Below are 69829 nucleotides of genomic sequence, written 5' to 3'. Positions count from 1 at the left end.
CTTGGTGACGGAGAGGCTTGAAGTGGTGAGGATATCGCGCTGAAAAATGGGAAATGAGCTGGAGGGACGCGAAGAAAGCGTTGGTGTTGCTGCTGTCCAGTAGCTTTGGAGCGAGTTCTTGCCGCTAAGAAAAACCTTACTAAATTATACCCCTTCATAATTGATCACACAATATTATCCGTTTTATCTGTGTGTGTCGTTTTGAACTTACATTTTGACGTATTGAACTTTTAATTGCCACTTTGAAGTTGAAAAGGTGTAGTTTCCTCTACGCCTATCTTTGAGAGAGAGGATAGTAGTGCTCCTCGTCAGACATATTTTGCGGACTTCGCTGACAACAACCAAAACACGGATGCAGCGCAATCTTCGTGCAGTGGTGGAGACAATCCACTGGTACAGGCATTGCCACTGAGCAAGTACTGCACTGCTTCATCAGTGTCGTCACTGTCCTCGCCGCCGCTAGATGATGCGTAGCCTCGAGACAGAAACCTATGCAGAACAACTAGCGTTCCGCTAGCCAGCTCTTCCATCGTCAAGCAGCTCTTTGGAATGGACGAAAGGCCGCGCCTTCTCAAAATATGCCGGTGGAAACACAACTCATGATTTCGCTGGATTTTTTGAGTCGCCAATCTTGAGTAGCCTACTAAAAATTTGCTGGTGGGACCCCCCCCCAATTGTTCAACAGGAATGTGGCTGGTTGATAGTTCATTTTTATATTAAATACGTCGATTATGTATGTGACAAGTAGGCACTACGACGACAATTCACGCCTGGAGGGTTTTAAGTTTGGAGCAACTATCTTTGGCGTCTCGAGTAGCTAACTACAGCAGGTGGGCAAAATCAGCACCCCCTATGTAAATGATCAGTTTTTTTACTGCATCAAGTAGAAGTAGCTTAGTACTTTGTGTGACCACCTTTGTTGGCAAGCACCGCTTTCAACCTCTTTGGCATCAAAAGAACACACTTCCTAACTACTTCATCATCTATGCTAGTCCAAATATCTATCAGTTTAGTCTTGAGATCGTGACACAGCGTTCATCAAACGCTTCGTGAGGCCTCCTTCAAACCTATACACGGCCAGACGTACTGTGAAGCTCGACGGACGCCTCGTCGCTAAACAATACTTGACTCCACTTCCACTTGTTGACCACACGATCTCGGAGGTCTTGTGGGAACTAACGTCTTGCTGTGCGTGCCATGCAGGGTCTACTCGGGCGAAAATGAAGTGACACTGGAAAGCGAGGTCGAGCTCAAGCTCGGCATGAGCTCATCGAATGGTTCTCAGGAAAAGGTATAATTAGACTAGTATAAAGAAATCGGGTTCGTTGATTGGCAGATTTCACGAAATAACATACCAAGCGAATAAAAGCAAGCGATCCACAAGGAGTAAGCTCCTTGACGGCGATGATCAAAAGCGAACTTCCACTTGCACCCAAGTCTGGCAAGGTGTTGAAATTTTCGCGTGCAGAGATGGGGGGTGCTGACTTTTCCCACCCGCTGTACAAAGTGGTGTCGTTCAAAATCGACAGCTCGCATTCTAATGTGGAGAAGCGAATTCTGGGAAAGGGGTGATTGGGAGCGATCGGCAAGAGATGGATTCCGACAGAGTCACAATATCGCGGAAGTGACACCGGAGAAGCCAGATCGAGTGGATCTGGCCGATGCGGGTGGACCCAGGCTATCAGATGTGTATGGTGTCAAAGGGAGACTACTCGAAATACTACAAGATGACACAGAAGACGTCTACATACGGCAGAATGCCAGAGCAGCACTATCCGTGGTGGTTGGATCCAGATCACATGTACCCATGTGGATTCAGACCCGGCCCATCTGTACCCAGGCGGATCTGGGCTCCTGAGAGGTTGCAAGGGCAAGTGGAGTGGAGAAAGGATTTTGCGACGACCGAAGGGACTCATGATCAGCGAGGAGCAAGCAGATCCGGGGCAGGTGGATCCAGATCACATGTACCCATGTGGATCTGGATCCGGATCCCGTACACCGGGGCGGATCCAAGCCTCTGGTAGACGGCTAGGATGCGTGAAGTCAGGAAAGGAGGTCACAACAGCCCAGGGACCCCAGATCAACGCAGACCGATCCAGATCAAGGCACTTCGGAGATCGGATCTGGGAATCAGGCCGATCCGGATCTGGCGGATCTGGGACTCAGCGGGTGATCTGTCGAGTACAGCTCAACGGAGGGAACAAGTGACGATGCGATGAAGGTAGAGGTGGTCCGTAGAACCGGCAGGTACAGATGGGAAGATAGTTCGGATTGGGTGATAGAATTTTAGGATAGACTTGGACGTAACCATAATTCAGACTCAAATTTGCCTTGGACAACGCACGTGCCCTCGCCTTCGCCTGGAATCGGGATCGAGATTGGCCCACCAAGAAGCACCAAGGTACTGGGTAGCAGATCTAGTGTCGGTTGATTAATCTGGATAATATATTGGCCAGATCGACCTTCCTAGTAAACTCCCTACAAGTGCAGATCCCAGATTTCCTGGAGTTAACTACTTGGCCGGGTGATACTTGACTCTCAACTACCCTGATCCCGCTATAGGAAGCGGCAAGTACGACAAAGGACGACCTACCAAGTCGCAACAAAGGACGACCTACCAAGTCGCAACAAAGGCCAGCAACACACCACAAGGAAATCACTAGGCCGGATCCAGATCCAGACCGGCAGATTCAAGTCGGGAATCACTTGATCTGGACTAAGAACCGCGAGCAGAGTGAAGATTTCCGCGCTGCGCCACCGGATCCCTGCGTCTCGCCAAGACGTTCCTATTTCAACACTTGGACTCTTCAGAAGTTACCAGAGGAGCAAGATCCAGCCCTACCGATGGGTACACAAGGTGAGGAGTTCGGCACTGATCACGGATCGTCGGAGTACTCCGGTGTCCGGGCGCTGTTGGGAAGTTGGATCTAGCAAACTCGCAGATTTTGCTGATCCCGCTACACCACACTAAAATGCACCGAAAAGTACGAGTATATTACGGGTCGGTTTACCGACTTCCTTTGTTTGTTACTGACGTCTGCTTATGACTGACAAATCATCTGATCCAATCAAATCACAGCATCCTATTCCTCTATTTATCACTGACACTATCACCGCATTGCATACTGGCCATTAGAATCAAATTGGCGCCATGCCGCGCAGGTGCACAACAATCCCGGCTGGCGAGAAGCTGAGAGTGCTATCGGCCTGGGTGGAATGCGGCGATATCAGTGCTGTTATGACCACGTTTTACCCAGGGTTTGATTCGTCTGCGCACGAGCAGCGGCGCAAACTCATATATCAGTGGCAGAAGCGCCATGGCCATATCGAGGCTGCATGCAAAACTGTAACGGGGTTACACGCACTGTAGTGGGTCTAACTTGACTCACTACTTTAGCTTACACGTTGCGCAACGTGTATGAGGAAGCGTAAGTACTTAGTAATTACTTAGGTTAATTATATTTGAATACACAAATATAAGTTAAGTAAGAAAGGATTCCAAGTGACTTAGATTAGGTAAAATGAGAACTGTATTGCTTGTAAATTGATCTTCCTCTAAAGTCTGCTAAAAAACTGTTTATCATCTATGAAAGGGTTGACAGCGGCTGGCTGTCAGAGCCCCGCTAATATGCATGTCTCTGATTGGTAGAAAGATGCTGCTTTCTTTCTACCAATAGGATCTTTTGGGTATGTGTGGACCACTCACTGTGGTGGTCCACTTCAATGTATCCATCGGTGTGTCTTACACCAATGTGAGGAAGTATCCAAAACGTTTAACAGATAACCTATCTGTTAAATTCACAAGTGGCTTGCAGCCACTTGTACGTGTAACCCCGTTACACCATCCCCCCCTTAAGGTTAGACGCGCGGAGTCTCCGCACGTCAATCTTTGGAATTGACCATTCGTCAATTCTCCGCGTTTGGAGAAGAAATCCGCGCTCATTCAACGATGAGCGCGCCTCAGAAGAAGTCCGCAAAGTCGATGGGGAGTCATCTCTCCATCGACGACTACTCGAACGCCAGAAGGCGAAGTACGGTGACGTCGTCGACTTCGACGACGACGATGAAGACATGGAGGGCGAGGAGGACTCGCCCTCAAAGCGTAAAGACTCAGTGTCGAGCGAATCGCTCGACCCTCACGCCAAGAACGTTCGCCCGCGTGAAGGGGGACGAATCGGACGCTTCGAGTTCGAAGCGTTCGCGTACTGAGAGTGATATACCCACTCGCTTCAGCTGGGGCTCTCAGTACTCCGCGCGCTGCTGCTGCAGCGCGTGATGTTAAAGCTCACGCGCGCGAGCCTGCAGCGCGCGATCATGATGCCGTCCGCGTCCGAGATCGCGGACCGGTTTGGGAACTCGGTACCTCCGAATGAGGTGCCGCTGTACGTATGCAGCGCCATCAAAGATGACGCTGTGGCTGCCGAGCTGCACTTTGATGCGGAAACGCATCAAAGGCGCGATACTACATCGGACTCTTTCATGAGCTCCGATGGTTTCAAAGCAAGAAGACCTCTTCTCGCAGCAAAGTGCCCGAATGGCAGGCACTTTGTCAAGCTGGAACGCCTTTGTTGAGAACTTCAACAAGAGGCCGAGTGCTTACCGTGATCGGATTAAGCAGCGCTTGATCGCTTCGAGACGTACTCGAAGCGTGGAAAGCTGGAGCAACTTCATGTTGCTGCTGAGGAGGCTAATGTGCCGTGCGCTGTGCCCGAGGGCTTTCAGTGCACGAAGTGCTTTCAGGCGCGGTCCGCTTGAGCGACCGCGACCTGAACGGGTACACGTCGTTCCGTGTGCCCGAGAGTCTCAAGAGCTCCGTGCTAAGTTCTTAGCACGTGAGGGTTCGGGCGCTAGCGATGATCGCAGCGCTCGTGTTACTTCCGCTGCGCCAGCGCGTACTGCTCTTCGTACGCCCTCACCATTTCCGGAACGTCCTCCAGCAAGACGTTCCGCGGCTCCCATGTATCTCGATGGGGAGGAAATCCTCTCCAACGAATACGAAAACGAGCCCCTTGAGGGTTCGTTTTCGGGATACTATGGTCAACAATCCGCTCAACAATCCAGCGGGTTGAGCCGCGGGCGTCACGGATCGGCGGTGGCGGGGGTGGGAACACGCCGGGCATGATCAGCCCCGGGCTGATCAGTATGCGCCTCTCCACGACCGGGTGGCCGTCGTGGAGCGTCTGCAGGGCGCTGAGTTCGCCGCCCTGAAGCAGGAGCTGGCGAACCAGAAGGCCCAAGTCGCGGCGGTCTCGCAGACCGCCTCGAATATCCAGGTCGAGTTGGGGACCCAGATGAAGGGGTTACTCCAGCGCGTCCGCGCGCTGGAGGAGAGGTTGCTCGTCGCCGAGGCCAAGTCCTCCGCTTCTGCCTCGGCTCCTGCCGAGGCTTCGGGTCAGCCGAGCTAGATGGCTCGTGCTGCCGGTATGGCTTCAGCCGTCCGACGTAAAAGGTCGGATGGAGGCGCATGCTAGACGGTATGTCTAGCGTGTATGCGTTGCCGTGCCGTGCCAACACCGTGAACGGCCCGATGAAGCGCGGAGCAAGCTTGCTTGCTCCGAAATCCGAAACTGCATGTCTAGGCAGGTTTTGAATAGCTAACAAAACTAATGAACCAACTTTGAATTCATTTGTGTTGCCTCTGCCCGCATTGTCTGCGTTCAGCTTCTGTTGATCAACAGAAGCTGCTATATGTCTTGGACAAACCGAATCACGGCTTGTCTTTTGGTGATGAAACTGATTGCATCCGAACTGAAGTCATTCAGCTCGCTCTCCGCTAGAGGCCCGGCCTCTGCGTGGTTCTTGCGGTGTCTGCGCCCTGCGCGAACCGTAGTCGTTAACCTTGTTGTTGGGGAGTCTGCGCCCTGCGCAACTCATGTGGTTTGTCCATTGTTGCAGCTGACACTGTGCAAGTGTCAGCGGTTTTCTGCGGCTGCTGTATTGCAGTCGTAGATCCTCCCCCACTTAAAGTGGGAGCCATCACTCCGAGTAAACTCGGTAGGCGTGGATGCCGCATGGCATTCACGTAGAACGGTGTATGCCCGGTCGAGGCATGCACTGAGTTGTTGATGGCAAACTCTGCCATCGATAAGCACTCGCTCCAGTATTGGAACGAGTGAGCGTAGCTCTTCAACATATCGACGAGCACGCGATTCACGCGCTCGGTTTGACCGTCCGTCTGCGGATGATCCGCAGTCGACATGGAAAGCTGGCTCCCAAGAAGTGTAAACACGTCTTGCCACAGATGCGCTGTGAAGCGCGGGTCTCTGTCCGACACAATGTCGGTCGGCATGCCATGGTGTTTGAACACCATGTCGACGAGCAGACGGGCTGTCTGCTTCGCGGTCACCTCTGCTGGCACCGCAGCAAGATGTACCATCTTGCTGAAACGGTCTACAAAGACCACAACACCGGTGTTCCCTCCGCTATCCGGGGGAAGACCAAAGATGAAGTCCAAAGACATGGACTTCCAACACTCCGACGGAGTCGGTAGTGATTGCAATGGAGCCTGCGCGAATGGCGCAGGCTTTACGCGTTGGCATACCTCGCAAGCACGGATGTACTTGCGCACCCACTTATACTAGTCGTGCCAGTAGAAGTCGCGCGTGAGAAGGACGTATGTCTTCTCACGTCCGAGATGTCCCGCGGTCGGGGCATCATGATACTCGTACATGATTCTGAGTCGCAGGTCATGGTCATTCGGCACGACAACGCGATCCGCGTTGTCTTCGACTGCATTATAAAGCAGTATTCCGTCGTGCACACGAAAGCGGCGTGCACGCGCTCGAAGGTGCTTGGGCAGCTTCTGACGGGTCTTGTCAGAAGGCGCTGTGTTTTCGTGTCCGCGTCGTGCGCGTACGCGGCCTTCACATCGTTCAACAGAGACGATGTGGGTGTGTGCTCGTTCGCATGGCGTCAATGGCATTGATGTCAGCAGCTTCTGCATAGTCCGGCCGACGTGATAACGCGTCGGCCACCACGTTCAATCTTCCGGGTTTGTATTCGACCCGGAAGTTATACTCCGCAAAGAATGAGAGCCATCTCGCCATTCTTTGTGAATGTGGCGACTTCACTGCGGTACGCAGTGAAGCATGGTCGGTGTAGACCACGAATGGTCTACTCCCAAGCAAATACACTCGGAACTTTGCGAGTGCATACTTCATGGCAAGGAGTTCCTTGTCATGCACCGGATAGTTGCGCTCAGCTGGCTTCAGCTGACGCGATTGGTAGTAGACGACACGATCACGGCCCTCGTGATCGTGCTGCATCAACGCGCATCCGATCGCGAAGTCGGATGCGTCACATACGACGGAATGGACGATCTTGGTCAGCCACTGCCAAGATCGGTGCCTCAGTCAAGCCCCGCTTGACTGCATCGAATGCCTTTTGGCAATCGGGTGTCAATTCCACAGCTTCTTTCTTAAGAAGCTGTGACAGCGGGCGGATCTTGCCCGCATAATCCTCCACGTACTTGCACAAGTGTGGTTGCCAAGGAACTGCCTCAGTTCCTTGACACTTGAAGGCGTTGGCCATTCGTTAATCACTCTGACCTTTTCTGGGTCAGGACGAACACCATTCTTTCCTACGAGACACCCGAGGACGGGTATCTCGCTCGCCCCGAAGATACACTTCTTCAGGTTCGCGTAGAGCTTATGCTTTCGCATAAGCTCAAGTAGCTGCCGGAGATGCACCCTGTGCATCTCTACGTCGGTCTTCCCGTCCACAGCCCGGCTGTGGATGAATACATCGAAGTAGCTCGGTGCGAAGTCGCGCACCGAGCGCAACAAGTGCGTCACGCACCTGTTGAAGGTCGCAGGGGCATTCTTAAGCCCCTGTGGCATTACTAGCCATTCCCAGAGCATGCCGCTTTGCGTGCTCACTGCCGTGAGAGGGGTGCCGCTCTCACGCATTAGGATTTGATAGAATCTATCTCGTAAGTCGAGAGCACTGTAAACGATGCTCCCGGCCATCGAATCGATGATGACATCTTTTCGTGGTAGCGGCGTCTGCGCCGGTACCGTCGCATCGTTCAGCTTGTTGTAGGCATGAACGATGCGCCATCCGCCCTGTGGCTTCTTGACACAGAACGTCGGAGCACTGTGCGGGGACTTTGATTCCCGCACTTGTCTCTTTACGACGACTTTCAAAGAAGTCGTCGATCGCTTTCACTTGCTCGCGGCGGTGGCCACTGCCGCGTGACACAGTACTTTCGTGCCCGGCACGAGATCAATCTCGTGCTGAATGCCCTTATCCTGCGGAAGCTCCGCAGGAATCTCTTCCGGGAGTACGTCTTTGTACTCCCTCAACAATTTGTAATAGGGACTCGACTTCAGCGAGTCCCAACCTTGTTCCTCGAAGCGCTCTCGCTTCGTCTTCGCACTGAGAGTGTCTTCACTCTCAGTGGTACTTCATGAAGAGCTGCCTTCGCTCTCGCTTGTTTCGCCGTTTCACGTTCGCTGTCCGAAAGAACGCAGACTTGTTCGATGCGTCCATCGTGCAAGTCGCGCGTGAAGCGCTTCCAACTCATGGCTGGAAGCGAAGTCAACTCCGACGCCGTCGTCGGAGGATTAGCGAGTTCCATGTCACGATACTGGAATCCAGTATCGGTGCGCGTCAAGACGCTTAGCGTCTTGACGTCGGCGTCACCGCCACAGTCTGCTGAGCAGACTGCCTCTTGACCTGGTCCCGGACCGAGACTTGCGCAACGTTCCCGCTTGCGCCGTCTTCTTGTTGTGCGGAGCCCGGCTCCGCACAGGTCTTGTCCAGGCCCGGCCGTGGACAGTCGTTCGCCGGCCGGACCCTGTCCGCGGGCGCGATATCAAGCCCAGTGCTTCGACCGCATTTTCCTTCGGCCCGTGCTTAATGTTCCCTTCGCGGCAGACCCTGTCTGCGGGGGCGCGATATCAAGCCGGGCTTGATCGCATGGCGCTTCGTCGTGCAGCCCGGCTGCACGACAGCATGCAAATTGCGTTAGTGCGGTACGTTTGCAACCGTCCGCACTGTTTGCAGCGTCAACTCCCGGAGTTGACACGCCTTCATCACCTCGACGCCATTCATTGGCGGAGCCCCTCATGACTGAGGGTGCGTCGGCTCCCGGAGCCGACGCGTCGTTGTCGACCTGACCGCTTCGGGTCAGGGACTGTCCCTTACACGCTTGAACGTGGGTGTTGGTTCCCGGAACCAACATATCTTTTTTTCTGACGTCGGCAGCATTGCCGACGTGGGTCTCACTGTGCGCGCCCTCGCGCACTTCTTGGCACTCCGGGACAGCAGCATAAAGCGCTGTCTCGACTGGTGAGCCGCGCTCACTGTGGGTGCGCTGCGGTAACAGGGCCATCGCTCTCTGTTCCGCTACGAAGCGCACGAGCGTGCGCTTCTTCCAGTCTATCACCGGATCATGCCGTGCAAGCCACGGCATGCCCATTACCACGTCGAACTTATCGTCCAGGTCCAGGACGATAAAGTGTTCGACAAACACTCGTTGTTTGTACGAAGCGACACGTTCACCACGCGCGCTTCGGTCCGGTTCTATTGTTGCCAGTCGTACCTCCAGAAGACTTCGAGGTGTATCTACCTCTCGAAGTCAAGTCTCGACAGGCTTCGTAGTCGAACAAAGTTTTGGACGCGCCTGAATCTACCAAAGCGCGAAAGAGAGTCGCTCGCTTCTCTTCGAGTAAACCACAGGTTCGGCCTGTCATTTGTTTCTTACAGTGAGCTAAGCCTCACTGGGGCTGCAGTCCTCAGTGTCGCCCGATGTCGGCACGCACGACTGCATTACCAGTAGGGCGCCCCGCGCCTGGATGTTCGCGTTTTGTTGGTCCGCGGCGATGCCTAGCATCGCCACGACGGCTACCTCCAGGGGCATGGGGCTGTACACTCCCGTGCAAAGTGACCGATCCTTCCGCAGCGGAAGCATCGCACGTTACCTCCCTGCTGCTGAACCAGCAGCAGTTGCGTCGAGGTCCATTGGTCCGGACCTCCGTGCTCGCTACCGGGCGTTGTTCGGTAGTCACATGCAGTTTAGCAAACTCTTCTTTCATGCAGGGTGATTGTAGGGTGGTAGGGGTTACTGGCGCTTCCGGAGATCGTCACAGTTCTTTTCATGAACGTGACGACCTTGGTCGCCTCGTCAATCAGGTTAGTCGATATTTGATACCAAATATCGTGCGCTGCGCGTAAGCATGGACGTCATGTTACTTGCTGAGGTCGAGGAACTCGCCCTCGACCGGAACTTTGGGGGCTCAAACGCTTGTTTGAGCTCCTCTTTGGCTGCCAATGCGCAAAAGCGTAGGATCGAAGATACGCCCACTAGGCGTCGCCATACGCTCCTTGCGCGTCCGCCAGACATGGCGAACGCGACCTTCGACAGCGGGTCGACAATGATGCGTCGAGCCGCTATGGAAGCTGTAATCGACAAACCATCGGGAGGAAGGCTCGCCCTCTCTTCCCACGTATTCTTACGCTCAACTTTAATGGTTGAGCGCGGTGTCTCTGACGACGCCGTCACTGAAGCAGCGTCACTGCTCCTTCATGATGAATCGAGCAACACCATGTTGCTCCGTCGGCGATAGCGTACGCAGCATTGTAGCTGTCGCCGCTATAATGACTCGACAGTCGTGCAACATGCGTTGCAGGCGTGTTAGGGCACTCCATGGGCAGTCGCTGGCTCGGCTCCGCGTTCCGCACCGCGTACGAACGTCAAGCAATCGGTCGTTGGGACGACCAACAAAGCCCAGGTGTAAGGGGTTAACTTGACTCACTACTTTAACATTGCGCAACGTATGAGGAAAGCAGTAGTACTTAGTAATTAGTACTTTAGGTTAATTATATTTGAATACACAAATATAAGTTAGTAGAAAGAATTCCAAGTGACTTAGATTGGGTAAATGAGAACTGTATTCGTAAATTGATCTTCGTCAGGTGCTAAAACTGTTTATCATCTATGAAAGGTTGATTGGCTTGCGTCAGAGTCCCTGCCATAATATGCGCATGTCTGATTGGTAGAAAGATGCTGCTCTTTCTACCAATAGGATCTTTGGTAGGTGTGGACCACTCATTGTGGTGGCCACACTTCATCATCGTATCCATCGGTGTGTTTACACCAATGTGCGGAAAATATCCAAAACGTTTAACAGATAACCTATCTGTTAAACGTTTTGGATACTTCCTCACATTGGTGTAAGACACCGATCGATAATCGACCGTAGAAAAGATGCTGCTTTCTACCAATTAGAGACGTGCATATTGGCGGCTCTGACTAGCCTGCCAACCCTTTATAGAATGATAAACAGTTTTAGCACCTTTTAGAGGAAGACCAATTTACAGACAATACAGTTCTCATTTTACCTAATCTAAGTCACTTGGAATTCTTTCTTACTTAACTTATATTTGTGTATTCAAATATAATTAACCTAAGTAATTACTGAGTACTTACATTTTCATACATACGTTTTGCGCAACGTGTGCTAAGCTAAAGTTAGTGGTCAAATTATTACCACTACTAAAAACTCCTACGCTTCCTCATACGCGTGGCGCACGTGTAAGCAGAAGTGGTGAGCCAAGTTAGACCCACTACACCTGGTAGCACTTTGTAGTCCGTCCAACGACCGACTGCTTGACGTTTGTACGAGGTGTACGAACGCGGAGCCGAGAACCACATGAGCACGGAGGTGCCCATGGAGAGCTCCAACACGCCTGCAACGCATGTTGCACGCGCTGACTGCCCCCACCTGTCTGACCCAGAGTGGGAGGCCCTCCAACGACTGTCAACAGTCATTGGAGAAGCGGCGATAGCTACAATGCCGCGTACGCTATCGCCGACGGAGCAACATGGTGTTGCTCTGGGATTCATCATGAAGGAGCAGCGTGACGCTGCTTCCTCAGTGACGGCGTCGTCAGGGACGACACCGCGTGCTCAACCATTAAAGTTGAGCGTAAGCAATTACGTGGGAAGAGAGGGCGAGCCTCTCCTCCGATGGCTTGTCGAACTCGACACAGCCATAGCGGCTTGACGCATCGTCGACCCGTTGTCGAAGGTCGCGTTCGCCATGTCCTGCCTTGGCGGACGCGCAAGGAGTTGGGCGTATGGACGCCGACTCTCCGATCCTACGTGCTTCAGCACGTACGAAGTGTTCAAAGAGGAGCTCAAACAAGCGTTTGAGCCCCCGCAAAACGAGTTCCGGTCGAGGGCGGAGTTCCTCGACCTTCAGCAGGGTAAGCATGACGTCCATGCTTACGCGCAGCGCGCACGATATTTGGTATCAAATATCGTGACTAACCCGATTGACGAGGCGACCCAGGTCGTCACGTTCATGAAAGGGCTTAGAGATGGGCCTGTGAAGACCTATCTCTTCCGAGAGTACCCGAGTACTCTCGAAGCTGCAATCACCCTTGCCATGAAAGAAGAGTTCGGTCTGCGGCAAGCTAAACTGCATGCGAACGTGCCGAGGTTGCAACCGCGCCCGGTAGTGAGCACGGGAGGTCCGGAACCAATGGACCTCTCGAATGCAACGGCTGCTGGCTATCAGCAGCAAGGGCGCAATGTGCGATGCTTCCGTTACGGAAAGATCGGTCACTTCGCACGGGAGTGCACAGCTCCCATGCCCCCTGGAAGTGGCCGTCGTGGCGATGCTAGGCATCGCCGCGGACCACAAAACACGCGAACACCCAGTAGGCGCGGGGCGCCCTACTGGTAATGTAGTCACGCGTGCCGACATCGGGCACGCGACACTGAGGACTGCAGCCCCCAGTGAGGCTAGCTCTCGCTGCAAGAAACAAGACGACAGGCCGAACCTGGTCATCTTGAAGGTTTACTCGAAGAGAGCGAGCGACTCTCTTCGCGCTTTGGTAGATTCAGGCGCGTCCAAAAACTTTGTTCGACTACGAAGCCTGTCGAGACTTGACTTCGAGGAGGTAAATGTACCTCGAAGTCTTCTGGAGGTACGACTGGCAACAGGTGCCATCGTGAAGACCGAGACGCGTGTCGTGAACGTGCGCTTCTCGTACAAACAACGAGTGTTTGTCGAACGCTTTATCGTCCTGGACCTGGACGATAAAGCGTTCGACGTGGTAATGGGCATGCCGGGCAAGCCACGGCATGATCCGGTGATAGACTGGAAGAAGCGCACGCTCGTGCGCTTCGGACACGACAGCGGAACAGAGAGCGATGGCCCTGTTACCGCAGCGCACGCACCAGCAGGTGTGCGCGGCTCCCCAGTAGAGACAGCGCTTAATGCTGCTGACCCGGAGTGCCCAAGAAGTGCGCGAGGGCGTGCACAAGTGAAACCAACGTCGGCGGTGCTGCCGACGTCAGAAGATGAGGATGTGTCGGTTCCGGGAAACAACACTCGCGTACAAGTACGCATGGGACAGACCTTGACCCGAAGAGGTCAGATCGACGCATCCTCGGTCATGAGGGGTTCCGCCAATGAATGGCGTCGAGGTGACGAAGGCGTGTCAACTCCGGGAGATGACGCTGCAAACAGTGCGGACGGTTGCAAACGTACCGCACTAACGCAATTTGCATGCTGTCGTGCAGCCGGGCTGCACGACGAAGCGCCATGCGATCAAGCCGGGCTTGATATCGCGCCCCCACAGACAGGGTCTGCCGGCGAAGGGACACATTACCGTGCAGCCGGGCTGCACGAAGGAAAATGCGGTCAAGCCGGGCTTGATACAGCGCGCCCGCGGACAGGGTCCGCCGGCGAACAACTGTCCACGGCCGGGCCTGGACCAGACGAACAACTGTGCGGAGCCGGGCTCCGCACAACAAGAAGACGGCGCAAGCGGAAAACGCTGCGCAAGTCTCGGTCCGGGACCGAGACGCAACAAGAGCAGTCTGCTGGGCAGACTGCGGCGGTGACGCCGGACGTCGAGACGCTAAGCGTCTTGACGCGCACCGATACTGGATTCCAGTATCGTGACATGGAACTCGCTAATCCTCCGACGACGGCGTCGGAGTTGACTTCGCTTCCAGCCATGAGCTGGAAGCGCTTCACGCGCGACTTGCACGATGGACGCATCGAGCAAGTCTGCGTTCTTTCGGACAGCGAAAGAACGAAGAGCGAGAACGAAGCGCTAAGGCAGCTCTTCATGAGAAGTACCACTGAGAGAACAAGTAAAAGCAATCGACGACTTCTTTGAAAGTCGTCGCAAAGCAGGACAAGTGCGGGAATCGAAGTCCCCGCACAGTGCTCCGACGTTCTGTGTCAAGAAGCCACAGGGCGGATGGCGCATCGTTCATGCCTACAACAAGTTGAACGATGCGACGGTACCAGCACAGACGCCGCTACCACGAAAAGATGTCATCATCGATTCGATGGCCGGGAGCATCGTTTACAGTGCTCTCGACTTACGAGATGGATTCTATCAAATCCTAATGCGTGAGAGCGGCACCCCTCTCACGGCAGTGAGCACGCCAAGTGGCATGCTCTGGGAATGGCTAGTAATGCCACAGGGGTTTAAGAACGCCCCTGCGACCTTCAACAGGTGCGTGACGCACTTGTTGCGCTCGGTGCGCGATTTCGCACCGAGCTACTTCGGTGATGTGTTCATCCACAGCCGAGCTGTGGACGGGAAGACCGACGTAGAGATGCACAGGGTGCATCTCCGGCAGCTACTTGAGCTTATGCGAAAGCATAAGCTCTATGCGAACCTGAAGAAGTGTATCTTCGGGGCGAGCGAGATACCCGTCCTCGGGTGTCTCGTAGGAAAGAATGGTGTTCGTCCTGACCCAGAAAAGGTCAGAGTGATTAAAGAATGGCCAACGCCTTCAAATGTCAAGGAACTGAGGCAGTTCCTTGGCTTGGTCACGTACTTGGGCAAGTACGTGGAGGATTATGCGGGCAAGATCCGCCCGCTGTCACAGCTTCTTAAGAAAGAAGCTGTGTGGAATTGGACACCCGATTGCCAAAAGGCATTCGATGCAGTCAAGCGGGGCTTGACTGAGGCACCGATCTTGGCAGTGGCTGACCAAGATCGTCCATTCCACGTCGTATGTGACGCATCCGACTTCGCGATCGGATGCGCGTTGATGCAGCACGATCACGAGGGCCGTGATCGTGTCGTCTACTACCAATCGCGTCAGCTGAAGCCAGCTGAGCGCAACTATCGGGTACATGACAAGGAACTCCTTGCCATGAAATATGCACTCGCGAAGTTCCGAGTGTATTTGCTTGGAAGTAGACCATTCGTGGTCTACACCGACGATGCATCACTGCGCACCGCAGTGAAGTCGCCACACATATCACAAAGAATGGCGAGATGGCTCTCATTCTGTGCGGGGTATAACTTCCGGGTCGAATACAAACCCGGAAGATTGAATGTGGTGGCCGTCGCGTTATCACGTCGGCCGTACTACGCAGAAGCTGCTGACATCAATGCCATTGACGCCATGCGAACGAGCACATCCACTTGGTCTCTGTTGAACGAAGTGAAGGCCGCGTACGCGCACGACGCGGACACGAAACTCTTGCTGGCCTATGGCACAGCGCCTTCTGACAAGACCCGTCAGAAGCTGCCCAAGCACCTTCGAGCGCGTGCACGCCGCTTTCGTGTGCACGACGGAATACTGCTTTATAATGCAGTCGAAGACAACGCGGATCGCGTTGTCGTGCCGAATGACCATGACCTGCGACTCAGAATCATGTACGAGTATCATGATGCCCCGACCGCGGGACATCTCGGACGTGAGAAGACATACGTCCTTCTCACGCGCGACTTCTACTGGCACGACTAGTATAAGTGGGTGCGCAAGTACATCCGTGCTTGCGAGGTATGCCAACGCGTAAAGCCTGCGCCATTCGCGCAGGCTCCATTGCAATCACTACCGACTCCGTCGGAGTGTTGGAAGTCCATGTCTTTGGACTTCATCTTTGGTCTTCCCCCGGATAGCGGAGGGAACACCGGTGTTGTGGTCTTTGTAGACCGTTTCAGCAAGATGGTACATCTTGCTGCGGTGCCAGCAGAGGTGACCGCGAAGCAGACAGCCCGTCTGCTCGTCGACATGGTGTTCAAACACCATGGCATGCCGACCGACATTGTGTCGGACAGAGACCCGCACTTCACAGCGCATCTGTGGCAAGACGTGTTTACACTTCTTGGGAGCCAGCTTTCCATGTCGACTGCGGATCATCCGCAGACGGACGGTCAAACCGAGCGCGTGAATCGCGTGCTCGTCGATATGTTGAAGAGCTACGCTCACTCGTTCCAATACTGGAGCGAGTGCTTATCGATGGCAGAGTTTGCCATCAACAACTCAGTGCATGCCTCGACCGGGCATACACCGTTCTACGTGAATGCCATGCGGCATCCACGCCTACCGAGTTTACTCGGAGTGATGGCTCCCACTTTAAGTGGGGGAGGATCTACGACTGCAATACAGCAGCCGCAGAAAACCGCTGACACTTGCACAGTGTCAGCCGCGACAAGAAGGAACAAGACAACCAGGTCGGCGCAGGGGGCCTACACCCAGAACAAGGAGAACGAGTCTGCGCAGGGTACAGACTCCCCGAGGAACAAGGACCACGGGTCTGCGCAGGGCGCAGACACCACCGGAGAACAACGCAGAGGCCGGCCCTCTTGCGGAAAGCGAACTGAACTCGTTCAGCCCGGATGCGATAGACTTCATCCATCGCTGACAAGCCGTAATTCGGTTTGTCCAGGACGCGATTGCAACTTCTGTGGATAGACAGAAGCTGAATGCCGATAATGTTGGCAGGAGCAACACAAATGAATTCAAAGTGAGTTCATTGGTTTTGTTAGCTACTCAAAACCTGCCCAAACATGCAGTTTCGGATTTCGGAGCAAGCTTGCTTGCTCCGCGCTTCATCGGGCCATTCACGGTGATGGCACGCCACGGTAACGCATACACGCTAGACATACCGTCTAGCATGCGGCTCCACCCGACATTTTATGTCGGGCGGTTAAAGCCATACCTCCAGCACGAGCCAAGTGGCTCGTCTGACCCGAAGAGACAGACTCGGCAGGGGAAACCCTCCTCTCCAGCGCGTAGTCGCGCTGGAGCAGTTAATACAGTCGGGCCTACAGCCCGACCGGCACGTTCAAGGCGGTCTGGGAGACCGCCAGAGCCGGGACACGAAGGAACAGAGCGGCAACCTTCGCGCTCTGAAGGTACTCCACGACCGTCACCCTGTCGTGGAGTAACACGAGATGAAGGTCAACACGGCGTTGACCATCGGGGCGTGTTTCCACCACCTTCGCCACCGCTGCGAGACGCACGCGGAGAAATTCGCTGGATCGTCCAACGAATTGTTGATCATAAGAAAACAATCCGAGGTCCGGGTTGTTTTCACATTCGCTGGAGAGGTCTCCCTCCCCAACACGACACATGGGAACCACGGAACGTTCTGATGGAAGACGTTCCGGACATGGTGAAGGAATACGAAGCCCAACACGCACTACTAGCAAGAAGGTAGTGCTAGCGCTGTAGTTATCTACAACGCCCGACGGCTCGCGTGCTAGATAATTAGCACGGGGATCACTGAAGCTTTCAGGAATACATATAGTATACCTGTTGAGGTCGCAGTTGCTTACACCCACCGCCACCTGGACGAGCAGTGCGCACAGCGCACGGACATCAGCCTCCACCGCAACAGCGTGGAGTTTCTAATACTTGATTCGCTTCGAGAAGGACTCGAAGTGCTTTGGCGCTTGCTTAACTGGATCACGGTAAGCAACATGAATTCGTATAGAGATGTCGACGCACAGACGCAGTCGACATCAAAGAATCGTACACAGACAGTGCGTTGTCTGTCCCCGTGGTTGCGGCGCACCTCGCGCTACCGCACATGGTACTCAGCAACGGAGAGTTTACATTCTACTGCAATGGTGATCATCAGCTTGGTCGTGCTCATTGCGGATGAGCAAGGATATCCCCAACATACACAATTGACAAGCAGTCAATATTAATTGACGTGTCGAGACCGACACGTCTAAGCTTAACGGGGGGATGGTGTAACGGGGTTACACGCACAAGTGGCTACAAGCCACTTGTGATTTTAACAGATAAAATATCTGTTAAAAGTTTTAGATACTTCCTCACCTTGGTGTAAGTCACACCAATGGATACATTGAAGTGGGCCACCACAATGAGCGGTCCACACCTACCCAAAGATCCTATTGGTAGAAAGATGCTCCTTTCTACCAATTAGAGACGTGCATATTGGCGGGGCTCTGACAGCCAGCCGCTGTCAACCCCTTTCATAGATGATAAACAGTTTTAGCAGATTTAGGAGGAAGATCAATTCACAAACAATACAGTTCTCATTTTACCTTAAACTAGCTACTTGGAGTCTTTATTTGATTTATATTATACTTGTGGACTCAAGTATAATTAATTCAAATTATTAATAAACTCCTATGCTTCCTCATACACGTGGCGCGACGTGTAAGCTAAAGTAGTGGGCCAAAGTAGGACCACTACAAAAACAGTCAAGGGCTGACGCCAGAAGAAGGTCCGACACTGCGAATGCGGTATGGGCGATGGTAAGGTGTTAGTGGTTTGGATCAATGACTTAAGAGCGGAGGGTGTTCCTATTTCGACTGTGATGCTTCATTTGCAGGCATTAGATGTTGCTGCTGCCTACGGTATGACTAATTTCCGCGCATCATGGTCCTGGGTGAAGGCGTTCAAAGCGCGTCACAAATCGTCTATGCGTGGTAGAACACGTCAAGGGCGGCAGTCACCAGAGAATCTCGCCAGCACGCCGAGCTGAACGCACACACGATTACCTAAGCTTGATTGACCGCAGTGTCGGGCAAGTAGACGACGATCGAGATTTACTTGTTGTGAGAACTGCAATAACATTGTCAACGAGTCGTAGGCGAACCTGCATTTTTGTTGTTTTTTTCTATGCACGCCGATATCAACAACATTGCTGTCAGTAACAAACTGTAGTGGCGGGCTATAGGACCAAGCCTTGTCCGCGAGCAGCGGCACAGAACGTGAGGCCAAGCTGGTATAGGTGTTTAGAGGACGAGGAACCTTCTAATGTTGTAGGAGATACATTGTAGCAAGATCTGTTAGTTTACATTCTACTTCGTAGGAGAGACGCAATAGAGGGAGGTTTACCTGGAAGCGCCAGCTTCTCTTACGTGTGTTCAATACCGGAACCCACTACAAAGATATCTTTAGTTGCAAAGGTTGCGACTGAACACGAAACCAGGAACAATGGCTTCGACCCAAGCGAATGAAGCGCAGAACGCTCGTCATGCTGACGAGCAAACCGGAAACGGGAGTACGGTGGCTTCGGCCAGGATGACGACCGTGCCTCGCGTGCCCCAGCCCATCTTTGCCATCGTGAATCCGCCACTGATCACCAACGTGTCGCGGGAGGCGCTGTTGGAGTGGGTGAAATTGCGAAAGGAGTACGTGGCTGTCATAGAGGCAAGGTGCAAGGCTGCCAATGAAGAAGTGAAGGCTGTCTTGCGTTCGGTGCGTGATCCTTCTACACGAACCTGCTTGAGACGATGTGTGAGACGCGTTGGAATGTGGACCTGGGGCATGTGAACGATGAGTTTCTCATGGCGAAGACCACGGAGATCACGGCCAGCTTCAAAATCAGGGAACTACCAGGCATGGACGACCTGTTTAGTGATGAATTGAAGCTCGACCTAACCATCTCTGATGTGGAAGCTCGGGTTACGGCCTATTTTCACATCGCTAACGAGATCATTAAGCGCAATGGTGTGAGTGACCTTTTCCTTGGTGAAGATAGGATAATAAGGGGTTGGTCGAGTTCCTGCCAGGACCACTAAAGAAGAAGGTGAAGAATGAACTAGAGTACCGCAACGGCGAAGCAAAGCTTGCTGCGCGCAATTTGTACTCAGTTGTAAGCAACTTAGCGTTGGAACTGGAAAAGGAGACCCGAGCCGTGAAGAAAGTGAAGGCCAAGGAAGCCAAGCTCGGCAAAGCCTTCGCGAAAGGTGGATCGTTAAAATGTTTTGGCAAAATGCCTGTGGTGGCGGTTGGTGTTGCCACTGGGGTCAAGATAAGTGCTGGAGCTACACCGAAGAACGGGGACCAGAGTAAATTCGCCCGTCCGCCCCATCCTAGGAAGTGCTTTCATTGTGAAGGAGAACATGAGTACATCAACTGTCCGCCAGCGACCGAAGCTGATAAAGCGGTGATCAGAGACACACGCCGTGCCGAATACAAAGCTCGGCTGCAATTCGGATACCAACAACGGAAACAGAGCTAGACGTTGCAGGATTCGCGAGTGCTTTCCGCCTGATGGGGGTACAGTATTACTGGAAGAAGTTTTGGCTGTCTCGCTTTGTGCAGATAGTGGAGTGACGCAGACTAGCATGAGTGAGCGTGTGTTTCGACAGTTGAAAGATGTGTGTCCGGATATTGAGTGTGTGGAATTGGAGTAGCCTCTCGCGTGCATTACGGTGGGTGGAGAGATGGAAGTGAGGCGAGCAGTGAATGTAGACGTCACGCTGAGGACGGCTGCAGTTCCTGTCTCTATTAGTTCGCCGGTGCAATGCTTGATAGTGCCGGGTGACCGAGAGGAGTTCTTCCTGAGAAAGGAGATGCTGGCTGATTTAGGCATCGACGTGGTCAGAGAGCTCGAGATGCTGGCTCCACTGAGTCATGAAGGGGACAGTGATGAATTTGATGAACCGGACGTGAGTCCAAGGGCAGAACTAAGTGATGAACTGTTGGAGTTGGTAAATGCACTGGTGAAAAAAGCAAGGGTTCGAGGTTTTGCTGCCGACTACCTGGAGGAACTGCGTAGAATCTCCACGCGCTTTGACCTGTTCAGATCGAAGCTGGGTAGGGACCCTCCAGCACGGGTTCCACCGATGCGAATCCGACTGACGCCAGGAGCGAAGCCCTACAAGTGCAAGGCAAGGAAGTATCCTCCCGAGGTCAGACGCTTCATGGAGGAGTTCAACCAACAACTTGAAGAGCTTGGGTGGATCTACGAAAATCCTAGCAGTAGGTGGGCTTGCCCAGTCTTACCTGCGAGGAAGCCTAGCGCTGATGGCTACCGCAAGACCGCAGACTAGAAGCCGGTCAACATCCAAGTCGAAGGCATTGTGGGGTGATGCCAAATCCGCAGGTTGACTTCGAGCTGGTTAAAGACTATGAATTTTCGGGTTGTTTGACTTTATTAAAGGGTACTGACAAATTGCGCTGGATGAAGCGTGTCAGGAAATCTTGTCGTACATGACCGATCGTAAGATCTACACACCAAGACGTGTACCGCAGGGTGCTGCGACGTCGCACTATTCTTTCAGGCCACTGTGGAGAAGTGCTTGCAGGAGCTGTTGCACAAGCACCTCTTGGTGTGGATAGACGATCTGATGCTATACGCTAAGGACGTGCAGACCTATTTGGTGAAGCTAGAAAGACTGTTTGAGCTCTTAGATTTCTTTGACGTCGAGTTGAGCGTCGCTAAGTCGAGTCTGTACGAACCGCAAGTGAAGTGGTGTTGGAAAATTATCTCGGGCAGAGGTGTGAGTCATGACCCGAACGCATCAAGGCGCTCACCACGCTGCCCTACCCGGCCAACGCTGGCGAGCTACAGCAATTTCTATGCGCAGCGAATTGGATGTGCGAGAGTGTGATTGACTTCGCCAGGGTGACAAAACCACTACAAGAAAAACTGGATGAAGCTCTCGCGACTGCAACGATACGCACGAAGCGAGTAGCATCAGGCATTGCACTAAACTTGGGAGGCAGTGGCCGACAGGCGTTTGATGAGCTCAAGGGCAAGCTGCAGAACGCGTCCACCTTGGCATTCCCGGAGCCAGACGCCGTGATGTGCCTCATCACCGACGCGTCCGACGTCGGTTATGGTTTGATTGTGACACAGGTACGATCGTGGCAGGCCAAAAAGCCGGTTGCAGAGCAACAGTATGAGCTACTAGTGTGCGTCAGCGGCACATTTATTGATTCGAAACGCAACTGGAGCGTGATTGAAAAAGTAGCGTACCCGATTATTTGTAAGTGTGATAAACTGAGTCACTTGCTTCTTTGCCCACAAGGATTCAGGTTGTTTTGCGATCATCGCAACCTAATGTACGTGTTCGCGCCTGGCAAGGAAGTGAAAAAGCATACTAGAGACAAGTTACTCAGGTGGGCTGTGAAGCTCATGAAATATCGGTACCACATCGAGCATATTGAAGGATCGAGCAATATATGGGCTGACATGATATCCAGGTGGGCTGGAAACCACAGTGACACTGTTGCGCTGCACGCAATGGTGCTACGCAAGCGGGGGTGTCGGGAGGAAGATAGGACCCAGCGTACTGAGCGCAAGCGCCAGCGAGGGGAGGAAGATAGGACCCCGAATGCCCGAGGCAAGCGTCAAAGAGGGGAGACAGACAGGACCCCGTCGACTCGGTGTGGGCGCTACGCACTCATTGCCGAGACGAGCACCGCTAAAAGGATGGCCATTCGACCATTTGATGACCCGGATTTCACGTGGCCTACACTGGATGAAATCGTTTCAGCCCTGGAACGATATGTGCATACGGCGGCTAGCAAATTCTTGGTCAGAGGTGATTCTGGTCAGGGCTGGTACCACAACAAGAGACTGTGGATCCCGAGCCAATGCAACAACTTGCTTCAAAGACTCATGGTGATTGCTCATTGCGGTGCGCAAGCTCACCGCGGCCGCGCTGCTATGATGGAACATTTTCAACGTCATTTTCATGTGGATCATTTACGCAGGAAGGTGGACAGATTCCTGGCTGTCTGTCTACTGTGCCACCATGTTAAAGGTGGAAAGGTGGTACAACGTCCGTGGAGTGAAACTTTCCGCTGTCATGAGCGTAATAGACCACTGCATTGGGATTTTCTTACAGTAGGTGAATATTTTGTCGACGGCAAGTATCTACTAGTATTGAAGGATCATGCGACACACTATTGTGAACTTGTGTCGTGTGCTACGCCGTCTAGTGCGGTTGCAGTGGCTGCGATATTAGATTGGCATGTAAAATTTGGTATCCCGCCGATTTGAATCAGCGATCAAGGTACCCATTTTAAAAATGAGGTACTAGCGGAAGTTTGTAAGTCGCTCACATGTGAGCCTGCAGAAATTCACGGTGGCCTACAGCCCGTGGATCAATGGTAGCATTGAGCGTGTCAACCGTGACGTGATCCAAGTTCTCCGAGTGCTGTGTCTGGAGCACAAAAAGGACATCCGAGACTGGACAATGTTTGTTCCGCTACTTGGAGCAAGCATCAACCACACACCTGTACCTTCATTAGGCAACAAGTCACCTGTAGAGTTGTTCTGTGCACTACCACTGCCATCCCCGCTCGAGTTCTGCGTCAACTTGGAGCAGAGAGAGGTGTTGGAGTTGACTGAACAGCCCGAATTGATAGAGCAAAAGCTGCAAGCACTGCGTGCTAGTGTCCAAACTATGCACAAGGCGGTCGACGAAGAACGAGATCAGCAAACTCAGCGCAACAAGAAAGACCAACGAGGTGCGAAAAAGGCCAACTTTAGTGTGGGGGACTACGTGCTGCGGTCTCGTGTTGACCAAAAGCACCAGGACAAACTGCTAGTCACGTGGGTTGGCCCCTACCAGATTATGAGAGCCGATACGCATTCCTTTGCGGTCAGACACCTGGTTACGGGAGCCGAGATGAATGTGCATGGTTCTGGATTGAAGTACTATGCAGACAAGGACTTCGAAGTAACAGAAGAAGTTCGAGAACACGTAGCATCCCAAGGAATTGTCCTGGCTGTATCTGAGTTGAAGGACCACCGCTGGTGTCCAAGGAAAAAGGACTACGAGGTTTTAGTGGCTTGGAAAGGGCTGGAGCCGATCGAGGACTCATGGGAGACTGTACGATCCTTATTTAAGGATATCCCAGTCTTGCTGCGAGCGTATGTGTCCCGTGCGGCAGACACAGGGCTGACAAAGTACCTTGAAAGGGCATCAAGATTTGCACCAAGTTGAAGTTGCAGAGTGATTAACCGGAGTGATGATCACGGCAACATTTACATTCGGAAAACATTCGCGCAACATTATGTCTTGGCCCGACGACACAAGTCAAGCCAGATGTGGCCAAGGCTTGACGGGGCGGTGTAGTGGCGGGCTATAGGACCAAGCCTTGTCCACGAGCACTGGGGCGCACTGAACGTGAGGCCAAGCTGGTATAGGTGTTTAGAGGACGAGGAACCTTCTAATGCTGTAGGAGATACATTGTAGCAAGATCTGTTAGTTTACATTCTACTTCGTAGGAGAGAAGCAATAGAAGAAAGTTTACCTGGAAGCGCCGGCTTCCCTTACGTGTGTTCAAGGCCGGAACCCACCACACAAACAAAGGAAGTCGGTACCGATAAGGCCGGTTTGCGAAATAGACACTACCAGACACAAGTACACAGGCAAACTTCCTTGCGGGGCTATACACTGATTGGGCATGCTACATTAATATTTTAGCTCAAGTTTTTCCCCTATCTCGCTGACACAGCGCTAGGATTCAGCCATCCTAGCATTAATAGGAAGTCTGAAAAGTCTCGTACGCGATATGTATCACTATTGAGTGGCAATGACACCCGCAATATCTAGGTGTATTCTGTTCCTTCAAGTTTTGCAACCTGAGCTAGACACCCAGTAGGCACTCTCCTACTGAAGGAGGTTGGAGTGCCAAACAGCTCGTACCAAGACGTGAGCCCTATCACCGCGATGACTAGAATCTGCTCGGCGCAGTTAGTGAGTGCGGTCGGCAGGACAGTAGCACATGGAGCTCCAGGGTGTTCGCGACTGTCTTGGGTGTCACGTCGCGGCTCTTGAGTTTGCGATTGTTGTTGACCGTGCAGTCGATGTAACCTTGATGTTTTCGTCATTGCCGGCAATGCGTTGCATGGCAGGATGGCAACGGTGGTGGCGTTGTCGGCCTGTTGTATGCTTGCGTCGCCAGCCGGTTCTTGGTTTCTCGCTCTCTAGTTCTGGGCAAGGTAGGCTTATAATAGTTTGGGACGGGTTCTGGTGGGGAGTGAGAAATTCCCTATTATTTCTTCATTTCTTCCCAAGGGGGCTTCAAATATGCATCCAGTCGTTCTCCTGTATAATCTCCCTGTTAAGCTCTACCTGCTGATACACTTCTCCCATGCTACTTCGTCGTAGTTGCAGAGGACGCTATGTTGGAAAAATATACTCCGAGAATACCAAGACGAAGTTTAATCGACCAGGTGTACTCTCCCGGGAGCTGGGAGTGGGAAAATATGAACCGGCCTTAGGCCGGTTCCTAACGGGATCACACTGGATCATGATCTACTTAGGGAGTCCTAACGAGATCATGATCCAACGGATCACGACAGCAAACTCAGCTCCTGTGGTGTTTGCAGCGGGCGCAGCACCTTCCACGATGGAGGTAGCGAAGCACGAATTAGTAGCAGGTGGTCGGCCCAGCAGAAACCAGGCAGCAAGCGTCCCGTGCCTCCCCCTTCGTCGGACGACTACAGCAGTTGGACAGTCGATCAATTGAAGCTAGAGGGCGTTAATTCTGCGCTACTAGCATTTTCGAAGATAATGAAGATGACGAATCCAAGGAGACGGAGGAAGGGGCAAATAAAAAAGTTGTGACTCGAAAGCGTCAGACTCAAGAAAATAGGAGGAGGAGTATTGATCCATAGCACATCTTACGTAAGCAGTGAGTAAGCCAGTCGAAGCCGAATCTGCTAGTACCAAAAGTGAGTTGATCGAGCAGAAAACAGCGGTAGCTCGCCTTTAACGAGAAAATATGGAGCGAGATGTGTTGGTGAAAAAAACTAGCTGCAGTGGACGGAGTTCTTGCTCGTCGTCGACAAGCACTTGCGACCCACGACATGCAGATCCATGACCGTCTTGCGAGAGGAATGGATGTCACGGACCTCCAGTAGGTAGGTTTGCTATACCCAAGCTTAACTTCCACTTCTTAAAAGCAACACTATCTGCGACTTTGCCGGGAGAATTGACGCAGTAACCTGTGAATCGGCATGCAGCATCACACATCGCTTAGACGTTGATTCCATGGCGAAGATAATGGCCCGAAACGAATGCCTATACATCGGGGACTTCACGGCTAGTAGGAGCTTTAATTGTACACAGCCATCCATCTACACAACCTACACAGCCAGTCAAAATGTTATTTTTGCTGATGTCCTAGAACTCAGGCGCCGCACTCCGTACGGATTCTTGGTCATACACAGGGGCAGTGATTCGAAACAGAGAACTGGAGCAAATAGTTTCCATGACTTCAACAATAGTAGTATAAAACTCAGACTTACTAACCCCAGCTAGGTCTCTAATTGAATGGTAGGAATCTTCTGCCAACCATGATATCGTCATCTGCACTTTGTTCGCCGGGGTTATCGGTCCAATGCCTATCCGGTTGTGCGACTTGACCTTGTCGCGCTCCAGCGCACCTCCACCATCTCCTCGAACGCGTCCACTCCCATCGTATAATATCGCTCGAACTGCCCCTCCTGCACCAATCGATCACGATGACGCTCCCAGTCTAGGCGGTCACGCTTAACAACTTTCGCACGTTTTCGGCGCCTGTATTCGTTCGCTATCACAACCGCGGCAACACACGCGAAAATCCGAGACACTTTCATTGTGCTAGCCTGTTGGCTGTTGTGAATCACAACTTGTGATCCGTGATCCGAAAGTGGATCACGCTCTTGGGCTCGGATCACTGGGTCATACCGAACCCTCCAGATGTATTCTAATCAGCCAATCAGCACTTTATAAAGAGGATCATGATCCCGTTGGTGAATAGTTGAGATTCTTGGTCACGCCTGGCACATGTGCTGTGGCTGGTCCAAGTGTGCACCGCCAACCACCACGGCCACCGCCCATCGTGCCGCCCTGAGCTAAGTACATCATCGTCAAGGCGACACCCTTGATTAGCTTGTGCTTGGCGTTGGGGGCGGGATGGCGAGTGGTTACACTGTAGATTGCTCTGTAGATGAAAGACATGAAGCCTTGTCGCACCACAGCTTCTTGTACCAGTGCAAAGCTTGCTCGAAGGTCGTCGAGCTAATGTTGAGGTATGCGTTAAATCCCACGAAGGCTGCGCTGGTCCGCAACCGAGATGGTAGCAGCAGCGGCGCAGGCAATAACAATATTGCAGCAGTTTCACTATCCATATTGCTAGCACAAAAATTCTCTGGCTGGCACACGTCGTGTTGGCGTTCCAATCCCGGTCCAAATGGGTACAGTGTACCAAAACTGTTAGCCAATTGAAAGGCTTGAAATTGCCCAGCTCGGAACACATTCTTCACTTGGAGCAGGGCCTTAAGAACCGGCCTTAGCTGAGAGAATTAATCCAACAATACCTTTGGTAGTATCATTTCTCTGTTACAACCCGAGGCCGTATAAAATTATCTCAGCACTAGCAGTGAGGAGTACTAACTTGTGTTGAATAACGTATCTACTACTTACTACTACTTTCCACGGTCGTGTGCACAACACTGTCGGTTAAACACGTTTCATCAGGCAGAGTTATCAACTTTGTCAACAAGAAATACGCACGAATACCACGCCTGTAAATGAAAGCCTCCTTAATTCGCAGATAAGTATAATCCTCGAGCATTATTTCATTACCGAAAAATAAAGACCCAACACTTCAGACTACTCAGCTTCGAACACAGAGCTAAAACGAATATCAGGTGACTTATGCGCTTGATACAGCAGCAGTCACACGAGCTTCAACAGAAAGAACGAGCCAAGGTCGGACGAAAAAGTACTTAGGCGATTCCTGGTAACACCGTAGCTGCTTACGCAGAGCCATTGGTGGCGGGGGCAGCGGTCTTCACGAATGACTTGCCGACATTGTAAATGATCGCACCACCGACAGTGACACCGAGCGTGTAGAGGAGGTACTTCCTGAGCTTGGCCCACTTGCTGGGGTTCTTCTTGACAGTGGCGGCAACCATCTTGGTGAGCTTTTCGGTCTGCTTTGTGGTGAGCTTGGAGGCGTCCTTAGCGCCGGCAGCCATCTTGGCAGCCTGGGCTAGAATCTTTTTCTCGTTCATCGTCTCAATGAACTTGGCGGCGATGTCGTCAGCCTTGAACACCTTGGAGACGCCAGTGCCCACGCCCGCCTGAGCACGGAGGTTGCGCTCGGGAAGAGCGGCGCTCTCGGCGCTGATGAGGGTGACGCAAGCGAAAAAGGTGGCGATCACTAGGGCAAGGAAAACGGTGAACCGCATGGTTGAGCTGTGCTTCTGGATGGACTTCGGAGACGAAGGAAATTCTAGAATGAGGACCCGTGAATACGAAGGGCTGGACTGAGCATCCGTCCACAACGTCACAGCATTAGTATGTACAGTAGCCTTACACATGGCTCGATAAGGCTCTTACTAAGAGAGCCGCTGCTCTTCAATGAACATAATATGTTCCACCAGGAAAGCCAATCGGATAGGAAATCCTGGTCTTACTGTCGGACCTCGAGAGCTGCAGTGTTTATACACTGTTTTGTTGCGAGAACCAGGGACTGCCTATCCAGCCGGTATTCCTAGGCACATCCCATGATGCAGCACCTGTCGCACTGTCAATCTCTCACCACCACCGTTGCCATTGGCAACAGGGAACACGTCTTGAACGAACGGAATCCGAAGGCGGTAAACGGTGACCCCGCCATCGGATTCGGCCAATTTGATCCAGTCGCTAGCAGGAAACACTTCAGGACCATAAACGTGACTCGTTGGACACCTCTGGTCAGCTGGCGCGCGTGGCTATTTACCAAAGCCTGCATGAATTCCTTCTGTTTTGGCCGAATTTTAGTAGTACAGGACTTATACAAATTTATATATGCCAATTGAAACCACAAAACAGTGTACACCACTGGACCTCACAACCAGATGTCGACGGATGCTGAAAGAGATCGCGTCAATCGGTTTATAACACCTCACGTGTGCGTCTAGCTAAATCAATCTCGGTGATTTATTGGTGATGGACCATTGCAGGTAGTTTACCTGGGATAAAATGGGGCTGCTGTACGTAACGAGATGCACTTTGATTATGCGGGAATGATCTTGACGGCTCTGATTGGAGGTGGCATACTGTACATGGTACGTATTCGTAAAACGGTTTCCTTCTGCGACCAGTTTGAACTTTAACGTACCTACTACAAAAAAAGTAGTGTAGTGGTACGGTAGGTACATATTATGTACCTGTTGTTTTGTCAGCGCATACGAGCCTGATTTGGTGTTAAAGGCGTGGTTTTTGGGTCGCGCATATGGCGTTAGCGCAATATTTTGGCAAAAATGGGGAAATTCCAAATTACGTCGGTGATTATGAACTAATTCCAAAATCCGTAGAGAACGGTTATCACCACAATAGAAGGCTGTGTGCACCAAACGTACCTTGTGATAAAACTCGTATAACAAGCACACAGATCGAATGAACACCGCTATATTACTGCTACATTGTCTTCGGTAAGATGGCTCGCAGCCTTCGCTAGATCAAGGTACCGTTCTAAGAACTGCACGACAACAATCTGACAAAGCGCTTGACAACGGTTACATCGATGCTTTTGACTGCGACAACGGTGAAGACGTATTCATGGCAGGAGAGGAGAGTGCGCAGTTGCAGGGTGCTCCTTCAGCGCCCTACTACTCCGTCTCGCAGAGGTTATATCTCCTTTACTGTACACCTGTTGTAGTATGTATGCAAAATGTACCTTGTATACAATACCATACAATGATATCGCTGCTATATGTACTCGTAGCAATGTGACGGACCAGCACGTCAATACAATCGCACTGGCATACATTCGAATTTACTCTAAGTTTCCCTCTGGTCTAAGCGTTCCGTGCTGGCTACAGCTGACAGTAATTTAACGTTACTTATTAGTGCGCTCTCCCGTTAAATACGCATGGCGGACGTGTATCTGGAATTAGTTCAAAATTACGGACGAAATTTGGCATCCCCCCCCTCCAAAAAAAAAAAAACGAGTCGGGCCTATACAGTGTTCAAGTGTAGAAGGCAATGTGTGATATAACTGCGTTGCGGTACCAGTACCAGCTGGACAAAGTCCTTGCAGTTCCATAGCCGAGAATCTCGACCCCGAGATCATTGGCAGACCAACATTGGAAATGTCCCGCTGCGTATTCATCCTAGAGGTACCGCATTGCTTCCTCTTGTACCAATATCCGCAGTTTCGAACAGAATTTACTGATCGTTCTCACAACGAATTAATCAGCTTGCTATTTGATGGCGTGAGAACCTCCCCAAATCTTTATTCTGGGACCAGTATTGGATTTAGGATTCAACCAAGCAATGTTAGACGCGCATCTTGAGGAATCGCCTTACCATCCGACGTCGTAGGAGTGATGCCTGGTTTCTTTTCGCACTATGGAAACTATCCCAATCTTTTCAAGGTATTTCTTGGATTTACCGCATTCGCGAAATCCGACCAGCAGTTAGTCCATGTTAGACTGCACCTACAGAGCTCAAAACTATGACATGTAGCGCTATCTTAGCTTGCCGATGTTTTAAATACGGAGCCCGAGCGCTGCCTCGCCATGTCAAAAACTATTTTTTCGTCGCGCCTACTAGTAGGATATAAAGCCTACTACAGTAGTAGGCTAAATGTGTAATGCACTGCGTTATACTGTATATTACAGGTTTCGTAATTTATTACGGAGCACGTAATTTATATTTGTTGTGGTACGACTTACGGGACGACTTACGGGACGGACGACTTACGAGACGGCTTCAAGTTGAAGTATACGGGGCGACCCGTCAACTAACAATTGCATTCGAGATAGATCTTGCTGCCTCTCAGTCAAACGGACAGAATCTTTGCTGGCCGACGCAAACCGTCACTGGGAGCAAATGCAGCGAATGCAGATTATCAGCCAGCACAGACCCGGACAGTCTGACTGACTATGCATAGTGCTGTGTACCCATCGGCAACAGGGTCCGTCACCAGGCAAGCTGTCGGGCCACTGCTGCGGAGATACCGAGGTGAATACCTGGTATATACTATAGAGCGAGTTTGACCACGTTATCTTCTCAAACGAGCTCTAACCTTGTTTCTCGAGTTGGTTCTGGTGTTCTGATACATGTAGACAATGCACTGCAACAGGACAGAGGGAGTTACCAGTGTGTAGCAATTTACTTCCGTTGGGAAGCTATATTCGCCGAGCAATTCTTTACCTGGGTCGCCAACGGAAAATATTCAACGTGTCTCATTTAAAAGAAATTAGTCTCAGTGAGCGCCATTTTCGATTTCGTGTTTACGGCTTTTAACTTTTGTTGGAAATGCAGAACGGGGTAACGCGTTTTTACTGTGAAAGAATGTTGTCGATCATGTGAATTGGCATGTACTACGTAGTATACTGTACACTCATTATATGAGTTTCGGCTTCTTGAACCGCTCACGAAAAGCCAGCGCAAGAAGTTTGCCGAGAAGCTCGCCAAACACTGAAAACCCTACACGGCGTACTGGGCGACCAAGAACAATGGGCAGTAGCAGTTGCATTGAAAAAGAAATACAAACCCGTTATCCTATACAAGCACACGTGCAACGTGATATGAATCACGCCACCGACAGATTTACAATACAGCACCCAGAACTCCAGCTGCAGATCGAATGACTCAGCCCTAGCACGCAATAGCTGGCGAGTCGGCGTCCACATACTTGACTCCAGTAGCCGCCGCGCCCTGCGTCGGGACGTGTGACGGCGCCTTGGAGCGCACGTACGAGTACCCGAACCGCTGGTTCTTGCGGCGGTGGCGGATGAGCACCACAACAGCCACCAGCGCCCCACACACTGCAGCAAAGATCAGCGCCCCCACGGGTAAGTTGTTGGACGCGTACTCGTACGCCGCCATGACCGCCGACTTGGTCGCGCTGTCGAAGCACACCGTGTCCGTGAACATGAGCGTGGTGATGCCCCTGGCCTGCTGTACGACCACCATGCAGTCGTCGTCGCTGAACTTGCCGTCCGCTGCCTGCACGCGGTAGCGCACGTACGTCATGGTCTCAATGTCGCCTTCGTTGTCTGTGGCGATATCCTGCTGCTCCACCGCGTCGTACTTGACGTTGAGCGAGTGGCTCTTCAAGAAGGACGCGGGGGCGGCCTCTGCGATCGTGCGTTGCACGGCCTTGCCCACTTCGGCCTTGTGCCTCGGCAGGTCCAGGTGCTCTAGCAGGTCGCACTCGACGTCCGCCTCCTGCTCGGTGCTGGCGTTCACGCAGTCCATCGTGAGCTTGAGCACGGACACGTAGGGCCGCTTGGCGTCCATCATGCTGCTCTGGAAGCCGTAGTCCACGAGCAGGAACACGCGCATGACCTCGCTCACGTCCGTCTGCACGAGCTGCAGGTCGTTCCCGTTGGCCGTGCCCATCTCGATCTCCTGCACCTCCTCGCGGGGCTGCGTCTTCTCGGCCTTGAGCACCTGCAGCACCGACGCCTTGAGCGCCGTGCGCCCCACCTCATGCTGGTACTGCAGCATGAACTGGCCCACGAGCTCCTGCACCTCGTCGCTGCGCGTGTCCATGGGCTCGAACGTGTCGGGCGGGCTCACTGGCGCCGCGGCGATGATGGCCTCCTCCCCGTCCAGCAGCTGCAGCTCGTCGTCCACGTCCGACACGAAGAAACCGTCCTCCAGCTGCGTGGCGGCCACCTCCACGAGCTGCTGTGCGTCCTCGGGGCTGAAGGGGCTCGGGATGGCCGCCTGGTCGGCCAACACGTCGTCCAGCGGCGCCAGCTCGGGCGGCGTCTGCGCCGCGACTACTCTGACGCCCATGGCGCCCAGCAGGAGCAGCAGGGCGAGGCACGACGAGCGCTGCGGGGGATGCATGGACGGATACGGATGGTTGAGGCGGGTGAATGAATGGCTGTGGCTTCTTGGACGGAAGACGGCGAATGATACGCGGGATCTTGGAGGCGCGGCGGTTCAAGATACACTTGGTGTGGCGGACACGAATGTAGCCACTTGATGGATGGCTACATTGTTGGACAAGTTGCCTTTTTGCAGAATTAAGGAGAGCACTTCCATACGGGAGTAAACCTGCTCGATATGAAGGCGACTGCCTAGCTTCGCGGCAGTGATGTATGTACTGCGTGGTGTATTACATCTGTGCGTTGGACTTGAAGGAGGAAAATGAGCGGCTTGGTCCGTACACACGAACGGCAAATCCAAGTAATGCATCTCCTGGGCCGGAGTTGGGGGCTGCCCGGCACAATCAAATTCTGTCTTGCCCGCGCGACCACAAGGAGGCTTGGCAATGCGTTTAACGCCAGCGTTCTTGGTGCTCGTGCTTGTCGCTGTCTTTGCTGTCGGCTTCACGAGCGCTGGAAGCGCCCACTCGGTTAACGTCGTCACCCGCGACGCCGTTCCCGATGGCGCCAAGATCCGCCATCTCAAGGGCAGCCACACACAGACGGAGAGCGTCAGCGATGAAGAGAGAGGCATGCCCTGGGAGTCTGCGAGCGACCTCATCAACAGCCTCAAGGTCAAGATAAACGCGAAGTTGTCCGGCGCCAACGCTGGGGCACTCTCCAAAGCGCAGATTCAGAGCGTGACGAAGGAGGTCGTAAACGAAGTCAAGAAGAAACCAAAGGTGTGGCCCCCACCGAGAGGCAAGAAGGTCCTAAAGCTTGTCTATGGCGCGGTGCTCGTGACATTCGTTACCGTGGCCATAACTGCGTTAATCCATGCGAGGAATAATTATACGTGAGATCTACAAGATAAGATACTGGTACAGTACATGTTCAATCAATACACACATTGACTGCATTCTAACTACGTGTACAGGCCGATAGATTGAAATCTCGCGAGTGAACGCGTTGGCCATTTGAGCTTGACAACGAATATGCAGTTGTTGGTTCCACTACACCGAAAAGCATATCCTCAGTCGTTAATTAAACTTGTTCCCGATTTTCAGAGCTCAATTTGGTCCAATACGCGCAAGCTACCGAGACAAAAGCAAACTGCATTTCAGTTTGCGTACTTGCTTCATGCAGCGCAGTGCTGTGTTGTGCAGTGCAGTGCAGTCTTCGCCATATGAACATTTTGCCCCACCCTAACCAAACGCGATACTACCCGGGGCATGGATCACTATGGGGAGCGGATCGACATATCGACATCGCATTTATATTGTTTTTCAATGCAGCTGCTACTGCCCATCGTTCTTGGTAGCCCAGTACTTCGTGTAGGACTTTTCGTGCTTGGCGAGCTTCTTGGCAAGCTTCTTGCGCTGGCTCTTCGTCAGCGCTTCGCCTGCTTCATACAGCGGGAAACCATCAGAATCGAAAGTGTCGAAACGATCTGCGAACTCAGGTGACTTTTTGAAGAAGTCTGACGGCGCGATCTGCATCAACGCCTCGAACTCGAGCTGCTTCAGCTTCAGGGCTTGCACTGCCTCGTCGGCTTCTTGTGCTGTCTTCTTCTCTTCTTCCGCTTCAGCTTTAGCCGCTTCACGCTCTGCAGGTGAGAGCAGCTTGAACACGGAGCGACCTGGAGCAAGGTCTTCAATCTGGATGCCGAGAGGAGGCAGCTCCTCATTCCGCAATGTGTCACAGAGATCAAGTACGCGAGCATTGCCGGGCTGCTTCGGGTCACGCAGAGCTTCTTCTCGTACAGCAGCGCGGAACTTCAACAGAGACCGCAGGAGCGCCTCTTGCTCGTCCCTACTGACGTGATCTTTGCTTCCAGTCTCCTGCCGCTGCGGTGCATCATCCGGAGCAGCAAACCGACGACGCATCATAGCCGAGAACTCAGCGTGGAGTCCTTCTAGACCAAACAGGTCCAGCACCTCCAGTACGTAGTTTGTCAACGAAATCAGCACCTCGTCGGGAGCTTCCGTATCGCCTCGTTGCGCCAACAAGTACGTGTTTGCACGAGACACCACATTCAAAACAAGCGATAGCGCACGCGGCGTGTCCAAATCGTCGAGCAAGGCCTCATCGACTTGCGCTTGGGTAGTGAAGAGCGCGTCTAGCAAATCTAAGTCTGGCTGTTCGCAGCGTTTTGACTTGATGTCTAGAGATTTAACACTGCTGCTCGCCACGTCGTGGTCGCCGCCATACGCCATAACGCTACGGAAGAACCCCCTCAGCTTGTCCGCCACCGCCTCCGCATCACGCACCCGGTCCTCGGAGTACACCAAGTTCGCGCGGTACTTGAACTGCAGGCAAAAGAGTCGAAAGTGGTCGGCCGTATGCCCCTGCTCCAGGAAATCTCTCACCGAGATGAAGTTCTTGAGGGACTTGGACATCTTCCTGCCTCGAATGTACAAATGTCCGAAGTGCACAAAGTGCTTGCACCACTCCTCGCCATGGCCACACTGCTGGTGTCCATCATTATGCGCTTCGCACTGCGCGATCTCGTTGTTATGGTGCGGGAACCTCAAGTCCACGCCGCCAGTATGCACATCCAGCTTCTCTCCCAGCACATGGTGCGTCATGGCCGAGCACTCGATGTGCCACCCAGGTCGTCCGGCGCCCCAGGGCGACTCCCACGCGGGCTCACCCTCCTCCTTCGTCGCCTTCCACAGTGCAAAGTCCCTCGGGTCCTTCTTCACCCTCTCCTCCTCCTCCACGACAGCACTCTGCTCCACGGCGGCCAGCACCTCCTCGTCCTGCTGGCTCCGCCGTCTCGGGTCCAGCTTGCCGTACTTGTCACCCAGCTGCTGCGTGCTGAAGTACACTCCCGACCCGTCCACAGCTTCGTAGGCGAAGCCGTTGTGCTGGATCTGCTCCACGTACTTGATGATCTCCGGCAGGTGCTCGCTGACCCGCGTGATAGCCGTTGGCGGGCGAACGTAGAGCCTGGCCATGTCCTCGAAGAACTGCTGCTCCTGCTGCCGCGCGAGCGCCTGAAAGCCCACGCGCTGCTCGTGCGCACGGCGGATGATCTTGTCGTCGACGTCCGTGACGCCCATGACCAGCTGCACTTTGTAGCCACCTGTGCGCTCCGCCACGCGGCGGAGGATGTCCTGGCTCACGTAGGCTCGGGCATGGCCTAAATGGGCTCTGTCGTACACTGTGGGCCCGCAGGAGTACCATTTCAGCACATTCGGGGTGGCCGAGGTCTCACGCGGGAACGGCTCGCACGCGCCCGTCAGCGCGTTAAACATCTTAAGGTCTCGGGAGGTGGAGCAGGAAGCGTCCACGTAGGTGGAGAGCCATCGTGCGTGCGCTGCGGGGCCCGCGCGGCGGAGAGGGACGCACGCGGAGGAGAGCGCTCGCAGCATGCGCATGTTCCAGGAAGCCTGTGGCTGTGCTGAGCTATTCGTTTGAAGGGATGTGATTGGTGGATATTTGGCCAAGAGCAAGTTGCTCTTCGAGACAAAGCAAGTTGAAGTGGCGGATAAGAGCATGGGTACATGGTGTTCATAGTTGTAGTGTAATGGTTGCTAGTGTTGCTACAGTGTTTTTCAAGGCGAAGCGGTGCAGTTGACCGCGAGCAAGCAGTTCTCGTCCCAGCGCTTGGTGTAGTAGGCGGCGAGTCGGCGGCCGTGGTCGCGCCAGGTCTGCCACTCGGCCTGCGCTTCGGTTGTGAGATTGGGGAACAGGTCGACGTTCATGGCGTGGTCGCTCTCCGTGTCGTGCAGCGTCATGGAATCGCTCACCTGGTCGTAGCGCAGTCGCTGGTGGCCGCGCACGATCGACATCTTGCGCGCCGGCTCGTTGCTGAACACCACGCGCTCGCCGTAGGGCACCTTGCGCTTGAGCGACCGACCGACGCCGGTCTGGATGAAGCCTCCTTCCGGGACGCCGGTGATGTCGGCCAACGTGTTGAGGAAGTCGTACTGCTCGACGGCGTCCTCGATCACCATTCCTACAGCGTCACCCAGTCGACCTTCAGCGATGATCGCGGCGGCGACCCGGGTCATGGATTCCTCGTGAGTGTTCGTGACGTCGGCTTCAGGGGCCTGGCCGTGGTCGCCCGTGATGACGACGATCGTGTCGTCCAGCACGCCTTCCTTCAGCATGCGATCCATGAACTTGCCCAGCTCCAGGTCAGTGAAGGACCTTACAGTCAGGTATCGCTCGATGAGGTCGGCGTGCGGGTGGCCCTCGAGGAAAATGGAGAAGTCGGGCTGCTCGGACTCCGCGTACCATGTCGGCCACGAGTCGAACGGGGCGTGACTGGTGATGGTGTAGTGAGTGATAAACGCTGGTTTCTTCGGCTCACCACTAGCGACACGCTCGCGCTGTTCCTTGGTCGTGTTCACGAGTAGATCGCCCAGAATCTGGAAGCTCAGGTCATCGTGAACGCCCCAGTTCAAGCCGCGGTGCGCGTCACCGAGCCAGTCGTCGGGAGTGATGCCCAGGTCGCTTTCCGCGATCTCCATCATCTTCTTGTTGTCCCAAATGGTGCCGAAGCCGTGCGTGGGAAGGAACTTGTCCCAATCATCCAGATCAATCGACGATCCCGTAGTGAACCAAGTTTCGTATCCCTTCTGAGTGAAGAGCTGCGGCATTCCGGAAAGCTCCGTGCCATTCCTACCACCGGTGATGGCCGTCTTCACGGCACTGTCGTACGGGATCTGAGCGAAGAGCACGCTCTCCAAGGACCGACTGGTGGGGTTACTCGACCAAATGTTGCGCATGGCAACGCCACGCTTCGCCCACCGGTCGAAGTTGGGCGTGAGAGTCATGTCAGTTCCCTTGAACAAGTTGGACGGGTCCACTTCTCCGACGAGGTAGCGCGAGTCCTGGAACCTGAACGACTCCACACCGAGAACCAGAACGTTGGGAGGGTTTGCACTTGATACCTCGACGTCGAAGGCGAGATCTCCCCGGAATCCGGTAGTGCGTCGGTAGAGCGAGTCGACTCCGAAGAGCTCGTGCTTCTCGGTTGTGTGGATGTACGTCTCGACCCACGGTCGTTCACCTATCACGGTCGTAAGTGTGACGTCTGACGGCGCGGGCTGCAACGCGTAGGCGAACAGCTCGTTCAGCGTCGCGTTCAGCGCCGAGTATGCAACGAGCGGTGAACTGGCGCAACTGATCTCCACAACAATCGCAGGGAAGCCAACAAGTCCGACCAGGGCGACAGCAAGTCGAACCGCATGGTGACAGCTCAACTGCTGGTAGCTGTAGCCACGTTTCGCCGGCGAAAGCAAAGCGGCCGATTCTTCACTTGAGTTTGCGTCCTCTACCTCTGCTGTCTCTGGGCTTGCAGACCCTTCTTCAAGTGTGCTCTCGCGGGCTTGCACTGCGTTATTGTTCATAAAGTTAACGCCGCGTTTCTCCAGGACGACAAGTCTCGGCACCAGGAAGTTTGACACCATTTGCGTCGGGTTCCACCGCGCTAGGTCCGTCCAGCTACCGAACGTCCGCACGATACCAAAGAACGTAGCGACCAACACGAGCCCCACCGCATTGATGTAGCCTGAACTGACCTCCTCCTCCGAGATCGGGGCGTCCTTGAGGTGCTCTCGTTCCCTGATCAACGTGGCCACCAGTCCGCTGCTGAACCTCATGTCCCTGTGCACTACCAGCAGCAAGTCGGCGATGAACGGCCCCATCATGGCCAGGAACAGCAGCCACGACACCGCAAACGTGGCGACACTGCCGAACACCCTCGCGATGGCGCCGAACTTGTGGTGGTCCATGGCTGCCTGCTTGAGCACGTCGAACAGCCACAACGCACTGGCAAAGTATGTGGTGCATACGAAGTCCTCGAGGAATCCCAGTCCCAAAACTGCAGCCTTGATACTCGCCGTGTAATCTGCAGAGCTGCTATACTTGGTGACCAGCGCCTTGAGCGCTACGCAGCGGCTGGCGGAGAAGTAAAAGATGGAGAACGTGTAGATGAATAACCAGCCGAGCCACGGAACGGAGGCCAGGTCGTCCACCCGGAAGACGTCGCCCGGGTGCTGCCTCTTTCTCCTCCGCCGACCTCCGTGGGACTTGGGCTCCGACGTCTCCATACTGGAGACGGCGACGTCGTCCTCGGCGATGGGCTCCGACATCCGATACCGAGTGGACTGGAGGTCTCTGCTAGACGACGGGCCGATCGGCTCCATGTTACTGAGACCGAAGTCGGTAGGTAGGGTGAGCCCGTGCCGTCTGGTTGAGAAATGAAGCTCCGTCATCTCCATCAGCTTGGGAGAGGTGGCGATTTTCGGGCGAGACAAGCGATGTTTTTCTGTTCGACAGCCGGCAAATCCATGTAGAACGGATGATGGGCTTGATACCCACAATAATGCAGCCAGCCCCAGGTTCTTTTTTAGCGGAATGGCGCTCAACCAGTCTATCTGTGAGGTGGCTTGAGTGTGTTGGGAGCTAGAAGCATGGCTCAACGCTATTTATTTGCGAAATGTCGACCGCTGTGCCGGACAAGAGCCGAGAGCTCTCTCGTCGCGTCGCGACGATCGGACGAAAGTTGCGTTTGACGGACAGTGGAATTCGCTGCACTGGTGCCTGGGTTAGTACACTACAGTTGTTGACGTGAGGCAGAAACGTCATTATAATAACGTACGGAGACAGAAGCGTGCCAACCGCTGTTGTAAACCCAGCCTCCGTACTAGCTACTATAATAATAGCATGGCAATAGTTGCCTCAACAAGGAGCCCCATATATAATGTACATATAAACGTAGGGGAATTTCGTCCTTCTCCAGCTCAACTGCTGCTTTGGGAACTCGAGAACGCACACGTGGCCCAGGTTACAATTGGTTATATATACTGTGCCCTGTGACCCACTGAATCCTACATGTACTTCCGTGGCATGACTTGGCGGTACAAACAGACGAAATGGGAGGCAGTGCAACTTGCACTGCAAGAGCCGACCGTCGAAGGCTGCGCACTATTCTGGTTGCTAGGATACATATTGGACTCCCACTTGGAGCTTCGTGGCGAGGGCTTTGCCTTTTTGCAACGAAAACGAAGTGCTAAGACGGTGTAAGCTGGAAATTGTTCAGCTTGTTGACGGAGACAGGTTCGACTGGCCTTGCCAGCCTCTGTCGCAGGGGTGGGACGCAGACGATAACGCCCCAAAGGATTGCTTCGAGGTTTGAGCTCGGTTCGGCTCGGCTTCCTGCGCCGCCTTGCCGTAAGTCTTGCGAACCGAGTCATAGGTAGCATTCGCTTGTCGGGGCATCCGGAGACGAAAACTGCGGGCGGCTGCATTACAGTGCTGCCACGAAGGCTGGTGCAATAGCAACAATGCTAACCTAGTGTGGATTATTCTCGTTGATGTCTTTTTATCAATGGGTTTGGTATGTAGCTAGGACATCGACATTGTACTATTTCAGAGGTTGCTAACAGCGACGTCAGCTTTGGCTAGACCATCGGCTATTTTCGAGCGCTTCACGTGTATCATTAGCTCACGTTCTGACCCCGGAACGTTCAAGACCTCGGGCACGCTGATCATTTGGCTATCCTGTAGTCGTGGAACCAAGAGGCCATACTCGCTTGACCAGCATGAACACCCGAGTTCATAACTCGGAGCACTTCGAAGAGCTCCGTGAAAGTGCTTGAGCAGCTCGTCTCTGTCGTCGAAGTAGGCAGAGCACGGTTATTTTCTTTCGTTGTTGAAGCTGCCGTATCTTACTTATAATTGCTGTGCGTCGTAGATCACGGTCGACGGTCTCCCCGTCCACAAATGCCAGTAGTAAAATGACCGCCTCAGCTCTGTCGAAAGTGACGCATATGGTAAAATCCTTAGCGTTTTTCTCGTTCCATGACGGGAAACTGATGAAGCTTTCATGTAGAAACGCATGGCCATGAAGCACGAGCTCTACATGAAGGAGCAGGAAGCAATGGAAAAGAAACTCGCCGAGACCATCGCCGAGAACTTGCAGCGACAGAAAAGCAAGAAGGAAGGACGATACTTGAAGTTGCAGCAGGACGTCGAGGTATTAGTCCTTGACCAAACTACGTTAATTTTTCCGATTAATTAGCTTTTGCGATGTAGGATGGTAAAATACTCGCGAAGGAGCTACACGAGAAGCTGGAGCTCAGCAGCAATCCAAGATTCGGCAGTTTCGCCGCATGCACGAGGAGTTGACCACGGAGGTTTATCACAAGCTCAATGACCCGATCCTGAATAAAGTTCAGGCCATGGACGGCAAGCAGCGAAGTGCCGATAGGGCGGAAGCGTACCAAAAGTTCCTGGATATCACTAATGCAGAGGGCTGCCGTAGCTCCTTGCACCGAGGAAGGTTTAACGACTCCGAGAGTCCAGCAGGGTCCTATCCGAGTACCCGCTTAGAACAAGTCACAGAGACTTCCTTGCAAAAGGCAAAATGTATTGATTTCTTTACTGCTGCTTCGCCGCCTAAGGTGCAAGTGTCTGCACTTCACTATCAGCTATAACTAGCTCTAGTTCATTCCTAATGGTTGGCCCGCGGCCGTACTTAATCCAGGGGCAACCCTTGTGTAAGCTGCACCAAAAGGGTAACCCCTCGTGTAACCCCATTACACTTTCCCCAACCAAAATGGCGAACACGCCGAATCCTCACTCGCGTTCCTCCCGTTGAGGTCACTTCGCATCGCGGCCGACGTGCTCCTTGAACTTTATTATCGCTTTCGCTGCGCCACGCGCACAGGCATGCAAGCAGCGCTCGGGTCATCAGACCGTCAGCCCACGTCACCGCGCACACGCGCTTCGTCGCCACGGCCAAGCCCCACAGCCGAGCCAGTCTCTGTGTCTGCGCCCAGCGCATCCGGGCCCGCCGCGGCCACCACTCCCCACAGGCTCTCCGTAGCCGAGTATCGTGCCGCGCACCTCCGCAAGTACGGACCGACAGTGATGTCCAAGTGAAGGTCAAGTCAGACCGGCGAGCAGACGTCGCGTGGTGCGCACCGCGCTGCCGACCAGCTCAGCGAGCAAGAAGAGGGTGAGGTCGACTACGACTCGTCGAACGACGGCGACGGAAGGCACCCACAACCCGGAGTCCTCGGCGCGCCCGCCCTCACCACCGCGACATTCATTCCAGAACCCAGGGTCGCCCACCCAAGCAGTCACAGATCGCGTCGCTAGTGCTGTCGCTCGTATGGACGCCCTGCGCAGCGCGCTACCTCTGTCCTCGAGGTATGACGATGACAACGACGATCATGTTGAACCCAATGTCATTACGAATCCGCTGGACGAGGCCAAGGACTGGGAATTGGAAGAGCGCAACGCGCCACGGCGCTCACACGTCCCTGAGCCCTTACCCCTCATTGGTTCCAGTCCAGGCTATGGCTCCAGGAGCCGGGAGAATCCCGCAGAGGTCGCAAACGAAATGGCCAAAGGTCTGCTGGGTTCCTACGTGATCGAGCCTCCAGCGTTGACCGAGGCCGAGGTCAATACGCGCATCGCGCTGCGGCAACGTCACTTGACGCCACAGAAAACCACTTCGTCGGAGGATTGCACCCGGCTGGACGATCAGCTGCGCGAGCGCTCCGTTCCGAAGGTGGATCGGATCCCCGTAGTTCCCCTTCCAGGTGAAACCGAGGTCGAGGATGATGGCAAGTTCCAGGCCTGGGCTGAGTCCGCCCGCCATTTGTCGTCGATAGATGCTCTTCGAGCAAGCTTCACGAAGCAAGATATTTATCTTGAACGGCGCCTCCGCTTCATGTGGGCGAAGAAGAAGGCTCGTCCAAATCGTCATTCAGGCCAAAGGCCTCGCGCCCCAGGCGCCACTCGTACTGTTCCAGACGCCCCGCGCAACGCGCCAAGATCTACGCCCATGGCTTCAGCTCACGCGTCACACTCGAGCACTCGCTCTGACGTGTCGTCGTCTCGGTCTAGCGCCAGGAAGCGCGAGGCGACCGCGAGCTCGTTGAGCGGCGCGAGTGCTCCCGGTCAAAAGCGTCAACGGCTTCCGGGCAGTCCTGCCACAGGGGTACCTCGTACTCCCAGGACGGAGGCTCCCCTCTCCACTTCACGAGATATTGGGTATGGCCCCGGTGACGACGCCGCTTCAGAAGTCGTCCCGCGTGGTAGTGGAGCTCCCCGTGCTCGTCGAGCAGCGCACGAGGACGACGAGCCGCCGCTGGATCCGCGCGTGCTGCGCCAGCGCCTGCCCGATCTGGACTACTAGAGCCGTTCGGCCCACTCGTTCCGGAACTGGGCGGGAGTTCAGTTCGCCCGGCTCGACGGTGGCCTGCTCGATGTGGAGCGTCGAATTGGGAACCTCGACGGTCCACAGGACCAGCGCTTGGTCAGACTGGAGCGCTCGGTCTCGGAGCTCAGTTCTGAGAACGTCCGTCTTCGTGGCCAGATTGAGCTGCTGGTGACGATGATACGCGGGGCTCCAGCCCGTTCGACACCCCAGTAGTGGGCGTTGCCCTCATCGGAGCCAGTGCTTCCGCGCTAACTTGGCTCGGGTGGTGATATCGCTTGAGCAAGCCCACGTAAAACACCGGGTGTGTGCGCATCTTCTTGGGAAGGTTGAGCGTGTTCGCCAGGCCCCGTTTGGCCGCGACCTTGAACGGTCCGATGAAGCGAGGACGCAACTTCGTCTTGAAGACAGCCGAAACTGCATGTGTAGGTAGGTTCTTTGCATTTAGCAACACTAGGTCCCCGACCTCATAACTTTCAACATTGCCTCAGCCCCTGGTACCCGCATTTTCCTTTTGTTTGTCTTGGCTCTCAGCCATTGCGTCACGCATGTGTCGTAATACACTTATACGCGTTGACAGGAACTCATCCACCTGTTTACGAACAGTAGCCGGACTGTCATCAACAAGCCAAGCCGATCGGCTAGGTCGGCCATCTCTCCCCCACCAAGCCCGGAACCACAGCGTGGCGGCGTCAAAGGGATACGGGGGTGGGCCAGACCGTTAACGTAAAACGGCGTATAGCTCGTGGAAGCATGAATAGCGTTGTTCAACGCATACTCGACGAGTGGAAGCATAACACTCCAACGCTTCGGCATTTCAGCACAAAAGCTGCGGAGAATATCCTCCACGACGCGATTCACGCGCTCCGTTTGACCGTCGATCTGCGGATGGTCCGCCGTGGACATGTATAGCTTGGTGCCAAGCACTACAAAGACCGCACTCCAGAAGTGACCCGTAAATCATGGGCCTCGATGCGATACAATCGGCTCTGGGGGTTCGTGTTGCCGAAAAACGCGAACTAAGAACAGCGTTGTTGTGCCTTTACCACCAATGGTATCGGGCACAGCCGCGATTTGAGCCATCTTGCTCAGCCGGTCTACGAAGACCACGACTCCCGTGTTGCCCGCCTTGTCCGCAGGTAGGCCAAACACGAAGTGCATGCTTGTAGTGGGTCTAACTTGACTCACTACTTTAGCTTACACGTTGCGCAACGTGTATGAGGAAGCGTAAGTACTTAGTAATTACTTAGGTTAATTATATTTGAGTACACAAATATAAGTTAACTTTAGACAAGACTCCAAGTAGCTAGTTTAAGGTAAAATGAGAACTGTATTGTTTGTAAATTGATCTTCCTCTAAAATCTGCTAAAAACTGTTTATCATCTATGAAAGGGTTGGCAGCGGCTGGCTGTCAGAGCCCCGCTAATATGCATGTCTCTGATTGGTAGAAAGATGCTGCTTTCTACCAATAAGATCTTTTGGGTATGTGTGGACCACTCACTGTGGTGGTCCACTTCAATGTATCCATCGGTGTGTCTTACACCAATGTGAGGAAGTATCCAAAACGTTTAACAGATAACCTATCTGTTAAATTCACAAGTGGCTTGCAGCCACTTGTACGTGTAACCGTTACACCATCCCCTATAGGTTAGACGCGCGGGGTCCCCGCACGTCAATCTTTGGAATTGACCATTCGTCAATTCTCCGCGTTTGGAGAAATCCGCGCTCATTCAACGATGAGCGCGCCTCAGAAGTCCGCAAAGTCGATGGGAGTCATCTCCATCGACGACTACCGAACGCCAGAAGGCGAAGTACGGTGACGTCGTCGACTTCGACGACGACGATGAAGACATGGAGGGCGAGGAAGACTCGCCCTCAAAGCGTAAAGACTCAGTGTCGAGCGAATCGCTCGACCCTCACGCCAAGAACGTTCGCCCGCGTGAAGGGGACGAATCGGACGCTTCGAGTTCGAAGCGTTCGCGTACTGAGAGTGATACCCCACTCGCTTCGGCTGGGGCTCTCAGTACTCCGCGCGCTGCTGCTGCAGCGCGTGATGTTAAAGCTCAAGGCTCTCCGCGCGCTGCGCCTGCAGCGCGCGATCCATGGATGCCGTCCGCGTCCGAGATCGCGGACCGGTTTGGGAACTCGGTACCTCGAATGAGGTGCCGCTGTACGTATGCAGCGCCATCAAAGATGACGCTGTGGCTGCCGAGCTGCACTTTGATGCGGAAACGCATCAAAGGCGCGATACTACATCGGACTCTTTCATGAGCTCCGATGGTTTCAAAGCAAGAAGACCTCTTCTCGCAGCAAAGTGCCCGAATGGCAGGCACTTTGTCAAGCTGGAACGCCTTTGTTGAGAACTTCAACAGAGGCCGAGTGCTACCGTGATCGGATTAAGCAAGCGCGTGATCGCTTCGAGACGTACTCGAAGCGTGGAAAACTGGAGCAACTTCATGTTGCTGCTGAGAGCGAATGTGCCGTGCGCTGTGCCCGAGGGCTTTCAGTGCACGAAGTGCTTCAGGCGCGGTCCGCTTGAGCGACCGCGACCTGAACGGGTACACGTCGTTCCGTGTGCCCGAGAGTCTCAAGAGCTCCGTGCTAAGTTCTTAGCACGTGAGGGTTCGGGCGCTGGCGATGATCGCAGCGCTCGCTCTACTCCGCTGTGCCAGTGCGTACTGCTCCTCGTACGCCCTCACCATTTCGGAACGTCCTCCAGCAAGACGTTCCGCGGCTCTATGTATCTTGATGGGGAGGAAATCCTCTCAACGAATACGAAAACGAGCCCTTGAGGTTCGTTTCGGGATACTATGGTCAACAATCCGCTCAACAATCCAGCGGGTTGAGCCGCGGGCGTCACGGATCGGCGGTGGCGGGGTGGGAACACGCCCGGGTATGATCAGCCCGGGCTGATCAGTATGCGCCTCTCCACGACCGGGTGACCGTCGTGGAGCGTCTTCAGGCGCTGAGTTCGCCGCCCTAAAACAGGAGCTGGCGAACCAGAAGGCCCAAGTCGCGGCGGTCTCGCAGACCGCCTCGAACATCCAGGTCGAGCTGGGGACCCAGATGAAGTTGCTCCAGCGCGTCCGCGCGCTGGAGAGGTTGCTCGTCGCCGAGGCCAAGTCCTCGCTTCTGCCTCGGCTCTGCCGGGCTTCGGGTCAGCCGAGCTAGATGGCTCGTGCTGCCGGTATGGCTTCAGCCGTCCGACGTAAAGGTCGGATGGAGGCGCATGCTAGACGGTATGTCTAGCGTGTATGCGTTGCCGTGCCGTGCCAACACAGTGAACGGCCCGATGAAGCGCGGAGCAAGCTTGCTTGCTCCGAAATCCGAAACTGCATGTCTAGGCAGGTTTTGTGTAGCTAACAAAACTAATGAACCAACTTTAAATTCATTTGTGTTGCCTCTGCCCGCATTGTCTGCGTTCAGCTTCTGTTGATCAACAGAAGCTGCTATTATGTCTTGGACAAACCGAATCACGGCTTGTCTTTTGGTGATGAAACTGATTGCATCCGAGCTGAAGTCATTCAGCTCGCTCTCCTGAGGCCCGGCCTCTGCGTGGTTCTTGCGGTGTCTGCGCCTGCGCACCGTGGTCGTTGGCCATGTTGTTAGAGTCTGCGCCCTGCGCAGCTCATGTGTTGTCCATTGTTGCAGCTGACACTGTGCAAGTGTCAGCGGTTTCTGCGGCTGCTGTATTGCAGTCGTAGATCCTCCACTTAAAGTGGGGCCATCACTCGAGTAAACTCGGGAGGCGTGGATGCCGCATGGCATTCACGTAGAACGTGTATGCCCGGTCGAGGCATGCACTGAGTTATTGATGGCAAACTCTGCCATCGATAAACACTCGCTCCAGTATTGGAACGAGTGAGCGTAGCTCTTAACATATCGACGAGCACGCGATTCACGCGCTCGGTTTGACCGTCCGTCTGCGGATGATCCGCAGTCGACATGAAGCTGGCTCCCAAGAAGTGTAAACACTTCTTGCCACAGATGCGCTGTGAAGCGCGGGTCTCTGTCCGACACGATGTCGGACGGCGCCATGGTGTTTGAACACCATGTCGACGAGCAGACGGGCTGTCTGCTTTGCGGTCACCTCTGCTGGCACCGCAGCAAGATGTACCATCTTGCTGAAACGGTCTACAAAGACCACAACACCGGTGTTCCTCCGCTGTCCGGGGAAGACCAAGATGAAGTCCAAAGACATGGACTTCCAACACTCCGACGGAGTCGGTAGTGATACAGTGGAGCCTGCGCGAATGGCGCAGGCTTTACGCGTGGCATACCTCGCAAGCACGGATGTACTTGCGCACCCACTGTACTGGTGGTGCCAGTAGAAGTCGCGCGTGAAGGACGTAAGTCTTCACGTCCGAGATGTCCGCAGTCGGGGCATCATGATACTCGTACATGATCCTGAGTCGCAGGTCATGGTCATTTGGCACGACAACGCGATCTGCGTTGTCGTCGACTGTAGTAGTCCGTCGTGCACACGAAAGCGGTGTGCACGCGCTCGAAGGTGCTTGGGCAGCTTCGACGGGACTTGTCAGAAGGCGCTGTGCCATAGGCCAGCAAGAGCTTCGCGTCCGCGTCGTGCGCGTACGCGGCCTTCACATCATCCAACAGAGATGATGTGGGTTTGCTCGATCGCACGGCGTCAATGGCATTGACGTCAACAGCTTCTGCATAGTCGGCCGACGTGATAACGCGTCGGCCACCACGTTCAATCTTCCGGGTTTGTATTCGACCCGGAAGTTATACTCCGCAAAGAATGAGCCATCTCGCCATTCTTTGTGAAATGTGGCGACTTCACTGCGGTGCGCAGTGAAGCATGGTCGTGTAGACCACAAATGGTCTACTCAAGCAAGTACACTCGGAACTTTGCGAGTGCATACTTCATGGCAAGGAGTTCCTTGTCATGCACCGGATAGTTGCGCTCAGCTGGCTTCAGCTGACGCGATTGGTAGTAGACGACACGATCACGGCCCTCGTGATCGTGTTGCATAACGCGCATCCGATCGCGAAATCGGATGCGTCACACACTACGTGAAATGGGCGATCTTGGTCAGCCACTGCCAAGATCGGCGCCTCAGTCAAGCCCGCTTGACTGCATCGAATGCCTTTGGCAATCGGGTGTCAATTCCACACAGCTTCTTTCTTAAGAAGCTGTGACAGCGCGGATCTTGCCCGCATAGTCCTCCACGTACTTGCACAAGTACGTGTGGAACTGCCTCAGTTCCTTGACATGGCGTTGGCCATTCGTTAATCACTCTGACCTTTCTGGTCAGGCGGACACCATTCTTCCTACGAGACACCCGAGGACGGGTATCTCGCTCGCCCGAAGATACACTTCTTCAGGTTCGCGTAGAGCTTATGCTTTCGCATAAGCTCAAGTAGCTTCGGAGATGCACCTGTGCATCTCTATTTGTCTTCCGTCCACAGCCCGGCTGTGGATGAATACATCATCGAAGTAGCTCGGTGCGAAGTCGCGCACCGAGCGCAACAAGTGCGTCACGCACCTGTTGAAAGTCGCAGGGGCATTCTTAAGCCCTGTGGCATTACTAGCCATTCCCAGAGCATGCCGCTTGGCGTGCTCACTGCCGTGAGAGGATATCGCTCTCACGCATTAGGATTTGATAAAATCCATCTCGCAAGTCGAGCACTGTAAACGGTGCTCCCGGCCATCGAATCGATGATAACATCTTTCGTGGTATCGGCGTCTGCGCCGGTACCGTCGCATCGTTCAGCTTGTTGTGGCATGAACGATGCGCCATCCGCCCTGTGGCTTCTTGACACAGAACGTCGGAGCACTGTGCGGGGACTTTGATTCCGCACTTGTCCTACGACGACTTTCAAAGAAGTCGTCGATCGCTTTCACTTGCTCTCGCGGCAGTGGCCACTGCCGCGTGACACAGTACTTCGTGCCCGGCACGAGATCAATCTCGTGCTGAATGCCCTTATCCTGCGGAAGCTCCGCGAATGTCTCCGGAGTACGTCTTTGTACTCCCTCAACAATTCGTAATAGGGACTCGACTTCAGCGAGTCCCAACCTTATTCCTCGAAGCGCTCTCGCTTCGTCTTCGCACTGAGTGTCTTCACTCTCAGTGGTACTCCATGAAGAGCTGCCTCAGCTCTTCGCTCTCGCTATCCGTTCTTTCGCTGTCGAGAACGCAGACTGCTCGATGCGTCCATCGTGCAAGTCGCGTGAAGCGCTTCCAGCTCATGGCTGGAAGCGAAGTCAACTCCGACGCCGTCGTCGGAGGACTAGCGAGTTCCATGTCGCGATACTGGAATCCAGTATCGGTGCGCGTCAAGACGCTTAGCGTCTTGACATTCGGCGTCACCGCCGCAGTCTGCCCAGCAGACTGCTCTTGTTGCGTCTCGGTCCCGGACCGAGACTTGCGCAGCGTTTTCGCTTGCGCCGTCTTCTTGTTGTGCGGAGCCCGGCTCCGCACAGTTGTCTTCTTGTCCAGGCCCGGCCGTGGACAGTCGTTCGTCGGCGGACCTTGTCCGCGGGCGCGCGGTATCAAGCCCGGCTTGACCGCATTTTCCTTCGTGCAGCCCGGCTGCACGGTAATGTCCTTCGCCGGCAGACCCTGTCTGCGGGCGCGCGATATCAAGCCCGGCTTGATCGCATGGCGCTTCGTCGTGCAGCCCGGCTGCACGACAGCATAAATTGCGTCAGTGCGGTACGTTTGCAACCGCCCGCACTGTTGCAGCGTCAACTCCGGAGTTGACACGCCTTCGTCACCTCGACGCCAATCATTGGCGGAGCCTCATGACGAGGTGCGTCGGCTCCCGGAGCCGACGCGTCGTTGTCGACCTGACCGCTTCGGGTCAGGGACTGTCCACGCTTGAACGTGGGTGTTGGTTCCCGGAACCAACACATCTTTTCTTCCGACGTCGGCAGCATTGCCGACGTGGGTCTCACTGTGCGCGCCTCGCGCACTTCCTGGCACTCGGGACAGCAGCATGAAGCGCTGTCTCGACTGGTGAGCCGCGCGCACCTGCTGGTGCGCGCGCTGCGTAACAGGCCATCGCTCTCTGTTCCGCTGTCGCGTCCGAAGCGCACGAGCGTGCGCTTCTTCCAGTCTATCACCGGATCATGCCGTGCAAGCCACGGCATGCCCATTACGTCGAACTTATCGTCCAGGTCCAGGACGATAAAGTGTTCGACAAACACTCGTTGTTTGTACGAGAAGCGCACGTTCACGACGCGCTTCTCGGTCTCGATGGCACCTGTTGCCAGTCGTACCTCAGAAGACTTCGAGGTGTATCTACCTCCTCGAAGTCAAGTCTCGACAGGCTTCGTAGTCGAACAAAGTTGTTCGACGCGCCTGAGTCTACAAAGCTCGAAGAGAGTCACTCGCTCTCTTCGAGTAAACCTCAAGATGACTAGGTTCGGCCTGTCATCTTGTTTCGCAGTGAGCTGGTCTCACTGGGGCTGCAGTCTAGTGTCGCGTGCCCGATGTCGGCACGCGCGACTGCATTACCAGTAGGGCGCCCCGCGCCTACTGGATGTTCGCGTTTTTGTTGGTCCGCGGCGATGCCTAGCATCGCCACGACGGCCACCTCAGGGCATGGGAGCTGTGCACTCCGTGCAAGTGACCGATCCTTCCGCAACGGAAGCATCGCACGTTACCTGCTGCTGGTAACCAGCAGTTGTTGCGCTCGAGAGGTCCATTGGTTCCGGACCTCCCGTCCTCACTACCGGGCGTGGTTGCGGCCTCGGTACGTTCACATGCAGTTTAGCCTGCCGCAGGCTAAACTCTTGCATGGCAAGAGTGATCGCAGCTTCGAGTACTCGGGTACTCTCGGAAGAGATAGGTCTTCACAGGCCCATCTCTAAGTCCTTTCATGAACGTGACGACCTTGGTCGCCTCGTCAATCAGGTTAGTCACGATATTTGATACCAAATATCGTGCGCGCTGCGCGTAAGCATGGACATCATGCTTACCCTGCTGAAGGTCGAGAACTCCGCCCTCGACCGGAATTCGTTGCGGGGCTCAAACGCTTGTTTGAGCTCCTCCTTAATACTTCGTACGTGCTGAAGCACGTAGGATCGGAGAGTCGGCGTCCATACGCCCAACTCCTGCGCGTCCGCCAAGGCAGGACATGGCGAACGCGACCTTCGACAGCGGGTCGACGATGCGTCGAGCCGCTATGGCTGTGTCGAGTTCGACAAGCCACCGGAGAGAGCTCGCCCTCTCTTCCACGTAATTGCTTACGCTCAACTTTAATGGTTGAGCACGCGGTGTCGTCCTGACGACGCCGTCACTGAAGCAGCGTCACGCTGCTCCTTCATGATGAATCCCAGAGCAACACCATGTTGCTCCGTCGGCGATAGCGTACGCAGCATTGTAGCTATCGCCGCTTCTCCAATGACTGTTGACAGTCGTTGGAGGCCTCACCTGGGTCAGACAGGTGGGGCAGTCAGCGCGTGCAACATGCGTTGCAGGCGTGTTGAGCTCTCCATGGGCACCTCCGTGCTCATGTGGTTCTCGCTCCGCGTTCGTACACCGCGTACGAACGTCAAGCAGTCGGTCGTTGGACGGACTACAAAGTGCTACCAGGTGTAGTGGGTCTAACTTGACTCACTACTTTAGCTTAAACGTTGCGCAACGTGTATGAGGAAGCGTAAGTACTTAGTAATTACTTAGGTTAATTATATTTGAGTACACAAATATAAGTTAACTTTAGACAAGACTCCAAGTAGCTAGTTTAAGGTAAAATGAGAACTGTATTGTTTGTAAATTGATCTTCCTCTAAAATCTGCTAAAACTGTTTATCATCTATGAAAGGGTTGGCAGCGGCTGGCTGTCAGAGCCCCGCTAATATGCATGTCTCTGATTGGTGAAGATGCTGCTTTCTACCAATAAGATCTTTGGTATGTGTGGACCACTCACTGTGGTGGTCCACTTCAATGTATCCATCGGTGTGTCTTACACCAATGTGAGGAAGTATCCAAAACGTTTAACAGATAACCTATCTGTTAAATTCACAAGTGGCTTGCAGCCACTTGTACGTGTAACCCCGTTACAATGCTCATGGAGCGCCAGCACACAGAAGGTACCAGCAAGCTTGCCAGCGGCGCCGCCGCATCAGGCGATGACTTCACCCGTTGACACGTCTCACACGGCGCACATAGGTGCTCGTCCACCTGTACATCTTCGGCCACCAATAGTGGGTGCTCACCGTGCTGTAGGTCTTTTCACGACCAAGATGGCCACCCAGCGGGGTGTCATGTGCCTCATAGAGGATGCGATACTTCAAGTCCTCATCATAAGGGATGACCACGCGGGGCGTGTCCTCGGGGCCCGTGTTGTAAAACAACAGACCACCATCGTAGGTATAATGATGTAATCGCGCGCGGAGCTTCTCCATAATCACACGTTCCTTTCAGACCAGCCGGGGACAGCTGCGCCTGGGCCACCTGTAAAATTCCAGTTGCCTCGTGTCAACCGCCCCTCTGGTCTGGGGCTTCCACTGAGGAAAATACCACCGAAGTGTTAGGCCATGAACAGACCACCACACGGGCGTAGCCACTCCGGGCGAACAGCCATCCTGAATCGGCGGGCCTCCGGGCCCCTTCCCAGACTGGCGAACCTTCTTCGTCCAGTCCAAGCTCCAACTGTCAAGTCCAATTCCATTCGAGGCATCGCTCCTCGTCCACAACGCAAATTTCTCTCCTTCAAGCAACTCATGAATGACTCCGCTGACACTGCTGGCCCGGCGTCTGATGGTGGCGCCCCTGCATCCGGATCCGAGCAACTTCCGGGCGCCCCTCCAGTGGGAGGTGACGTTTCGACCTTGGTCGGTGCGGAGGGTGACCGCGGCGCAACTTCCGGTTCGACGTGCACGGCGAGCGCGGGCGAAGAAGCTCAAGACACGCAAGGTCAAGGTGGCGGCGACAACGCGGGCGCGCCGAAGCAAGGCGACGGCGGCGAGCGCGCGCCGGAAACCAAGGGGGCCAAACCGGACACAGCTCCGCAAGACAGCGGCAATGCGGGCGCGTCGGGTGGCAAGGGCGGCAAGTCCGGGAAGGGCAAGCCGGGCAAGGCGCGTAGCGTTAAGTCAAGCCGCAGCACAAGCAAGGAGCGTAGCGGCAAATCAAGCCGCAGCTCCAGTAAGGAGTGCAAACGCCGGGGTGATGATGGGAGCTCCAAGCGCAAGGACAGCGCGGACGTGCCGGGCGCGAGCCTGAGCGGGGTGATGGTACCTCTCGCGTCATCGCTGGCCACCATGTATCAAGGCGAGCTGATTCTTCGGGATGAAGCGTCGGGCGCCGGCTGGTCAAGTACCTCCGACTCGGGTGCCAATTCCTGGGGAGGGCGGCCGCACCTTCGTGGGCGTGCCAGCTCGGGTCATGGACGTTCACCGGGATTACATGGTCCGAGACGGCTTCGGCGGTCTGGAGTCAATCTGGGCAACCGAGAACCTGTCCGACTCCGAGATTCAGGCGCTGCAGGGACCGATCGACCCGGACGTGGACATCCGGCGCAACGTTCTGGTGCCTCGGACGGCAGGTGGTAAAACGTCGAGACCTCCTGAGCGACATCGGCGCTCAACGTGAATTCGCATCGTTGCTCCAGCACTAAGACATCGAGTCCTCGCACGCAAAGTCTTCGGCACCGCCACGCTTCTCAAGCGCACGTTCAAGCACTACTAGGCCGTGCGCCAACAGCTAGATTCGGGTGGCCTCAACGCGAGTCGCGCGCTAATTGGCATGGTCACGGAACTCCAGAACGTCGAGAGCAACGTCGCCCTCCTGATTCGCTTCTGGGACGACCAGTTCAAGGTGGCCAAGAGTCAGGTGGAGCAGGAGGCGAGCGCCCACGCTCAAGAGTTCAAGCGCGCCGCACAAGCACACGCTCGGGAGGAGCAGGCTCTGCAACTCCGGATCGACGAGCTGTCGCGTGAAAATGATGACCTGCGCACGCACGCTCGGATGTTGGAGGACCGCCTCAAGGCTGGGTCGCTAAACGTCGGCAATGTGATGAACTTCCTGAACCGGCACAACACTCGAGTGGACGGCAACTGGCCTCGCCTGAATGCTCTCTTGGAATACGCCAAGGACAACCGCCTGCCTCCAGGTGGCTGGGCCACCCAGATCATGGTCAACGCATTGGGCGATTTCAGCGCGCAGTCTGGGCCATTCGTGGTGCAAGACGACGGGGAGCACGACGAGGAAGAAAAGGAGGGCGATGACCACGACTCGAAGGAAGGGTCCAGGGACGCGCCTCTCGACTTCACTCAGGACTCGTCAGCTCCGTCCACGCCGCTTCAGCCTTCCAAGCCACGTAACTCCAAGCCATCCGGGTTATCCAATAAGTTTCAGGCGGGCAACTAGCAGCTCCGCCCGGATTCGTACGCTCCAGTCTCTGAGGACACGTTGGATCCGCTGACTCCAAATGCATGGACGGCTGCCGACGCTCGGGCGTCTCTCGTGGATCACGCCGCGATCTGGGACAAGCAGCGCTCGGACTTGCAATTCGCTATGTAATCTGGTCTCGACTACCTGGATGCGTTCGACTTGATCCAGGGGGACAACGTGGTGCACACTCGGTTCCACGCTCGGGATGTCACGGCAATGCTCATCCGGATGATGTACTGGAGTAAGCTGAGTCAGACTCCGTGGACCAAGTACGTCCCACGTTGGCACTTCAAGACGGCCGAGACGCAGCTCGAGAGTCTAGATCGCGCCCCTGCCCGCTGGCCGGCGCTCAAGAAGGTGCGCCTGGATGCCACCGCGGAGATCACGGAGGCGCTATGTTCAGACGTCGGCGGCGACGAGGACGATGAGATTCGGGACGAGACCTTCCAGACGCACAAGCAGTTTGTGGCCAAGTTGGACGTCCGTACCACTCCGCCTCGGAAGGCCAAGCGTCGAGACAGCGTCACATCGACCACTTCAAGTGCATCTGATTCACAGCAACCTGACTCTGCAGCTCCTCCGGCCAAGCGCGCACGCCCGAGCCGGGAGCGTTTCCGTCTCCGTTGGCACGCAAAGAATACTCCGACTTGACGGCTGGCGAATTGCGCATCGTGGAGGTTCCGGCTCGTGGCATCCTATCGTGGCGTCACTGCGGCATCCTGCTCAAGTTCCAGGCGGGGACCGCCAAGGCGGTCTGCCAGACGGCTGAATTTCCGGATTACACTCCGAATTTGAGCAAGAACACGGATCGGGACGCCGTTCGTGCGCGCTGGAAACCTGAAGAGGTGAAAAAGCTCGGGCTCGACACCCCTTGGGACGATCGCTTCGAGAACCGGCTGAAGCATCTCATCCTTCACGTGTCTTCACCACCAGGCTCCGTCCAGCAGATGTATCTGGACAAGATCGTCACCTTCATGAGCAACAACCGTCGCGCATTCTGGAGGATCGGTCACTGGTTTGTCATTCACCACCAGCAGGATGCGTACTCTCTGGGGCTGCACTCCGAGCGCAAGAACGAATGCGACAAGGCTTGCCTTTTGTACCAAGCCCTCCTGGATGAAGCGGTCAACGCGGGACTGCCACAGTCCGTGCTCGGGGAGCCGGGAGTCTGGACGTTCCCATCAAAGTGCTGCACCTGGATCTGGATGGCGGACTCGCACACCAAGTCGGATGGCACACCGTTCACACTGCAAGAGCAGTTCGAATTGGTGGACCAAGAGGACCCTGCTCGGGCGCAGTGGAACACGTGCGCCTCGGATGACGATCGCATCGCGCACCTGCCGGCTCATGTGCGGAGCCTGAAGCACCGGTCTGCGGCGGACTGCCGTCGCTACCTGGTGTCCAGCAAGTTCCCGTGAGCACTCGGATGCACCTTCCAAGCCGAGTCCCAAGCGTCGTTTTCTTAGTGCCTGCATACGTAGCGTAGCTCCGATTAACGCACAATCAACTCGACCTTGCATATTCCGTCGTTACTTAGGCTTTCATCACTTCACACAGCTTTCTCGTTCTGGAAAACAACTCCATCATCATCAATTCCACCATCATCTCCACATTCAGGCGGTTCATACGCTGGGCTTCCTGAGCGTGATCACCATCCTCAGTCAACAATCGAAGTCAAAACAATCACAGTCGACATCACCAGTTGCGGTGACCGTCACTCGAGTCATGTCCATTCGGGTTGGCTACACGCTAGGGTGATCGTCTCCGGCCTGGATAGCCTGAAAACGTGCCCTAGCCTTCGCCCCTTGGTTAAACTCGTATAACAGCGCGCCGCAATTGAGCTGGGACACTGGTATCCACTCCGGATCGGGGTAGCCCTTCCACTTCACCGAGTACTTCCGGGTGCGTTTAAACGTGCGCGTACGCTTGACCCATCGTAGATCCAGGATCTTCTCCACTTCGAATTCACCATTCGCGTGGTCCGGCTCCCAACTGTCCTCCGACAGCAAAGCAGCATCGAAATCATCAGTTTTATCCACTTCCAGCTCGGCCGTGGGACGTTTCGGGAAGATGGCCCTCGGCTTCAGGCGGCTCACGTGCACCCAGGGATTTACACGGTAGCCCGTGTTCTCCTTAAGGTGCACCCGAAAGTCATCCCGAATTTCTTCGATCCCGAATGGCCCATGCCAGAGGTGTGCTAACTTTCTGCTCAATCCTTGTTATTTCTTTGGGATATACAGCCACACGGCATCGCCCTTCTCGAAACCTGACTTCAATCGCTCTGAAAGCTGGTGCCACTTTCGGTTCTGCTCATCTGATCTGGCACGCTTCGCCTTCTTCTGAATGTCTTCGGCGCAGGCTGGAGCGTAGCTGTAGTCGCGTTGAAACTTCCGTCGCTACTCGTAGGCCGTCCGCTCGGGAATGCTGGAGGGTTTTGGCCCTAACATTGCAGCCACCGTGCCTTGCGCGTCCCACCCGTGCACCAGGTAAAACGGGGTGTCCATGCGGGTCGCGTCGATCGACGTATTCATGGCGAACATCAGCCTTTCGGCGTGGTCGTACCAATCTGACTGGTGCATGCCAGAGATCGGGATATCCCAGTATTCATCCAGAGGCTGCAGCGAATCATCGGCATCGTCGGGTACATCCAAGATTTCACTAGACGCACCGGGATTCGGGCCGGTGCATTTAGGGTCGTCTTACTACCAGTTGTCTCCACAATGCCCTCTCCAGCGGTCTCCGCCTCACTTGTCCTTGCTTCGGTTTCTTGTGGAGTGACGACAGTTTCAAGAGTATCTTCGTCCGTCTGAGTCGCAGCATCTTGAGCAAAGCGCACGCGCCGAAGAATTGGCCTTGGAAGCACTGCAGCCAGCATGGCCCTGTCAGGCCCTCCTTCAGGTCGAGGTAGGATTCTGAGTGGCCACTGATACGCTGGCGTCTGAGTGCACCGCGGTTCTGGCGTGGAATCCTGGAGCTCAGCGAGTCGTCGCATACGCACCTTGGCTTCAGGGGACGGCACATTCTCTACGATAGATACTTGCCAGTCCCGATAGGCTGAAGACCCTGGACCCACAAAGCGGCCTGCTCTTGGGAAGAATCCGTACTCCACAATTCTAGCGACAGGGGTCCGCGTGTCAATCCAGACGTTCTTATCCTCAATGAACACCACTCGTACAGCCACTGGCCAGGATTTCGCCGCAAAAATGATTTGTGTAACCCAGCGATCTCCTCGTCCAGCCCACACCAGCTCGCGCTGGGGTTTGGTCTGGCCATACTGAATTCGAACCATCGCATCTTCTCCTGGTCGCAGATACAGACTGCACTGGGGGTTCACCGGCAAGTCAACTCCTGTGCGATCTCCAGGCGACCATCCACACATGACAATCGTCTCTTCATGTGGCAGCGTCACAAGACATTCACGAACGCTAATCCTCAAACCAGCTGCAAGCATGAAACTCATACCGAGAAGTACATCGATTCCTTCGCCGGTATTTGCAACCCAGACATTCAGGATATCACCACCCTCAGACCGAGGGTGATCTTCACCTCAGCACATGCACCAATGTATGTCGGGACGCCTCCCATCCGAAAACCTTGGTTCGTTTGTGCGACTTGAGTTTGAGTCCCAACTTACGCGCTAAGTCGAAACTCACAATATTCACACTCGCACCGGTATCCAGGAGGACTTTCGTCCGACAGTCATTTACTGCACCGTGCACCATCGCAACATCACGTTTCTTTGGGTCAGGATTGTGGTCTTCCCACCACCCATAACGCTCTCCAAGATTCAGCTTGTACTCCACAATTTCATCAGAGCTAGCTGCATCAGGGTGCGATCCATCAGGTAGCGGGAATTCTGAACACGTAGTTGAATCCTGAATCAAAGTAGCCATGCATTGTTGGTTATCTTGGGTACTTGCTCTCAGCCCCGGGCCTACGTACACTAGAACACATAACTCTGGGGCCTTCTTCTGCCCGGCGCGTACTGGGCAGAAGAAGGCCCCAGAGTTCCCCACCCAGCGGGCTTATTGGTTTAACGGCCTCCCAGAATTTGCTTCGCCATCGAGGAGTTTATCCAGGATTTGGCTCGGCATGTCCTTCATTGCACCTTGGTGGGCGAGGTTCTTCACAGCTTCTAGCGTCTTCCAGTCTTCACACGTTTTTCCAGGATGTAATTTGCCACAGTTCCCACACGGTTGGGCACGACACATGTGTGTCGGATGGCCCACATCCAAGCATCGGTCACACTTCATGTCTTTCGAGCAGCTGTCTTCTGGATGCCCCCACTTGCCACACTTCTCACAGTACTTGTCCCAATTCGAGTTGTCGCGGCGCGGCGAGCGGTAACCAGAATTCGCTCAAGGTACCTGGGCGGGTGGACGCCAACCCATTTTATCCATCACACGATAGACTTCATTCGCCACAGACTGCGTCCATTCAGCACCGGTCACACCTGGAGTGTTTCCATTTCCAGAAGAGGCAACGTCATCTCCACGATTTTCGCGGGTCGATTCTGAATTCACATTGGCATCCCGGGTCGAAATCCTGAGCTCGGCGTTGTTATCTTGGAAGTGACCGCGTTTTTCAAAGTCCTCGCTCACATCAGAGTCAGAGTCATCGCCCCTAGTCACAAAGGCACGTCCAGGGCGCTTTGACCTGAAGCGTCCTTGCGGGATGTTGTCAGCTCTGAAGTCCCGTGTCCTGGATGCAGATGCATCCTGGTCACTCCGACTCCAAACATCTTCATCCTGCTCCAAGGCGTACTCCAAGTCGGCGATACTCCTGAATCTCTGGTCTTGCAACGACGGCTTGAGTTGTGTGTCCCTGAGTTTTGTGATGAATTTTCGGATATGTTTCTCCAGGCGCTTCGATGACTTGCGGAAATCGAATTCAGCCTTGCCAGCTGCAGAATTCAACCGGTAAAAGAAATCCAAGGCGCTCTCAGAGTCCTTCATATCCATCGTAAAATAACGTTCAGAGTATGATGAGCGCGCCTTGCAGAACTTCTTCATGAATGCCGCCGACAATTCCTTCCATTCACGCCGAGTGTGCTTCGGCAACTAATTGAACCAATAGCGCGAATCTCCCGTGAGTTTCAACTTGAGTTCCTGAATTCGCATCTTCGTGGACCATCCTCCTTGCGCAGCCATATTCGAGAAGCGCTCTCACCAGTGTACGCGTTCCCTGAGTGAAGATTTGGTATCAAACTCACTCAGGGTGTTCGAGTTGATGTAAGGTCGGAACGTCAGGAGCGCAGTGCCCCCCTTGATCGTAGCCGCTGTCGTCAAGTTCACACCGGGGGCCTCATTCGAGCTGTCGTCGGAACTGTCAGAAGACGAGTCGTCGTCGCTGGATTCGGAACTTGGGTCCGAGTCTGAAGGCGGGTTGGAATCGTGGCGCTTCTTCTTCTTGGACGTCTGCCTCCTGGCCGACGAGGCGTTTAGAGTCCTCGCCTCGGCCCCGCGGAACACCGGAGTCAGTTGTCCTCCTGGATGCAGATGTCTTCGCCACAGTCACAGATGCTGGCTTAACCTCCGTCGTCACCTCGGCCTCCGTCGCGCCATGCTCTTGCTTCACGTGCTTCGCGCGGCGCGAAGTGTCGGTGGACTGCACGATGGGCGCTCGCAGTTGAGCGGCGGCGAATTCGGAGGTGTTCTCCAAGCCAGCTGTCGCATGTCTCTTACGTGCGACACTTGCGTCATCACTGATTACACCACTGGATACTGCATTCACAGTTGCAAATTCATGGCCCTGAATTCCACCAATACCGACTCGAGTTGCAAAATCAGGGGCGGCCATTGCCCGAAACGTTTGAACTTGGGACAATGTTGCACGAAGGTCGCGTAACTGTCCGGCGTGGAACCGCTGCACATTCTGAGAAGTTTCCCGCTCAAGGTCTCGTTCTGCCTCGACATCCTGGACTTTCTTCTCCAGGGCAGACACTTGTTTCTTCAAGGTCGCGTGAATCTCCGAGGCCTAGTGTGCGCGCTCTGCGTCGGCTTCGGCCTCGCGCTTCTGCCAGCGCTCCGCGTAGGCGGCGTCCAGGGGCGCAGCTTCGGCTGAATTCCAGGCCGGACCCTGAATGCGCGTTGCAATCTGGGTATTGGCGGACCTCTAAGCTCTGCGCGCGCCGTTCAACTTCACCTCGGGCGATCTCCGCTTGGACCAGTCGGTCGGTGAGCTCCTGGATCTGGTGCCGCGCTTCCAAGTCGCTCTGTTCCCTCAGGCGTTCACGCTCCAAGGCATCCAGACGCTCCCGGGCAAGAAACTCGTGCTGCTCCTGCTCCATGCGGGCTTGCCACTCTTGCTGTTGTCGCAAGACATTCAGCTCGATTTGGGCAGTCCCAGACCTCGCGGACACGGAAGAAGCTGACTCAAGACGCCTGGATTCACCCGAGCGACTGGAGGCTGTCGACCTCCTGGATTTCGCCGAGCGTCGAGAGCGCACCTCGCTCTTAGAGCTTCGGTATTGACTCCGCTCATCGCCGCTGACGTCGCCAGTGTCGACGGGCTCGGAGGAAGCTGGAATCCTGGATTCGCCGTGCATCGGAATCCAGACGTCAGCGTCAGAGTCCACGGGCGGCGCCATCTCTACGTCATCCTGGTCGACCGGCACAAGACGCGGGGGAATGAAGGTCCGGGTGACTTGGAATCCAAGATCACCGGCAACCGCGACACCGCCAGAATTCTGGGCAACCAGCGCCAATCCTCCGACCCTTTGACCAAGCGACATCATCGACGAGGATGAAGAGCTGCCACGAGACGCTTGCGCGCCTGAGGCGGTGCTCTCGTCTGAAGCTCGCGATGTGCCGAAGTTGGAATCCTGACGCGAGGTACCAGCCGAAGACTTGTACGCCGGCAGTGAAGACAGCGATGGCGTGGACAACGCGGACGGGGTCGACGGGGCTTGCGGCCGAGGTGGCCCAAGCTGAGTGCGCTTGGACTGCGGCTCGCTGTCACTCGACCCTCGCGGGCTCCGTGAAATCCTGAGTCCAGTCAGCCTGAACTTCAGGACAAACTGTCGCCCGAGTAGGTCCGCGTCGTAATCCGTCATCAATAAATCACCGCCTTCATCTTCCGTGTGGTAATCCAGTCTTGGCGGTCCTTCTGGCGCAGGTTGATCTTCAGGCGCAGCGTTCACCTTGAAAGGCACCCCGGCCACCACAAGTCTCCACTCGACAAGCTCCGCTGTGAGGAAATTCTGGATCTCCCCCATGCCAGAGCGCATCATGCCGTCTGGAATCCTGGATGCACGTGTCGTGGACCATTCCGGAATCAAGTTGACGAACTTGAATCCTGCCTCAAAGAACAGAGTCTGGAGGATGGCGACGCACTCGCGTGGCGTCATGACGTTCAGAGCTATCTGAGTAGCCATGAGATCCAGGGGCCCACCAACGCCCCACCGGGCGAGGTGAAATTCAGAGATCCAGGCATCATCCTGACTCGTCAGAGCCGACCGCCACTTGAGGTAGTCGCCGGTCGCGTAGGCCGCAGTGAAATACGCATTAGTGTCCGGTTTTGGAGTTGGCCACTCGTAGTCGACACTTGGGGGCGTCACCTTTCCAGGTTTCGCGTCTTCCCAGCGTCGGACCTCGCGTCGCGCGTACATTACCGTACGCTCTCCATCCAGCACCGGTGCTCCCGATTATGGAGCAGCCTCAGTAGCATCCTGGACGTTGCCTTCCGGTGTCGTCCTTGGCGCAGCTCGCGATCTTGGGGCCGGAATCCTGGGTTCAGGTGGTGCGGACCCAGACTTCACAAGTGAATCCTGGGTTTTCGCCTCCTCCTTCACACGCACGGGCTCCGACTTCACTTCCTCCACAGATTCGTCCGTAGATGAAGACTCAGAAACCAAGTCCGTCACCTCCGGGGGCTCAACCGCATTGACGCCTCCCTCAGACGCCTGAGCACCACCCTCGCTGACGCGCTCCTCCGGGACGTCAGGATTCTGCGACCCAGTATTTGCCTTCGACGAGCCTTGAACCTTGGACGAAGCTTGGTCATCCTGGGTCGGCGGCTCGTTAGCCGGCCGATCTTGAATCGAAGACGCCTCGACGTCCCCGCCTTGCGCTGCGTCGCTCTCACGAGCAGCCTTCCGCGCCTTCCGAGCGTCGCGGACGACTGTTTCCAGGTCATTGTGCTCCTCAGGCTCCAAACCTTGAACACGACGTGACTGACGCGCCGCACTACCGCGTCCCCCGTCATCACGTCCAGTCTCCTTCGCCCCTCGTCCTCCAGGCATTTTCTACACTTGAAGTTGACGAGCACTCAGCAGATCTTCAGCATTTGAACTCGGTGAAATCCTCGACAATCGAATCCGGGCACGAGCACCAGCTGAAGCGAGGCCGGTGAAACCTTGATCGCCCAGGGGTGTTTTGTATAGCGTAGCCCAGGAAAATACTGGGAGTCAACAGAAGAAGAATAAAACCCAGAGTGCCGCAAAGCAAACCCTGAATTTCACCCTCCCTTGTTTGGCGTGAGTACCGTGCGTAATCCCTGTCGGCTCGTTTATCTTCGACGGAACGGCACTTCACCGGAGTTGTAAATGTAGCCTTTGAAGAAGCGCTGAGGTGCACGTCTAATCCAGAACGCGTCCTCGATGCTGAAGGAAACCCAGAATTTCAGATCACCCGAGCCCAGAATATCACGAATTCAGGATCCATGATTTCACTTTCACTATGGGTGAAGCTTGGAACTCAGGAGGCACCTTCTCTTATTCCGATAACCAACAAATACAGAGAAAAAACACTACCACTAGCCGTCACTTATTCTCTTGGACCCTCGGACGGTGGGTCACTCACACACTATGCTCACTCGAGTCTGATATCCAGGCGCCTAGCTCGCCTGAATACTCGCCAATACGCGCACCACCCTCAATTTAGAGGGAAAATACAATCACTATCAGTTAACCTTCCCGTCACACGCAGCAGTCAATACAATATCCTGGAGGCGACTACTTAGCACTCCAGAACACAATCGGGAACATGAAATGGGCTACCACGAGCACAGCAAGTGACCCAACTAGGATATGAAATAGGTGGATCACTCCAGGAAGCACAAGGCGTCTCTGGTCACAACCTTACTGGACTTAGAGTAGGTGGAGCTCACACAGACGACTCGTCCTTGTAGTCGATGTGCCCTCAATGTCCCGCGGTAGTAGTCTCGGGTCCTTCGGATTTCCGTCGGTAGGCTTGGCCGAAGTCACTTGCGCGTTACAGGGAAAATTGAACTCTGTTTTGGTTATCGACTACACTATCACTTCTCTCTTCTGCACTTTTCTTCGGGCAAATGTCTTCGGTTCACTATACTTCAGGTCGAATATCTTGGTTTCAGTATACCTTCGGTTCAGAGGTCCTGACTAGTGACGACTTGGTCGTCGCACTTTCGTCGTGGGTAATCAAATGACTTGGTTTCACCATGCAACGAGTCCGTTGTCTTGGTTACATTATAGTGTGAGCACTCTCCTTCTTCTCTTCGAAAACGTCGAGTCGACAGGTCTTGGTGGATACTCGACTGTTCTTCAAGCCACACATCACTTGATTGCAAACTGGCCTCAAACTGGCTCCAAACTTGCCTTGCATTCACACTCAGGATTCCACTTGGTATTTTGGGTGATTCTTGGAATCTTGGCGTAACTTGGTGAATCTTGGATGTCAGCTTGGGAGATACTTGGTTTTGGTATAGGGCGTCTGGATTCACGGTCTAATCCCAGGATTCCACCTTGAGATCCTGGGGCACTTGTCTTCACACAAGTGAATCTTGGGTTTCCGTGGTGCACTCTGGGTGCAAACTCTTCTTCATCACAGACTAGCGTGTATCTCCACAAACATCAACTTGTACGGCTTCCAGCGCGTGATCATGGTGGTGGTAGTAGGTGTTTCTTGGTACTTGATCCATCTTGTCGCTCTGGACCACAGCACGACGAGGTGTACTCTGGGATACAGTCTCCAGGGACACTTTCCGCCAGCCTTTAGGCACTCGTTGTAAGGGAAAGTCCGGTGGCTGGACTGAATGCACTGTTGAATCCTGGGTGTGCACGCCCAGGATTTCACATTTCCAGCCGGTTGGGCCCATATGAGGTCAGGCGCAGGATTCCTTCCACAAGAACACGCCCCTTCCCTGTCGTCACTCATGTCACACGGGTACGGCCGCGCCGCATTCTCTCTCTCCACCAATCACAACTCAATATAGACTCCAAGACAAACCAGTGACGGCTCGTCGTCAGCGAAAATCTGATGTGTCAGGTGGCCCGGCTGCTTCAGCCTTGCATACGCCACACCCGGGGCACTTGCTGTCCGCCACTCCTGGACTCGCACTAACCAGCGGATTTGGCTTCTCTTGTAGCTGCACCACCCGATCTGCTTCGGTCCTGGGGTGGAGCCGCAACAATAGCTTCGTAGGCCACTGATATTTGCGCGTCTCCACTGCAGGGGGCTGCGCATCCTCGAGCATTTAGGAGGCCTCGAGCATTTAGGAGGCTCGCGCCGCGCGCAGCCTGGCTTGCCTGGACACTGTGCTTTCCTGAATGAGCTGTTGCCATTCTTGGTACCGCTTCGTTCCAGGACTCACATAACGTCCTCCACTCGGAAAGTTCCCATAATCGATCACCCGAGCGAGGGGTGCCCGAGGGTCAATCCAGACGTCCCGCTTCGAAATATTCACTACTTCCACATCCGTAGCCCATGACCTTGCACCGTACAGCACCTTGGGCACTCAACGGTCGCCGCGGCCCGTCCAAATCACGTCACGTTGGGGGTTGAAACTGCCGTAGGCAATTCGCACACTCGCGCTTTCGCCGGGTTGCAGGTACAGGCTGTAGGGTGACACGACCGGGTTATCCTGGTGATGACGCATCCGAATGTGGTCGCCATACATGAGGACTGACTCCTCATCCGGGAGACAGACATGGCCTTCCCGAATGCTCAGTCGCGCTCCTGCAGAGCGCATGAAATCCATCCTGAGTAATACGTCCACACCTTCTCCGATGTTCGTGACCCACAATTCCATAACGTAAACTAGTCGATGTCCCAAGGTGATATTAACGCCGTGATGTAGCTCGGAACAGCTCCTAATCCGGACACCTTGATGCGCTTCCGTGAGTACAACCTGAGTTTGAGTCTACGCGCAAGATTCTGACTCATCATACTCACAGTCGCTCCAGTGTCCAGAAGAATTTCGGTCCTGAGGTTGTTCACTGCACCATGAACCATCGCAACTTGTTGTCCTTCACCTTTCGAATCGTTCTCCGCCCACCATCCGTATCGCTCACCCGGAACCAACTTGAATTCGGCTGGTTCTTCGGGTCCTACCGATACTGGTAGTCCCGAGCAATCCACAAAGTTCCGCTCGGGTGGCACAATTCGTTCTTCAATTCGGGATGACATGCATTGTTGGTTATCTTGGTTCAGAGCTCTGAACTCGGGGCCGACATAAACTAGGACACACAATTCTGAGGGTTTTCGCTGGCCGACGCGTACTGGATCTCCATCCGGCGGGCTTAGTGGTTCAACTGTTTTCCCTCTGCATTGGCCTCACCATTCAGGATGTTTTCCCGAATGTGGCTTGGCAGATCCGCCAGGCCACCTTGGCGCAGCAGCTTCATAATCTCTTGGAGTGCCTTCCAGTCTTCGCATCTTCCTTGGTGAAATTCGTCACACTTCAAGCAAGGCTATGCCTCGCACACCCGAGCGGGTGTCCTTGGCGCCCACAGCGGTCGCACGTCATCGGACCCCCGCAATTCTCCGGCCGATGCCCCCACTTGTGACAGCCTTCGCAATACTCGTTCCGATCCGGGTTGACTCGGGGTGGATATGGCTGAGCGGGGACTGGCTTGGGCGCTTGTTGATGCGGTGCCCCTGGGGATGGGGCGTCGGTCATGCGGCCACCCGGCGCGATCCATCGCACGGTACACTTCATACGCAAGGTCTTCTCGCGTCACCGGGGTTCCTGACGTCGCATTCGGGAGGCTTGGAGCTAATACTTCCTGGATTGCTGTCGCCTCCGGTGTGGCTTCAGACCCTTCGTCACTCCTTCGTCTGAGTCATCCGCGGCGGCAACGTACGCCCGATCTCGACGCTTGGACCTGAACCGTTCACGTGGCAGGTTATCCGCCCGGAAGTCCCGAGTCGCGGTGCTCCTGGATGGAGCGTCGTCGTCGAAGTGCTTTGGCGCTTGCTTAACCGGATCACGGTAAGCAACATGAATTCGTTTAGAGATGTCGACGCACAGACGCAGTCGACATCAAAGAATCGTACACAGACACTGCGTTGTCTGTCCCCGTGGTAGCGGCGCAGCTCGCTACCGCGCATGCTACTCAGCAACAGAGAGCTCTGTTGCAATGATGGTCTTCAGCTTGGTCGTGCTCATCTGCAATGAGCACGGATCTCCCCAACACAAACAATTGACAAGCAGTCAATATTAACTGTAGTGTCGAGAACGACACGTCTAAACTTAACGGGGGGATGGTGTAACGGGGTTACAGACACAAGTGACAATAGTCACTTGTGCATGACAATTGTCACTTATGTTTTAACAGACAGATATCTGTTAGAAGATAGATACTTCCTCACATTAGTGTAAGTTACACCAATGGCTACACTTTCGGCCACCAGAATGAGTGGCCTGCATACATCCAATAACCCTGTTGGTAGAAAACAGCATAGTTCTACCAATCAGAAACGTACATGTCAACGACCAGCCGCTGCCAACCCCTTTCATAATAAACAGTTTTAGCAGATTGTGGAGGAAGATCAATTCACAATCAATACAGTTCTCATTTTACCTTAAACTAGCTACTTGGAGTCTTTATTTGATTTATATTCAACTTGTAGACTCAAGTATACTTAATTCAAATTATTAATAAACTCCTACGCTTCCTCATACACGTAGCGCGACGTGTATGCTAAAGTAGTGAGCCAAAGTAGGCCCACTACAACCACCATCCAGTCGTGAAGAGGAACGGATTGATCAGCCTGGGGCTGATCATACCCCGGGTATATTCTCACCCCCGCCACCGTGACGCCCGCGGCTCAACACGCCGGATCATTGACCATAGTGCCCCAAGAACGAAACCACCTGCGGTTCGTTTTGTGGTGTAGGAAACGCTAGTTTTGTGGAGCACCGAAGTGGAACAAGGTACCAGGACAGCCAGAAAAGCAGAATCGACGGTACTGCCCGGCTGGATGGGTATACTGTGTCAACCAGCCGAATTCGCCGAGCTAGCAGGCTTCCGGGACGCACCACCCTGGCAGCACTAAGAGGTTAGGTCTGCCGGGGTTGGGCGTGGGTCTCGCCTGTAGTGGGTCTAACTTGACTCACTGCTTTAGCTTACACGTTGCGCAACGTGTATGAGGAAGCGTAAGTACTTAGTAATTACTTAGGTTAATTATATTTGAATACACAAATATAAATTAAATAAGATAGGATTCCAAGTGACTTAGATTAGATGAAATGAGGACTGCATTGTTTGTAAATTGATCTTCCTCTAAAATCTGCTAAAACTGTTTATCATCTATGAAAGGAGTTGGCAGCGGCTGGCTGTCAGAGCCCCGCCAATATGCATGTCTCTGATTGGTAGAAATATGCTGCTTTCTACCAATAGGATCTTAGGGTAGGTGTGGCCCACTCACTGTGGTGGTCCACTTCAATGTATCCATTGGTGTGTCTTACACCAATGTGAGGAAGTATCTAAAACTTTAACAGATAGCATATCTGTTAAATTCACAAGTGGCTACAAGCCACTTGTGCGTGTAACCCCGTTACACCATCCCCCCCTTAAGGTTAGACGCGCGGGACTTCGCACGTCAATCTTCTGAATTGATTATTCGTCAATTCTCCGCGTTTGGAGAAGAAATCCGCGCTCATTCAACGATGAGCGCGCATCAGAAGAAGCCTTCAAAGTCGGTGGGGAGTCATCTCTCAATCGACGACTACTTCGAACGCCAGAAGGCGAAGTACGGCGACGTCGTCGACTTCGACGACGACGATGAAGATATGGAGGGCGAGGAGGACTCGCCCTCAAAGCGCAAGGACTCAGTGTCGAGCGAATCGCTCGACCCTCATGCCAAGAACATTCGCCCGCGTGAAGGGGGCGAATCGGACGCTTCGAGCTCGAAGCGTTCGCGAACTGAGAGCGATACCCCACTCGCTTCCGCTGGGGCTCTCAGTACTCCGCGCGCTGCTGCTGCAGCGCGTGATTTCAAAGCTCAAGGCTCTCCGCGCGCTGCGCCTGCAGCGCACGATCCGTGGATGCCGTACGCGTCCGAGATCACGGACCGGTATGGGAATTCGGTACCTCCGAATGAGGTGCCGCTGTAAGTGTGCAGCGCCATCAAAGATGACGCTGTCGCTGCCGAGCTGCACTTTGATGCGGAAACGCATCAAAGGCGCGATTACTACATCGGACTCTTTCATGAGCTCCGATGGTTTGAAAGCAAGAAGACATCTTCTCGCAGCAAAGTGTCCGAGTAGCAGGCACTTTGTCACAGTTGGAACGCCTTTTTTTGAAAACTTCAACAAGAGGCCGAGTGCTTACCGTGATCGGATTAAGCAAGCGCGTGATCGCTTCGAGACGTACTCGAAGCGTGGAAAGTTGGAGCAACTCCACGTTGCTGCGGAGGAGGCGAATGTGCCGTGCGCTGTGCCCGAGGGCTTTCAGTGCACGAAGTGCTTCCCAGGCGCGGTCCGCTTGAGCGACCGCGACCTGAACGAGCACACGTCGTTTCGTGTGCCCGAGAGTCTCAAAGAGCTCCGTGCTAAGTTCTTAGCACGTGAGGGTTCGGGCGCTAGCGATGATTGCAGCGCTGGTATTACTTCCGCTGCGCCAGCGCCAGCGCGTACTGCTCTTCGTACGCCCTCACCATTTCCGGAACCTCCTCCAGCAAGACGTTCCGCAGCTCCTATGTATCTGGATGGAGAGGAAATCCTCTCCAACGAATACGAAAATGAGCCCCTTGAGGGTTCGTTTTCGGGATACTATGGTCAACAATCCGCTCAACAATCCAGCGGGTTGAGCCGCGGGCGTCACGGATCGGCGGTGGCGGGGGTGGGAACACGCGCCGGGTATGATCAGCCCCGGGCTGATCAGTACGCGTCTCTCCACGACCGGGTGACCGCCGTGGAGCGTTTCCAGGGCGCTGAGTTCGCCGCCCTGAAACAGGAGCTGGCGAACCAGAAGGCCCAAGTCGCGACGGTCTCGCAGACCGCCTCGAATATCCAGGTCGAGCTGGGGACCCAGATGAAGGGGTTGCTTCAGCGCGACCGCGCGCTGGAGGAGAGGCTGCTCGTCGCCGAGGCCAAGTCCTCCGCTTCTACCTCGGCTCCTGCCGAGGCTTCGGGTCAGCCGAGCTAGAGGGCTCGTGCTGCAGGTATGGTTTCAGCCGTCCGACGTAAAAGGTCGGATGGAGGCGCATGCTAGACGGTATGTCTAGCGTGTATGCGTTGCCGTGCCGTGCCAATACTGTGAACGGCCCGATGAAG

The 69829-nt window shown here is 54.4% G+C and overlaps 10 protein-coding genes across 10 annotated transcripts; 6 read left to right on the top strand and 4 right to left on the bottom strand.

Annotated features, from left to right (window-relative positions):
• Positions 1-27743: 27743 nt before the first annotated feature.
• On the bottom strand, positions 27744-28178 carry IUM83_12559 (putative secreted RxLR effector protein; the record flags this gene model as incomplete). The annotated part of the gene is made up of 1 exon (XM_067937191.1): positions 27744-28178. One exon carries the CDS (start codon positions 28176-28178, stop codon positions 27744-27746), a length of 435 nt encoding a protein of 144 aa, XP_067785186.1.
• A 3400-nt stretch (positions 28179-31578) lies between these two features.
• On the bottom strand, positions 31579-32781 carry IUM83_12558 (Necrosis inducing protein NPP1 type; the record flags this gene model as incomplete). The annotated part of the gene is made up of 1 exon (XM_067937190.1): positions 31579-32781. The coding sequence occupies one exon, from the start codon at positions 32779-32781 to the stop codon at positions 31579-31581; it is 1203 nt and encodes a 400-aa protein (XP_067785337.1).
• Positions 32782-33208: 427 nt separating this feature from the next.
• Positions 33209-33661, top strand: IUM83_12557 (putative secreted RxLR effector peptide protein; the record flags this gene model as incomplete). Its single annotated transcript, XM_067937189.1, has 1 exon — positions 33209-33661. The coding sequence occupies one exon, from the start codon at positions 33209-33211 to the stop codon at positions 33659-33661; it is 453 nt and encodes a 150-aa protein (XP_067785181.1).
• Positions 33662-34099: 438 nt separating this feature from the next.
• On the bottom strand, positions 34100-36061 carry IUM83_12556 (cysteine-tRNA ligase; the record flags this gene model as incomplete). The annotated part of the gene is made up of 1 exon (XM_067937188.1): positions 34100-36061. One exon carries the CDS (start codon positions 36059-36061, stop codon positions 34100-34102), a length of 1962 nt encoding a protein of 653 aa, XP_067785206.1.
• Positions 36062-36361: 300 nt separating this feature from the next.
• IUM83_12555 (Sulfatase protein) lies at positions 36362-38908 on the bottom strand (the record flags this gene model as incomplete). The annotated part of the gene is made up of 1 exon (XM_067937187.1): positions 36362-38908. The coding sequence occupies one exon, from the start codon at positions 38906-38908 to the stop codon at positions 36362-36364; it is 2547 nt and encodes an 848-aa protein (XP_067785323.1).
• Positions 38909-40413: 1505 nt separating this feature from the next.
• On the top strand, positions 40414-40839 carry IUM83_12554 (phosphatase PTC7 family protein; the record flags this gene model as incomplete). Its single annotated transcript, XM_067937186.1, has 3 exons — positions 40414-40439; positions 40513-40591; positions 40651-40839. The coding sequence occupies 3 exons, from the start codon at positions 40414-40416 to the stop codon at positions 40837-40839; spliced, it is 294 nt and encodes a 97-aa protein (XP_067785182.1).
• A 1095-nt stretch (positions 40840-41934) lies between these two features.
• On the top strand, positions 41935-42966 carry IUM83_12553 (uncharacterized protein; the record flags this gene model as incomplete). The annotated part of the gene is made up of 1 exon (XM_067937185.1): positions 41935-42966. One exon carries the CDS (start codon positions 41935-41937, stop codon positions 42964-42966), a length of 1032 nt encoding a protein of 343 aa, XP_067785183.1.
• Positions 42967-52680: 9714 nt separating this feature from the next.
• Positions 52681-53551, top strand: IUM83_12552 (uncharacterized protein; the record flags this gene model as incomplete). The annotated part of the gene is made up of 2 exons (XM_067937184.1): positions 52681-53275; positions 53337-53551. 2 exons carry the CDS (start codon positions 52681-52683, stop codon positions 53549-53551), a joined length of 810 nt encoding a protein of 269 aa, XP_067785184.1.
• A 153-nt stretch (positions 53552-53704) lies between these two features.
• Positions 53705-54328, top strand: IUM83_12551 (uncharacterized protein; the record flags this gene model as incomplete). Its single annotated transcript, XM_067937183.1, has 1 exon — positions 53705-54328. One exon carries the CDS (start codon positions 53705-53707, stop codon positions 54326-54328), a length of 624 nt encoding a protein of 207 aa, XP_067785207.1.
• A 168-nt stretch (positions 54329-54496) lies between these two features.
• IUM83_12550 (Dual specificity protein kinase shkA) lies at positions 54497-55770 on the top strand (the record flags this gene model as incomplete). Its single annotated transcript, XM_067937182.1, has 2 exons — positions 54497-54893; positions 54989-55770. 2 exons carry the CDS (start codon positions 54497-54499, stop codon positions 55768-55770), a joined length of 1179 nt encoding a protein of 392 aa, XP_067785185.1.
• Positions 55771-69829: the final 14059 nt, after the last annotated feature.

Source organism: Phytophthora cinnamomi (assembly GCF_018691715.1).
Source record: "Phytophthora cinnamomi strain GKB4 chromosome Unknown Contig81, whole genome shotgun sequence".
Classification (NCBI taxonomy): Eukaryota; Oomycota; class Peronosporomycetes; order Peronosporales; family Peronosporaceae; genus Phytophthora; species Phytophthora cinnamomi.
The sequence above is the reverse complement of the archived record's forward strand: the minus strand, read 5'-3'. Positions and strand labels throughout refer to the sequence as shown.